This window comes from Tenrec ecaudatus, chromosome 6 (genome assembly GCF_050624435.1).
Source record: "Tenrec ecaudatus isolate mTenEca1 chromosome 6, mTenEca1.hap1, whole genome shotgun sequence".
Lineage (NCBI taxonomy): Eukaryota > Metazoa > Chordata > Mammalia > Afrosoricida > Tenrecidae > Tenrec > Tenrec ecaudatus.
Window position 1 is genome coordinate 12,507,748 of NC_134535.1, and position 70,260 is coordinate 12,578,007.

The following is a 70,260-nucleotide window of genomic DNA, read 5'->3' on the forward strand; positions in this document are numbered from 1 at the left end:
CACAGTCTTGTGGATCCAGTGGCGGTGGAAGCATCCCCAGGGCTCTCACAAGTCTCAGCGTGACTCCCGTGGCTTGTCAACAGGAAGTGGAAAGCAGAGAGCAACAACATTGTTGTTTTTTTTGGGGGGGGGGGTTAAAAAGAAAGATTTTGTCTTTATTACATTTTTAAATCATTTTATTGGGGGCTCATACAACTCTTATCATATTCCATACATACGTCAATTGTGTAAAGCACATTTGTACATCCACTGCCCTCATCATTCTCAAAACATTTGCTTTCCGCTTGGGCTCTTGGAATCAGCTTCTCGTTTTCCTTTTTTTCCCTTCCCTCCCCATTCCCTCCTCCCTCGTGAACCCTTGATAATTCATATATTATTATTTTATCATATCTTCCACTGCCCAACATCTCCATTCACCCATTTTTCTGTTGTAGGTCTCCCAGGGAGGAGGTTATATGTAGATCCTTGTAATCATTTCCCCCCACACACTCCCACCTCCGCTTAACTTCTACCCTCCCAGTATCGCCACTCTCACCACTGGTCCTGAGGAGTTCATCTGTCCTGGATTCCTTGTGTTTCCAGTTCCTATCTGCACCACTGTACATCCTCTGGTCTAGTCAGGTTTGTAAGGTAGAATTGGGATCATGATAGTGAGGGGAAGAATTTAAGAACTAGAGGAAAGTTGTGTGTTTCATCAATGCTACACCGCACCCTGAGTGACTAGTCTCCTCCCCACTACCCCTCTGCAAGGGATGTCCAGAAGCAACAACATTTTTACATACACCTCTGGCTGGCTGCAGATAAGCTCGCTCAGTAATATACCTGTCTTACTCTCATTAAGCTGCCTTAAAAACAACAACAACCATATATACTCATGTATAAGCTGAGTTTTTCAGCACATTTTATGCTGTTTTTGGGCAAAAATTAGGTGCCTTGGATGATATTCAGGTTGGCTTGTATATATGGTAAATAAGAGTATATACGGTAAATAAGAGTATATACGGTAAATAAGAGTCTATCAAAATGGTGGCTTTGGAGGGGATCTGCTGGCCCAGTTAAAACCAAGGTAGAGAGATCAGCTCAGAAGATTCTGGCGACTGATTTTTGCAATTGCCAAATGGCAATCTTCGGAACATTTCTGGGCAGACACAAAACGATTAAACTCCAAGCCACACCCACTGCCATTGAGTTCGTTCCATCGCACAGGGGCCCTCTGTAGGGTTTCCAAGGCCGTCTGTCTTTACAGGAACAGACAGCCTCCTCTTTCTCCTGTTGAGAGGAGGGTAGGGTCGAACTGCCCACCTTGAGGTTAGCAGTGCAACGCTGACCCCAACAGCACCACCAGATCTCACCGGGGCTTTATTAGGAAAAGCTTTCAAGAAAACTGCCATTGAGAGACAGAGGCCAGGAAAGCTGCACGGGGAAATGTTTTCCCTCACAACAAGGCACCTGCTCATACTGGGAGTAGAGGGGGTTCTACGCCAAGAAAGTCCTTAGCAAGACCTTATCCCACCCACTCCACTGACCAGACCTAGCCCTCCTGTTTGTTTCCCATGCTCAGAGAACCTTAACACGTGTGATGTGATTCCCGAGGACGCCACAGTTGTTGTTTTGATGTGGTGGAAATAAAAGGACACTGGCTTTTCAGGGAAGGTGTGTGAGACAGGGTTCTCTAGAGAAACAAAACCAGAATGCTAATACTTTTATATCTATTTATACAGATAGATATATAATCTAAGAAATAAACAGTTAATTATAAAGCAGTACAAATGGCTCAGTGCAACTCACTCCCGTGAGACAGTTGTGAGACACTGGCAGTCCTTCAAGTCTTGAGGGCTATCCGGGAACAGGCAGCAAACAGCAAGGCCGGTCACCAACAGTCAGCCAGATGACAGGGTCCGACAGTCCCCAGCTCAAGAGATGTGAATTCCAATGGTGTGAAGGTCTTGAAGGAACCTCAAATTACAGTGACACAGTCCATGGGTTGGGTGTCCCACAGGTAGTGTAGCTTGCAAATTGAGGCACAGAACAAGCAAGGCAGCCACATACTGGTCCAATGATCAAAGAGCATGAGACAAGAAATGCGAGGCTCACCAAGCCATTTATCTCTCTACCCTTCAATTAATTCCACATGTGTTTCTTGGCCAGGTTGGCACAATAAACTAACCACCTCAGAAGGGTTAGAGAGATGCAAACGTAGCCCTTCTGAAAATGTCTTAAGTCAAGTTCGAGGATCTATCGAGAAACAACAGCTTCACAGTTTGATATTCTTAGTTAAGAAAGGTGTCAATGATTTTGTAGCAATAGTTTTGGCTTGAAGTACCCGCTGGTGTCTTGCCTTTCTCACTCCACATGTTCGTGAGACTCATCTGGGTTCATGCACAGTGCAGCCATTCCTCTCTTGGCTGCACTGGATGGCATTCCATCAAAAGAAGACATCATCCACCGGTCAGTTGTTTTACTGGTGGGCAGTTAGATCGTTTCCGGTCTGGGCTTTCACAAATGATACTACTTGTCCATAATGTGCCGCAGTATTGTGGGGGAAGCCAGCCCCCACGACTAAACATGGGTTCAGTAAGCGTAATTGTACAGTTGAGCGATATAAAGATTATAATAAACTCATAGAGAATGAGAGAGATGGGAGAGAGTAAATAAAGGAGTCAGACATATTTGATGGTAGCATGCTTACCTCCTGGATGGCCATATCTCAACAGCCATGTCCGTGCACAGCACAGGCCAAGAGGGGAGGGGAGAGAGCGATTTATTGTTATCTAAGGCTCATATAGCTTTGGGGGCGTGCCTGCCTCCTAATTACAGGTAAAGACCTACCTCACAGGAAGGGGTTGTACAATAGGCAATACAAGCAATAGGAGGGGGATATACAATGGGCATAAATGTAATGGGAAGGGTATGAGCTAGGGGTGCACACATGATAGAAAGGGGTGGAACTAGAGGTGTACATGTGACAAGATGGGTGGACCCTAGATTCATGATGGCGGCCTAACCTTGGTCACCCTTGGGTGGGCTTGACCTCCCTGGGCTCTCCTTCAGGGAAACAATCTACTACTATCCTTATGAGAAGGGAGTGGACCCTACTTAGGGTAGGAAAGACTATACAGTCTGCTTGTTCTAGATGGCTGATGACCCTTAGGGATAATTACCTCTGACCTACTTTTGTTGACCTCCAAGTGTATAGTCATTTACCACGTGTAGTAAGCAGCTAAGTTTGACATATATTTAGGGGAGACAACTTGGGTCAAATCTTTCTGTTTTCCACACAGCATAGCATGTGCACAACTTTCTCTAGGATTGGAGCTGTTGGATCATAGGGATGGATCTTCAGCTTGAATAGTTGATGCCAATGTTTCCCAGATTGACTCGGTTGATACTATCGGCGGACAGCTTCTGATAGGTCCAACTACCCCAGCGCTTTTGCAATCCCTGGCCTCACCAGGCTCCTTGAGCCTCTGCCAGGCTCGTGAGCATGTAATGGTGTCAATCCATTTCCAGTCAAGGAAGCAGGAAAAAAATCTGGGTCTTTTAACAGAAATCATTTAATATAAACATTTGGTTATAATTGTGTGTCACAGAAGCAAAGCAAACAAAGGGATTAGTCACTGCCTGATGCCACCAAACTAAAGCCACAAAAACGAGGAAGAGAGGGCATCATCTAAGCCTTTCGAGGTGGTGGTGAGCTCAGATGATGGCAGTCGGTGAGAGAGCCCAGAGGGCTGTTCCTTCACGCTTCTGAGAGCGCTGCCCTGTAGTCTCTGGCTCTTGGAGTTTTATTTTGTCGCCTCCTAACCATTCAGTCACCTGGTCTCTGAGTCCTGCCTCTCTGTCTCCTGCACAGTCTCACCTGTGCCTCCTCTCCATCTCCCCCATGCTCCCACCATAGACCTGGCAGATTTTAGACTCCCCTTAAAGAGGAACCCACAGCTTGTTTGCTCCCCTAGTCCAGTTCCCACAAATCACCTGCTCTGGAATGTTAAGGCTTAATAGAATAAAATAATTTGTCTTAAGTTACTCCATTTTGAAAAGCTTAAGTGCCATCCCCCATTCTAAGAGAGGTATGTTATTTTAAAAAGCAAGTCACTGTGTCCTTGCAAATATCTGCTCATAAATGTGAGCAAGAAGTTTTGCAAGATCATCTGGTCCAAGATAAGCAGAGCAGGACGTGCTGAACTACCCGCATCCCTGTTATCTTGTGTAAACACCCTTTCCCATTACTTGCTCTACCCCCCTCGCATTGCTGGTTTTAAGTGTATAAAAGGGAAAGAAATATTTGGCCGGACGCTTCAGCTTTGGACCCTGTGTGGCCATGCTGTAGCCCAAATCCGGATTTGTCTATTTGTCTTTTTGCCTTTCTGTAATAAAGTTTTGCTTTGTTACTTTGCAGCTGCTTGTGGGTCAGTGGTCTGTGTGGGCGCGACTCCGTAACATGGAATACTTCTTTGATGAACTTGGAAAAAACACATGGTTTAGAACAGATGGACCACAGGTCCCCTCCAGTTAGACATTCTGAGCTAGAGAGATAGAGAGCATGGTCAAGGCAGTGGTGGCCACACAGTGTGTCTGATGGGAGGCTCTAGGCTGTATCTGATGGTGAGAAGCTGATGTCCTGAGCCACTGAGAGCTCCTCCCCTAAGGACACCCCCCCCCCATAATCCAACTCTCTCCAAAATACCCTGACCTGATGAATGGTTGCACATTTTAAAGCAAACACAGGACTGGTGAGTTTGGGAGGGAGACTGGTTTTGTGGTGTCTACATCCAATTTTGGGTGTTAAAACAATATAAAAAACTATAGGCACGTGTTACAATGTCTTCCTTGGGCCTAGAGCCAGGCAAGAATTAGGCATTAGCCCATTTTACAAGAAACAGAGTAGAAACATAAATCAGTTTCCCTTATCAGCATGTTGCACATGAGTCAGTAGTTTCTATGGCCATGAGTTAGCCAATCAAGAGAAGCCAGCCCAGGGCTAGGTGATTTTACTTGATGTGGATCCATGGTCAATGCTCACAGAAGCAGCAATCAAGAAATGGAACAATGCAGTCAGTGCCTTGGACCAATGTGCTGCCCAAGACCTCGATAAAGCCAAGATGTCATTGAGGACTACGTTGCTCCTGTGCCGAGACATGGTATTTTCAATTGCCTCCTTGGCATGGTGAAGCTGGACAATTAATAAAGAGGACAAGAATGGGTATTTTTTTAATGGCAGTGTTGGTAATGAATATCGAAAGGACCCTGGACTGCTGGGAGAACAAACAACTCCTTCTTTGAGCTAGTAAAACCAGAATACTTCTGAATAGTCAGCATTTGAACTCTATACATTGGCCATATGATCAGGAGGGATCCACCCACTGCCGTCTAGTTGATTCAGGTCCATAGCAACCTTATAGGGCAGGGTGGCACTGATCCCTAGGTTTTCTGAGGCTGTAAATCTTGATGGACCTCCCACTTTCTCCCTCTGAGCAGCGAGTGGGCTTGAACCGCTGACCTTGTGGCGAGGAGCCCAACTTGTAACCAAATGCTCCACCAGGGCTCCTCTCAGAAGGGGTCAGTTCCTGGAAAAAGACATCCTACTTGGTAGAATCATGGAGGAGCCTCAGCGGGATGGACTGACAAGGGGGCTACAATGACAGGCTTCAACAAAGCCACCCTTGGGAGGCTGGCACAAGAAAGAACAGTGTTTCACCCTGTGGCACACAGGGCTACCGTTAGTAGGAACCAACCAGATGGCATCAAACACGACCCCAGCATTCCGGGAAGAGAACAAAAACCCACTTCCATTGTATTGTACTGAGTGGATTCCAACTCATGGCAACTATAAAATAGTAATACCAAAAAAAACATAGTAATACCAGTGAAATTTCATGCAAGCAAAATGTTGCTGAAGATCATCTAACAAGAGTTGCAGCAGTGCATTGACAAGGAGCAGCCAGAGGTTCAGGCTGGATTCAGAGGAGGATGTGGAATAAGAGAGATCACTGCTTGTGGGGAGAGGTCAAACGCTTACAGACATCCTCCCCAGGGTAGTTAGACTACAGGGTAGGCCTCTAGGGTAGTTAGTCCACCAGACTATATGGCAGGCCTCACTCCCTGCTACTGGGGACAATAGACTATTCCTCCTTGAGGCCTGAGACCAAGCATTCACACCATACTGATAATGGTTCCTATGGAGATCTAGGGAATAGGTCAAAGTTAGGCCTCCATCCTGAACCTAGGATCCCTCCCCTTCCTATTGCCTGTGTGTCCCTAGACCACCCCCCTCTCATTACTGTATTACCTATAGGACAGCCCCTTCCAGTGATGTATGTCCTCACCTGTAATTAGGGGGCTTGCATGGCCCCAGAGAATATAAAAGGGGCCTGGGCTACCATTAAACTCTCCCTCCCTCCACGTGGACCATCAGCGGGGCAGAGGTGAGCATGTTACCATGAATTGTGACTGACTCCCACTTATTTCGATACTTCTATCTCTCATGCTCTCTATAACTTTACTATGATCTTTACTTATTATCGCTGTACAATTGCGCCTACCGGACCCATAATGATGTTAGGGGCTGGCTTCCCCTGACACATGGCGCCCATTACGTGGTGCCCCATAGGAAAATAACCCTTTTGAGTTCTATATCCCGTGGAACAATTGTATGGCCTAATCGGACAGTGAGGGTGAATCGGGACATTTTTTTAGTTTATTTTTTTAAGTGTGTGTTTTAGTCCGAGTGAGATATGGGTCAGGCAAAGAGCAAGGATAGAGTATGGTATCACTCTTTGCCACCTCTTGAAGAAACAAAATATAGTAGTAAAGAATAAGAAAAGGAAAGAGTTTCTTCAATTGGTAAAGAAATTTAATCCTTCTTTTTCGGAGTCAGGAACCTTCCATATGGAGATCTGGGAAAAGGTAGCCATTAACTTAAGAAAAACTCACAGGGAAGGACAGAGCATACCCATGGAGACCTGGATCTGTGGGTGCAGATTAAGGCAGTGTTGGAGTCGCTGCAAGGAGAGAGAATGAAAGATGAAGACCAGCAGAGTAGTGAGAAACCTCTAAACTACACAGACTTAAATCAGGTGAGAAGCAGGCAGAATGAGTTTCAGGCTGATGAGAAAACTTTAGATGTAGCTAGGAAACCGAAGTTTGAATCAGGAAATTGCAGAGTAGAAGCATCTGCCCGGGCCAGAGTATAGAGCAGGGAATCACAATACTATCAAGCAAGCCAGTGCTGGAGGAGAAGAGATTAGATACAAAGGAATGCAAATAGAGAGATTTAACCTAGCAAGTGAGGCTGGGAAAGTGAGAGGCAAAGCACCTTTGCTCTCACGGGTGGAGAAGAGTCTAGCTCAAGAAGCAGACTTAGAATTCAGAATAGCTTATCCCGTTAGAATTATAGACATGGAGCCCGACGAGCAGCACCCCGAAGGGAGCCAAGAAAGGCAACATACTGCCTTTCCCTTTAAGCTACTGAAAGATCTTAAGCAGGCAGTATCTAGTTATGGTCCAGATTCACCATTTGTAATTGGTATGGTCAAGAATATGGCAGATATGGAACACTGGATCCCGGCAGATTGGAAAGCTTTGACAAAAGTGTGCCTTTCCCCATTCAGAATCTTTGCAATATCAGATGCTATGGAACCAGGCAGCCCTCTCACGAGCACGCAAAAATGCAGAACAGGGCATAGATATAGGGGTTCATCAGCTGCTAGGCGATGAGAATTATATCACAATTGAGGCACAATTAAACTATGATGAGCAGACTTTTACTCAAGTTAGAGAAGTCTGTTTTAAGGCCTGGAAAAGATAATTCCATCAGAAGAGAGAAAGCCGAGTTACACGCACTATAAGACAGCGGAATGATGAGCCTTAAGCTGACTTTGTGTCCCGACTGGAAGATGCTATTTCCAAATGTGTGAAGAATGTCCAGGCAGTAAGAGACCTAGTGCATAAGCTGTCTTATGATTTCTCCAATAAGCACTGTAAAGATGCCTTAAGTCCCTATAGGGAACAGGGCACACTGCTAGATTATTTTAGGATATGCAGGAATGTAGAGGCAGAGGAATACAAGGCAGACCTCATGGCAGCGGCCTTGGCAAATTATACCAGACCTAGGAAAGAGTGCTTTAGTTGCGGAAAGACAGGTCCTCTTCAAAGGGAGTACAGACAGCACAGGCTGATCAGCCTGCCGTGAAAAGCAAACTGCGGCTGCTCCAGAGCATGGGCCTGGGCCACCTAATTGCGGTTTGAAAGAACCTGAACTCTGCCCCCCCCCCAGCTGTAGGGAGGGAACTCATTGGGCGAGCCAACGTCCTTCAAAATTAAACAGTGAAGGGTTGCCATTAGCAAAGGCTTCCCAGCAGGAAATTAGAGGAAGGAGCTTGATCCAAGTCTCGCCTAACAGAGCTCAGAAGGCAAGGCCTCTGCCTAACCCAGCAAGAGAATCTTTGAATGGCCGAAATGGCAGGTATCTCCCAATCTCATAGCAGGAGACCACCAAAACTAGTCAAACAGGCAAAAACCCAGCCCCTGTTCTGGCTGCTGTAACCTTGATTTACCAAGACAAGGCTCAGGAGCCCTCACGGCAGTTCTAAAGAACAGGAGTCTCCTATTGAAAGAGTAATACAGTTGTTATCAGGCAGTTTTAATCTAAGTACTCAGGGAATTAAAGCTGATACTGAAGTTAATCAAAGTTGTGAAGTAAAGTCAAAATGTAATTGAATCAGAAATTAAGAGCGTTATTGGGGTTCGCTACCTAAAAGAACTATGGGATGTTTATTAGGAAAGTCTAATGTAAATTCTCAAGGTGTTCTGATTGTTGCTGGAATTACTGAACAGGGTTATGAAAAAGTTAAGGCAGTGATAAATTCTGATATATCATGGTTTATAAAAGAAGATCGCTTAAGCCAATTTTTGCTTCCTTGCATTCCTAGAGTAAAAATGTATGTCTATCAGGAAAGTGTACTTGAGAAGTTCAACCACCCTTTAAATCAAGGGGTCTTTTGGAATACTGTTGTGGGGAAACACCAGCACCCCCACATGGAATTAGAAATTGAAGAGAAAAGGTTTTTAAACTTTGGATGTAGGGTCATAACTTTAGGGCATTCAGGAGGGCCTAAGACCCTCCCATTAACTTCCCTTAAATCCAGCTTGGAAGGAATGAGTGATGTTAACCAAGAGAGATGATTGCAAGGTTGTAAAATCATCCAGTGTAAGAAGCCTGAAGGGCAAAGCAGCTTAATTGAGCCTGTAACCTTATTGGTAAACTTGGAGAAAAAATGTCTGTTTGGTAAGTTAAAGAACAGCTGAACAAATTTATTAAGAATTTTTTCAGTCTTTCAAAGTATGGTAAGAAGTTCTCACAATTTAGCTCTCCAGATTCCCTGAGAGCTAGAAGCCAAAATTTACTTAACATTGAAGGCTAGCTAACTAATCCTTATACTGAGGCAAAGGCTAGCAAGTTAACTGAGACTGTCGCAATGCTTTAATACTTATATTGTTGAAACAGAAGGGTGAGAAGAGGAATCTTATGTGTGACAAAGTTCATTTAGTCATTTTAACCAAAAAAACTTTCTCCTTACTAAAAGCTTGTAATAAAATTAGGGAAGATAAACACATTTTTAATTCTACAGAGAAAACTGATCCTAAGAAGTCCCAAGATGATGTAAACCCCGTTGAGGATCCAGGTCCATTCACCTGGAGAAAGGGCTATGCATTTGTTTTTACAGAATAAAACTGATGGACTTCCTTTAACAGGAGGCAACCATGTTTGGAGAAAGATGAACAAGGAAGAGATGGAGAAGCCACCAAATATTAATCACAATTCCTTTTTCAGGTTAATGACACTCCGAAGAGAGGGGCTTTTTGTTTATATTTTCACAGGCAAAGGAGATAGGTGGATTTCTCTTCAGCCAGCAAGGCCCAGAAGAAAGCAGGGAAGCTGATGTGTGACCAGACCCTGTTCTGTTACTGAAGTTATTCAAAACATCAAGGAGACCTGGCAGATTCCTGAGAGTGGTGATTGCTGAGTGCTGAGTTATTTCTTCCACTGCTGACGCTAAGACTGTTCACTTGCTTTAACCATGCTCTGCTTGTAAACCTTTCAAAAGACAGCATCCTCGTCCTAAAGAGCAGGATGGGGGTGTGGATCCTGGTGGAGAGGAAGCGCAGATGGGAGAGCAGTCCGGAATCGTCCTTCTTGATGCAAGTGGTGTCGGAGATGCTGAGGAGACCTCGCCGACTCGTGGGAATGCTGGTCGCAGCTATAATTGGACTCACAGCCATTGCCACCACTGCTGCCTTCGCTGGGAGTGCTCTACAAGAGTCCATCAAGACTGAACATTTTGTGCAGAAGTGGCAAGTGGACTCACATCAGCTCTGAGCCACTCAGGCTAAGGTGGATGAGGAACTGGGGGGGAAAGTAGCGGAGCTGCAGCAAACTGCCCAGTGGTTGGGAGATCAAATCATGAATTTGAAACATCAATGTTGAAATGTGATTGGAATGTAACTGATTTCTGTGTAACTCCTTACCCATATAATAAGACATTGCACGATTGGGATTTGATTAGGAAACATTTGCAAGGGCTTAAGGGAAATATTTCGTTAGATGTTGATCAGCTTAAAAAGGATATTTTCTATACATTCCAAGACAAGCTTGAGGCATCTCTTGGCTCTGATATGATTAAGCAGTTGGTGAGTGGCATGGAAAGGTTGGATCCGCGAGCGTGGGTGCAAAGTATCTCACATAGCTTAAGTTCCAGTCTGACTGTGTTGTTTGTCATCATAATTGTGATGCCTGCAGTCTCCTGTCGCTTCTACAGGAAGCTGAGAGATATGAAGAGACCATGTTGCCTCCGTTACTCTATTGAATCTTAAACGTCACGCAGAGAGGGGAAATGTGGGATACTAGCACTGTAGGGAAAGATGACTGGGACTTATACCCTGACTTGAACGGAGGGAATCCGGAAGACTAGAATTCCACGGCTGGGAGACCGCCACTCTGGTAGTTGGGTATATAGTCCAAGTACATGTTCCTGCGGGTGTCTACGTTTTCCACAGTTTCTCCCTTAAAGATGTGCTGCAGAGTGAGCACATGGTTAATTCATTCTCCCTATGGAAGCAGACATTCCTATTTGGCTCTATTTCTTCCCGCCGCAGCATCCAGCCCCTCATACCTTCCTCCAATAGCAGATGGGCATAGGGGACTTTTCCCAGCGCTCGGATTCAAAATGTTTCTATTAAGCCCGAATTTTTGGCTATATTAATTGGATCATGAAATTTTGCCTTGGCAGCTTTTAATGTATAGAAGATAACCATGTCGCCTATGTGGCTTTTGAATTTTATATATGAGTTAAAGGGGGGACTTGTGGGGAGAGGTCAAACGCTTACAGACATCCTCCCCAGGGTAGTTAGACTACAGGGTAGGCCTCTAGGGTAGTTAGTCCACCAGACTATATGGCAGGCCTCACTCCCTGCTACTGGGGACAATAGACTATTCCTCCTTGAGGCCTGAGACCAAGCATTCACACCCTACTGATAATGGTTCCTATGGAGATCTAGGGAATAGGTCAAAGTTAGGCCTCCATCCTGAACCTAGGATCCCTCCCCTTCCTATTGCCTGTGTGTCCCTAGACCACCCCCCTCTCATTACTGTATTACCTATAGGACAGCCCCTTCCAGTGATGTATGTCCTCACCTGTAATTAGGGGGCTTGCATGGCCCCAGAGAATATAAAAGGGGCCTGGGCTATCATTAAAGTCTCCCTCCCTCCACGTGGACCATCAGCGGGGCAGAGGTGAGCATGTTACCATGAATTGTGACTGACTCCCATTTATTTCGATACTTCTATCTCTCATGCTCTCTATAACTTTACTATAATCTTTACTTATTATCACTGTACAATTGCGCCTACCGGACCCGTAATGATGTTAGGGGCTGGCTTGCCCTGACAACTGCTGATGTCAGATGGGTCTTGGCTAAAAGCAGAGAACACCAGGAAGATGTTTGTGTTTTGTTTACTATGTGTGGCAGTTATATAATATCCTGTCAACCTGAGTGAAGGGATGGCGTCTAGCCTGTCAATCAGGTCATAGACAATGAGGCCTCCGTGTGGGCATGGCCTTCTCCTGGGAACGCCTGTCTTCCGCCCTGGAGGCAGGACACACACTCTCTCTGCTACACATTCATGATGACAAGCCACATGGAGTTATGCTGATGGTAGCCAGATCCCTGGAGTTGGAGGAGCCACGTGGAGACCCCTGCCAGCACTGAGATGCTTCCACCACCACTGGATCCACGAGACTTTCCACCCCTGGCCTGTGATCTTCCTGCATTCAGCATCCTTGCATGTGTTGCCTGAGTCTGAAGAGGAATTTATAAAAACTGGCATCAGCCATATGGGCTAATATCAGATTTATGGACTTGATCTGAACTGGGATGTTTTCTTAACATATAATTACTCTTGGATATCAAGCACTTTCTTATACATACGAGTGTCCCTGGATTTGTTTCTCTAGTCCACCCAGACTAACGCACTTTGCCAAGGCATTTGACTGTGTGGGCCATAATAAACTATAGGTAACTTGGAGAAAAATGAGAATTCCAGAACCCTTGAGAGTGCTCGTGTGGAACTTGTACGTGGATCAAGAGGTAGTTGTTCAAATGGAACAAGGGAATACCACAAGGTTTCCAATCAGGAAGGTTGTACATCAGGGCTGTACTGTTCACCATACTGCTTTGATCTATATGCTGAGCAAATCATCAGGGAAGTTGGCTTATGTGTCAGTCTGGGTAAACTAGGGAAACAAATCCACAGAAACTCATATGCATAAGAGAGTTTTATATAAAGGGTAAATGTACAATAAGAAAGCATCCCAACCCAGTGCTGCCCAAGCATATAGGTCCAACATTAGCCCATATGTCCAACACGGATCTACAAAGTCCTCCTCAATCTCACAAAACACACTCAATGACGCAGACTGCAGGAAAAAAGCTGAATCAGTGAACGCGTAAGCATCTCAGTGCTGGCAGGGGTCTCCACATGGCTGCGCCAGCACCCAGGGCTGCATCAGGGTAGGTCCATGTGGCTTCTCGGTAGGGATGTCTCGCAGGAAGCGAGCCTTGCCAGCTGAAGCAGGGAACTGGCTAAGGCAGCTGCACCCTGGTCCAATCATCAGAAAGCAAGAGACCTGAGAACTACAAAGGCGAGGCTCACCGGGCCATTTATCCCTCTGCCCTTCGATTACTCCCACATTACTCCCACATGTGTTTATTGGCCAGGTCGACACAATGTGGCATCGAGATCAGAGGAAGGCTTATTAACAACCTGCAAGATAGAGATGACGCAACCCTGTGTGCTGAAAGGGAGCAGGACTTGAGGTACTTGGTGATGAAATCAAGGACTGCAGCCTTCATGGATGACAACTCATAAAGAAGGCCCAATCTTCACCACTGCACCAATAGTTCACATCATGATAACTGAAGCAAAGGTTGAAGTTGTCAAGGATTTTGTCTTGCTGGGGTCCACAAACAGAGCTCCTGGAAGCTGCAGTCAGGAGATCAAATGGCACATTGCATTGGGTAAATCTGCTGCACAAAATCTCTTTAGCGTGTTGGAGAACAAGGATGTTACTTAGAGGACTAAGGCGCACCTGATCCAAGCCATGGTATTCCCCATGACCTCATATGCAAGTGAAAGTTGGACACTGACTGAGGAAGTTGGAAGAAGAATCAATGCATTGGAATGGTGGTGCTGGGGGAGAACACGGAGAGTCCCATGGACTGCGCAAAGGACAAACTGATCTGTCTTGGCAGAAGTACAGCCAGAGTGCTCCTTAGGGCCAAGGATGGCAAGACTTCTCACATCCTTTGGACAAGTTGCCAGGAGAGACCAGTCGCTGGACAGGGACATCCTGCTGGGCAAAGTGGAGGGGCAGCACAAAAGAGCAAGGGCCTCAGCGAGATGGATGGATACAGCAGCCACATTGATGGGCTCAGGCGTGGAAACAAGGCTGAGGCTGGCGCAGGGCCAGGCGGTGTTTTCTTCTGTTGTGCCCAGGGTCGCTATGTGTCGGAATCAACTCCATGACGCCTGACAACAACAAGCTTTAAAAGGGCATTGTGCCTGTGTAAACTTGAGCCGCCCCCATCACCATTTTCATTTTGGGATGTTCCCTGTTGTAGGATTGTTTTTCGACAGTTGTCCTCTCCTCACCTGTCCTCCTCCTCTTGGGCTGCCCAGAGCACTGGCTCCATGGGCAACAGTCCCTCGGTCACATTAGCTTGGGTCATGGTCATGCCGGTCAAGGCTCTGCCAGCACTGTCTATACCCTGTGTCTCTAGCTCCTTGTCAGTGTTCCAGCATCAGGAGTTCGCTCCCACTCTTGGCATCCAGGGCGCTTGCTCAGATAACTAGATAGCTAGAGAGAAAGAGACAGAGAGAGAGAGAGAGAGAGAGAGAGAGAGAGATATCTGGCCTGAGCCTGAGCCAATGCCAGGAGCTACTGTGAAGGGCTTCGGTTAGCTGGACAACAGCTACTGTCTCCCAGACACCTCTGGATGAAGCTGACCCATAAAGAGATTGAAAAGAAGATTTCAGCAACTTCCAACTTCCTCCCAAGAACAGTTGACTCAGGAGAGGGGGCTTAAAAGAGTGGAGGGCAAAGGGGGGGTTTGAATGGAATTTAGAGACAAAGAAATTTTTCCATTGTGAGGCCCCACTCATAATTTCTAGAGAATACAGCACACAGTCTAAAAAACCAGCCCATAAACATCCTAAGCACTTTCTTACAATTCTAAGGAACTGAAAAAGAAGAAAACCCCACCATTTCTGAGGCGAGTGAGTATTCCTAGGTGGGTGTCCTATTGAGGCTTTTCTTCACTGGTTCACTGAGCAGGTCACTCTCTCGGCTCTTTTTACAAGCCAGCGATGTTCCGGTGATAATCCACCTCACAACTTCGTGGCCAAGGCTTTCCTGGGGAAGACTCCACATCTAGAAGAGAAATCAGACACAATGGGTTGGTGTAATCATATTCCATTAAAAAAATCATCTTGATGGCTTAAAGACCACCACCACATAAATAAACCCAAAGGACAACTGATGAACTGGGAGAAAGAATGCAGCCCTGTCGCCGAGAAAGAACTCATGTCATTATTGAAGAACCCCAAGAAGGCTGGCAGAACTAGGGGGGATACATGCAGATAGCCCTTAAAATATATCAGGCAAAAGGCAATATATACATAATACATAATATATGGTTTACAAACCTACGTGGCCTACCATATCCCTTTCAGAAAAACAGAACCAAGATGACTCAGCACACGCTGGCCATGATCACCTTTTGTCTTATAGCCGATGATCCACTCACGTGAGCCCATGTGTGGCACAATTACACCCTGCCAGGCCCTACGCCAGCCTCCCAGTTGTTCTGTCTGCCCTGGAAAAGAATGAGCAAAAGTGTCATCCTTTTCCACGGGCTGGTCTCTCTTGATAACTCGCCCAGGCAAGTCAGTTCATCTTGCTGCCAAGCATTCTGGTTGGTCTTCTTTCAGGACAGGTGTTTTTTTGTTTTTTGGGGGGGAGGTTGGAAATCCACAGTACTTTCTTATTCAACACTCAACTTTCACCTGCATGAGTTTAGGAGTTGATTGAAAACCCCATGTCTCGGGCCTGGCCTTCTGTAACCCTCACAGCAGGGTTTTCAGCCCCTGCAGCAGACTGACCCAATGGATGGTGACGTCAGCAGCCGCCAGGCGAGCCCTGAGTGTGGACGCAAGCAAGAGGGAATCTTCGGCAGCGTCGATCTTCCCTGTGTGCATCATGAAGTGACCTGTGGGTCCAGTTGTGGGACCTGGGTCTTCTTGACCTTGAGTTGGGGTCCATGCTGAAGGCTGCCGTCCCGGCTCTTCACCCATAGGTGCTTCAGCAAGCAAGGTGCACAGTGAAGGGTATCTTACAGATAGGTGTCCACCTTTGCAACCTCCCTGGATTGTTCCAGAGCCATCTCCGGGGGCGGTGTCGCCCCGCCCCCACGTGTCCTCTGGCTTCAGACACAGCCCCAAGCTGAGGCCAGGATTCTGAAGGCCCTTTGGCTCCCGTGAGGCGACTCCAGGGTTCCTCAATAGCTCTGCTCCCTGGCTGTGCTGGGCGGGCGGTGCCACTTCCCAGGGCAGGGTGACGTCTCTGGGAGCGCGAGACGCCCTGGGGACAGAGACCAGGCCCAGGCTAGGCCACCGCGCGGGCACCCTGCGGTTCCCGCCAGCGACCCCAGGCCCCTGAGGGCGGGCGCTGAGGGGGCGGGGCCCGGCGCCGGAAGCGGGGCCGGGCCGGGCGCGACCTGTGACCTGAGGGGCCGGCAAGCCCTGGGGGCGGGGCCGGGATGCTGGCGGGGCCGCGATGTGGGGCGGGGGCGGAGCCGGTATGTGGGGCGGGGGCGGAGCCGGTATGCGGGGCGGGGGCGCGTTGTGGGGCCGGGCGGGGGCGGAGCCGGGATGCGGGGCGGGGCCTGCGGCGGAACTTCTTTAGCGCGACCTCGCGGCGGTGGCTGGAGGGCAGTGCGACCTCCGGGGTAGAGCCATGGGTGAGCGCTCCCCTCCCGGGGCGCCCTCTCCTGGGATGGGGCGGGAGGAGACCCTCCGGTCCGCAGAGGAGGAGGGCGTAGAGCGGAGGGCGCGGACCACGCTGCCCTCCCGGCGTGGCCACTCCATCCGGGTACCCGAGGGCCCCGCGGTCAGTTGGGTGGCCGTGGGGGCGCGCGGATCCCGGGTACAGCAGGGGGGGGGTAGGCTTTGCCCTCCATCCTCCTCCACCTGGTTCTCCCTTGGTGATGGTGGGCAGGCACTTCCTGGTGCCTCAATGCCCGCTTCTACCGAGGGCAACATTGAGCTGGAACCCCGGACGGCTGAGCCTCGTTTTGCAGGAAAGGGACCCGAGGCTCCACGGCTGGAGAAACTTGCCGAGGGCCGCCCAGCCAGCCAGTGACCAGACCCAGCGCTGGCCAGCCCCACAGCCCGTTCTAGAACGACGTGGCCCTGCTCAAATTTGTGAAGGCCACCGTGGTGGCCCTTCTCCCACTGGACTGGTTCCCCCCTGCCCACTGCCTCTCGCCCTGGGCAGGCTGGGGTGGAGCCCATGCATGGCTACTGCTCTTTCCCAGGTCTGCTGTCTGAGCTGAAGCTGGCTGTGCCCTGGGGCCACATCGCCACCAAAGCCTGGGGCTCCCTGAAAGGCCACCCTGTTCTCTGCCTGCACGGCTGGCTGGACAACGCCAATTCCTTCGACAGACTTATCCCCCTTCTCCCACAGGGTGAGGCCAGGCGCCGGAGGGGCGTGGGGCTGGGCCAGGCTGGGGGACAGAGGTGGGGCACCTTCTCCAGGCCCCTCTTTCTGCCTCAGACTTCTACTACGTAGCCATGGATTTTGGGGGCCACGGACTCTCCTCCCATTATGCTCCAGGCGTCCCATATTACTACCAAAACTTTGTGAATGAGGTCCGCAGGGTCTCTGTAGGTGAGTCAAGGTGTGTGTCCAGGGGGATTCTGGGACAACTCCTCTTCCCACTGCAACAGGATGGGACCTTGAGGAAGTAAGGCTGGGCGGGAGTGGACAATGGGGAGTGGTCCCAGACCTGTCAGAAATTGACAGGTGACTTTGGGAAAGTGGGAGACAGCCACCCTGAAGAGCTGGTTTCGAATGGGGCGTCCCCCTGGGGTAGTAGGGGGGGTGTCTCTTAGGCTGGGAAGAGCTTTCTGCAGGAAAAGGGGACTCCAGGCCCACACAGACATGGTTTCTTGTGTTCCAGCCTTGAAGTGGAATCGCTTTTCCCTCATGGGGCACAGTTTCGGTGAGTCCTTACCTTTGGGCCAGGGCCTGAGGCGGTCTGGGCTCCAGTTGTGCACCTGTGAGGAGAGGAGAGGAGGCTAGGCGGGCCAGCAGGGGCCAGGCACTGGTCTTTGGACGTGCCAGCCCAGAGGCTTCAAGGAGCTCCCCTGAGGGACATGTCCGGCCACCTGCCATTTGATGAAGGACATGTGACATCTTGAATGGTCACGTTGGATAAGGGGGTTGGGGAGGGGCCCCAAGTCTGACAGGATTACAGAGTTCTCACCCACTGGTGGCAGAGAGAACGGGTCCCTGGTGTGTGGAAGGCTCTCTCAGTCCCCTGGGTGGAGGAGAAGTTTGAGGTGGGGGTCTTAAAATCTGGGTGAGGGGCGCAAGGACATCCTCAGCCAGTGCTCTTTTGTCACACAGGTGGCACTGTGGCCGGGATGGTGAGTAAAAGGCTCTGCCCAGCCCCCACCCCCCGGCCCCCCTGGGTCCTCCTGTGGGGTAGGATGCGTGGGCAGGGGGAAGGGGGAGGCACTGGGAAGGAGTTTCAGTGCTGCTGTGGCTTGACCCCGTGAACAGCAGGGACACTGCTCCGTCCTCACCCTCGGTTCCAGCCTTTGAGCCCATTGCTGCAGCCACCGGGCCATCTCCCTGTGGGTCTTCCCTGTCGCTGATCCCCGACTTTACCGAGCGTGATGTCTAATGCTTAGGTTTTGTGTCACCATGGCAGGGCCAGGATGCCCAGTGGTTTGATGTAATCTAGCGTAATGGCATCACCTCCACGACGGCATCTGCAGGGGTGAGGAAGGTTAGGGTGGAGCCATTCTCTTGAGGTGAATGTCTTTCCATGGCTCCATGCACACGGGGGCCACAGCTTTTGCGTCTCTGGAGAATGCAGCCTAACACTGTCCTTCTCTGGGGACAGTCTCTCTCAGAGAGAGGTGAAGTCTAGCCATTCCCGCTCCTAAGGAGCATTCCGGCTCTCTTTGGGGATAAGCTGTTCATTCCGGCAGTCCGCAGGCCTCTCAATGTGCTTCTCCAAGACCACCATGCTGCTTCCCTCTTCCTCAGTCCCTGCCCAGCTTACAGCTGCACCTGCGGGGACTGAGAAGACTGTGGCTTTGGTCTGACGCACCTCAGCCCTCAAAGCGACATCTTTGCTTTCAAAATCTGCAGACAAGGTCTTTGCAGCACGTGTTCCCAATAGGACCTGATCTGCCCTTGGGTGTTTTGACGGCTGCGTCCATGGGCGTCGACGGTGGACCTCTGAAAAATGAAACCCTAACAGCTTCGATCTTTTCTCCTGTTGCTTATCGGTCCAGTTTAGGGATTTAAAAAAAAAATGAGTTGGGTGTCAATGTACAGAATGGATCTGTTTTCCATCCCACTGTTGGTACCCATTTTGTTTCATGTCATTGGTTGCCGTCCCCTTGGGGGGCCATCCCTGACCCCACTTTCTTCCTGTGTTTGCAGCTTCCAGTCCCCCTCCTTTCCTTTTGGACATTGTTCTTGGGTAAACAAACCCACCCAACTGTGAGGGCCTGTGAGTCCTGTTTATTGAGCCGGAACCCAGTGGAGACTGCAGTCTGGGTTGTAGCATCAAGTGCCACTGTGTTTTGTAAGCAGTTACGCACTTTGCACATTATAATCAGCACTGATTGTGGAGCAGGGTCCCGGGATGGTGCAGACAGTCGAGATTTTGAAGACTAACTGAGAAATTGGCAGAGGCTCCTGGGAAGAAAGGTGTTCCGATACTTAAGAAAGGCCACCGCCCTGACAAGCCTGTGGAGCATCTCTGCTCTGTAACACAGGGACCTCGTGAGTCGGAATCCACACCCTTACGACTGGTTTGGGTATTCTTGTGGGGAAGATGGTTGAAAAGATTTCTATTTGCCCACTGTCTGCCATCTATCTGGTCTGTTACAGAGAACATCGGAGTCCAGTGGCCAGTAGAGTCTGAGCTGGCGGCAGGGTGCACACTGGGGAGCAAGGGGACATGGGAGATTCTTCTAGCTTGTGCTCAGCACCCTTCCCCCTACCCAAAAGCTGTGTCAGGAGAGGTGTCAGGGCAGACTCGAGGTCCCTTCCCCTGACGTCTCCCCATTTGTGTCCCCCAGTTCTCCTCTGTCTTCCCTGAGATGGTGGACAAGCTCATCCTGCTGGATTCTCTGCCCTTCATCCTGGACATAAATGTGAGCGGGACCTGTGGGGTGCCCTCCCTCCTTCAGCGGGTGCCATGCAGGACAAGGTGGTGGCTAAGGAAAGACGAGGGGTGTCAGGGGACCCCCTCCTAGAGGACAACAGTGCATTTGATGCCCTCAGGAGTGGTCAGGGAAAGGGCACGGGGCCTTGTTACCTTTGGAAACCCTGGTCTAGAAGCCTCAGGATGCCAAATGGAACTGGAAGATGGGGGTCTTCTCAGCCTGGGTGGGGTAGCGGATCAAATATTGGGTCTCTGGTCCTGCCCTGTCAGAGGGTGGGTGGAGGGGGCTGGGGAAGCTCAATCCCAAGCCCACACTGCGGCCCTGCAGGTGGGGGGGGGACGCTTACCCCCTTTCCCCTCTAGTCACACTGGCTCTGAGGTCTGACTGCTGTGCCTTTGTCTTGTGGTCTTGGGCAAGTCCCTTCTCCTCCCTGGGTCGTGGCCTCCTTGGAAGACCCTCTGCCCCTGACAAGCCCCTCCCACTGTTCAGCAGGAGCTCTGGTGGCTGGGGATCTGGGGGAGGGGGGGCGGACAGGGGCGGGAACTTCCACCCTCCTCCAGCGGCGCCTGTCCCCTCAGGAAGTTAACAACGTCCTGACATACAAACGGCAAGCCATCGAGCACGTGCTGCAGCTGGAGGCCAGCCAGAAGCCCTCCATGGTGATCGGCCCCGAGGAGATGCTGCAGGGGTGGGTGCCGCGCCGTGGGGGAGCCCCTTCTCCCTGGCCCCTGCCCTGAACGGCTTCCTCTCCCCAAATGCCCCAGAGCAGGACCCTGTGCCCCTTGGACCTACTCAGCAGCCGCGCCCTTTACCATCACTTCTGCTGCGCCTCCTTCCGTCCCACCTCCCCTCCCCGCCACCTCCGCAGCACATGCTCCATCCTTACCTTTCCTTCCCTCTGGGTCACCAGCCTGTGGCCCCCTTCCACCTGGACCTACCTCCCCTACACCTGCTAACGCCCCCCCCTCCCCTCCAGCCACCCCTGGCTGGCACCTCCTCTGAGAAGCCTGTCCTGACTGCCCAGGTGAGCTGCCCAGGTCCTAGGCTTCCATAGCACCTGTGCTGGAAGTGACCACGTGGCCCAACAGCCTGCCCCTCCTGAATCTGCGGGGGCCCTCGGTGCCCCTGTGTGCCTGCCATCGTGCCTGTAGGTGGCCCAAACCAAAAACATGCTGCCTTCCTGACCCTTGGCGACTGGGGCTCCGTAAATGTCTCTAAAGGAGCTGACGGGGTCCCTGGTGTTGCAGTGGTTTAAGTGCTTGGTTGCTACCAGACTGGTCACTAGTTCCAACCACCCAGCTGCTATGCAGGGGGAAGGGCAGCCTGGATCCCTAAGGATTACAGCCCTGGAAACCCAACAGAGCCTTCGACTCTGTCTTGTAGGGTTGCTTTGTGTTGAAAATCAACTGGATCATAGCGTTCAGCAGGAAAGTGCGCACACACTCACAGAAACCATTGTCCACACTGGGCAGCCTGCCTCTCGGGGGCCACTTGGCCCGGGCCACAACGCAGTGAGCGTGGACACCCAGGGCTGCAGTGATGACCGCATCACACCTGTGTGCCCCCCTGCACAGGCACTCACCCCCTTCTGCCCCCCAGGCTCCTGAAGAACAATACCCATGTGGGAGAGGAGTGTGGGAAGCTGCTCCTGCAGAGGGGAACCAAGCAGGTAGCCTCAGGTAAGAGCCTCCCTTTCCGAGACCACTGCTTGCTGTGGGTTTCAAGAGTTGGTTACCTCCTCCAGAGGCTCACCACGCCCAATGGGTGAGTCTCCAACAAGACAAACTGCGGGCGGGGGCCTCCTGTGGGGGCTCCTTGCCCTCCATGGAGAAGCTCAGACAGAGCAGAGGCCTGTGGGCCCCGCTTTCCTCCCCGGGCCCAGAAAGCTGCCCAGAGGCTAATCTGGACTGAGATCCATTCTGGTAGGGGAAGCCGATTGTCTCCGATGATTATCTCACTCACTTGGAAGGTTGAGGACAGAGGCTGAGTGGGGGAAGGGCTCGAGAGAGGGAAAGGGCTCAGAGTGGAGCCAGTGGGCAGAAGGCTGGGTCACTGGAACCCTCTGCTGCTGACGTGGCCTTTAGGGCCCCAGGTGAACCTGGAGGGAGACAGAGCTGGCCTGTGACCTAACTGCGCATCCCAGGATGGGGATATCATCCTGAAATACCTGACACACAGCCTGTGTTCCATCTGAGAGAGTGGGTGAGGCCAGATGCCCCTCTACCCCCACCTCTATTTCTGTCACTCTTTCATTCTTCAGTTTAACACCCTCCTACTGCCGTCTGTGGAGCTCTAGACCTGCTCTGTGAACAGGACAGATTGTGCCCATGCCCAGTGGGTGGGCCACAGGGCCCTCCATGGCCAGCACACTGGCAGGCAAGGCTGCAGACAAGCACTGAGGAAGGCGGTGCCCTCGTAACTTTGGGGCACGGTCTGGCTGGGGCAGTGCTGGTTGTAGCACTCGGGGAAGGTAATCGGTCATCCTGCCAAAGTGTCTGAGTTTGCTTTGGCAGTAGGTTCAGGGTGTAGCGGTGGAGTGCGGCCAGGAGATCTTTACCTCCCACGGCCCGTGCAGTGTTCTTTGCATAAGGACAGCGGCCAGGTCTGGGTGCAGACCCCCAACTGACTGTGGGTTCAGGCTGCAGACGGGATATGGTTTGTCCGCGTTGGTCCTAATTTTTAAAAGGGTGGGGAGGGGTGGCAAGGGGCCTTTTGAACAGATGGCTTGCGTTTGAAATGGAGTGCATGGGGAAATGGCCTGTCTGCCTTCCCCACAGCAGGACTCTGCTGCTCAGTGAGGCTGCGCCGCTCAGAGGCCACCAGCCTCTGACTGTGGGCCATAGGCAGGGGAAGGAGGGAGCAGGCCAATGTGATGCTGAGGTGCCTCTCCTTCACTTGGCATCCCAGTGCCTTGAGACCAGCCCTGGCCCCAGCTCTTCTGGCCCCTTGGTCCACCACAGCACCACCATCTGCTCTGAGCGCTCCACGTCCCTGCCACCTGAGTTTGGGGCTGCAGCCTCATCAGGAAGTAGGAGGTAGACGTGGGAAGAAGCAGGTGCCATCCCCCCAGAGTGACTCGAGCTGGGCCCCTTTGTTTGCAGATGGGGAAGCAGGCAGGCCGTCCTTCCCAGTTTGGTATTCTCAGCCTAGGGCTGGCCCCTCTAGGCACAGGTTTCAGGTGGCTCTGGGCACCTGCATGGGCTGGTCTTGGGGTGAACGGTGGTCAGGGCGGGGGCAGGTACCTGGAGATTGACATGGTGCTGTCCAGTCAGTTCCAGCTCATAGCGACCCTGTGCTAAGCCACGGTCCAGTATGACAGCCATGTGCCAGTCATTCTCCGCAACTGGTCCCCACCCCCACATCCTCCCTTCTAAGGTCCATTCTGGCTGTACTTCCTCGGGCTCATTCTCCCGGCAGCCCATGGCCAAATCACTATTCTCAGCCAACACCACCATTCAAAGGCATCAGTTCTTCCTGGTCTGCCTGTACAGCATTCACCTGTACATGAAGTGACTGAGAAGACCAGGCTGGGGAGAGAGGGTGTCAGCTTCCCGGCTCGGTGGTCTCCCCTGGGGGTGGGGCATGTTCCTGTCCGTGGGAGCCTGGGCCCGAGCGATGCCAGGCAAGGCCAGTGCAGGCATCCCCAGCGAGGAGCAGCACTTGGGCCTAGCTGTGCAGAGGCCCTGCTGCAGTGGACCTGGAAGGCTTGGGAGAGGGGAGTAGGCTGCTGTGGGCGGTGGGTGGTTGAATGCCGGGTGGGGCAGGCCCAGGGCGCTGCGCAGACCCTTGTGCTTAATCCAGTGGTTCTCAACCTGTGGGTCGAGACCCCTTTCAAGGTCCCACAACTCTTTCACAGGGGTCACCAGATTCATCACAGTAGCAAGGTGACAGTGATGCAGTAGCAACGACAATAATGTGATGGTTGGGGGTCACCACCACAGGAGGACCGCATGAAAGGGCCGCGGCCTGATGAAGGTAGAGAACCGCTGCCCTACACCATAAGCTAAGGGAAGCTCTCGGAGGCCACCTGATCAGCTTCTCGTTTCCTAACGGCCTCGGGTGACTGACTGGCCAGCCCTGTGCAGGCTACACCAGTGTCAGCTTTGGGTGCACCCACGCCATCTGGGAGGCACCTGGCCCCCACGCTCTGTTGGTTGGAGGTTATTTTAAGGAGTCACTAGGACTTGGAAGGAGCCCTGGTGGCATCCTGATGACAAGTCAGGCTGCTAGGCACAAGGTGAGCAGTTCGAAGTCTCCTGCCTCTCTTTGGGAGAAAGACAGGCATCCAGCTCCGTGAAGAGTTGAGACTCAGAAACCCACAGGGGCAGTTTTGCTCTGTCCCACAACACCACTTGCTGCCAGCGAGGGAGGACTAGGTAGGTTCTCTGGTGCCCCAGGGGGTTACAAGTGGGGCTGGTAACCGTAAGGTTGGCTGTTTGAAACCCCCGGCCACTCCTCAGGAAAAGAGGCTTCCCTTTCCCGCCCAGGGTTAACCATCTCAGAAATACACAGGGGTGGACCTTGATGGCCCAGCCGTTCCCTGCTCGGCATGGAAGCTACATGCTCCTCAGGGAGAAGCTCTGAGATGGGTACAGAGGGGACCACACAATGTCCCTAAGATGGAAGGCCGTCTCCATCCTATTCTTGGGGGGGGTCACCCCGTGGCTGAAGGGGCAAGCACCTCAACTTTGTAGCAGGAGGAGCTGTTCCAGCTTCAAGGAGAGGCAGGCTAGAAGGGAATTGTCTACTTGGCCCCCATTTTCTTGTACACCCTAAGTCTGCCCCTAGGGAGGCTGATGTGCCCCCAGGCAGGAAAGCTGAGGGAGGGCGGCCAGACCCAGGGCCCTGAGGAGGCACTGGGGGTGCTCTGCTGAGGTTTCCCTGGGGGAGGATGCTGGTGGGGGTGGTGTCAGAGTAGAGGAAGGTGAAGCCAAGTTGTGGAATGATCCCCTGGCTGCCTGTGGGTCTGGAGCCAGGAGCTGGGCTGGGAGGGGCGAGGGGCCCAGGCCCGGCTAGCCAGTGGGCATGGGGTATGGTGGGGCCCGCAGTGACAGACCGCTGAGGACTCCCGTCTGATCTTTGGATCGTCACCAGCACAGTATAGAAGGCACTGATTACCTGCTCTTACATAGCAGCCCACTGACCACCTTGTCTCCTGGACCACAAGTGGGGGTGGGGGTGCCTCTACTTGGCACAGGGTTTCCTTGTGGCTGCAGGGCTCCTTCAGCCAGCCCACCAGTCCCTCCCTGGGGACCTTGGGGGGTGGGGGAGGGGGTCCAGCCTCCCTGCTGCCAAGTGCTGGATGCAGTGACTTCCCCACTCAAGGGGTAGCGAGGACACTGTAGGCTCCAGGTGGTCCCTCGCCCACGGTAGTCACAGGTGGAGGTGTGCCCTGTCTGCTAGGCTGGAAATGGACTCTTCCGTGTGACTTGCATTTCCTTTAGAAACAAGAATTCTTTATTTTCATGCTAGGAACCCTGTGTTCTTAACATTTCTCTGTGGGAGTACAGCTGCCCCCCCCCCCCCAACCTTGTCGCTTGTCATTTGCAAGGTGTTGGGTTTGTGGCTAAGCTGGCGACACCAGCCTTGGCATCCTCACTGGTGCTCAGCCGGCTTGCCAGCCCTTTCCTCAGGAGGCTGCTCAGCTCGTGACTGCTCTTCAGCCTGCCTTTCCCGCCCACTAGCCAGGGCAGCCCGGATCCCCTGCCCGCCTGGATGTGGCTCGGTCTATGGACTCTTCGTCTCTTTTGTGGATCTGGTTACCTCCTGCTCGCCAGATCCACACTTCGGTGCCCTCGGCCCTGCTGTAGGCTTTCGTGTCTGGTGGGATGGATGGTCATCCTCCAAGGGTCCTTGCTATTCTCCCCTACGGACTCTGTGGTCACCTTCCAGAAAAGGTCTCCTCGGCGGAGCATTTAGGACACCAGAACTCAAACTCACTGTCGTCAGTCGAGTCGGTGCCGACTCCTGGTGACCCTCTAGGACAGGGTAGAACGGCCCATGCGCGCTTCAGAGACGGTGACCCTTGACGGGAGTAGGCAGCCCATCTTTCTCCAGCAGCTGCCGCTGACCCTGCACTCAGTAGCCCAGCTCTTAAATCACTGTACCACCACGGCTCCTGGAGCCTGTTTAAGGACATCATCGTGGCGGCACCCAAGGGACCATTTCCCAGCCAGATCCTATCCCAGCACCCATGAGCCCGCCCCTACAGGCCCCATCTGGACCCAGTCCCCAACTGTCCAGAGATAAGCATCTCCTTGGCCCTCCAACTGCCTGCTGAGCACTTCCTGCGCAGCCCCAGCTCCCTGCCCTGAGCCAGTAGGTGTTCAGTATCATGGTGTCACTCAGCCCGGGCCTGCGCCATCCTCACACTGATGGCCACGTGTGCGCCTGTTGCTGCCGCCACTAAGCCAGTCCTGGCGGTCTTCTTGGTCAGTACCCTTTGCCTTTACCCCTCATGATGCCCTTTCCGGGGACGGGCCTCTCCTGAGTTTTGTCATCCTTGCTTCTACACAGCTTTCTGGGAGTCCTTCCAAGACAGATTGGTGTGTGATTTGGACAGCCCAAGGATTCTCAGTACCTTGTAAACACTAACACAATGTTCCTGGAGTTAGGCTATGTAGAACCTGCCCAATGGGAGCCTGAGTTATTGTGTCCAGTTCTCTGTGGCACAGATTAGTTTTACAAAGACAAAAATGTGAGCCTGGCATCCAGGGTGGCCTAGTCCCAACCTGTCACATGCTCAGCCCGAGGCCACCTCTCTGTGCTTCTGCCTCCAGGTCTGGTGCTGAACCGGGACCGGAGGATCTCGTGGGTGAGTACCGCCCACCTGGGCCCCTTCATCGGTTACCCTCTTGAGTCAGCCTCCCTGTGGTGAGGCCGGTACCTGCAGAAGGTAACACACCAGGGCCTTCTCCCTCCGTGGGAGAAACGGACCAGCCCCAGTACAGACGCTGGCACTCACACCAAAGCCCTGCACCAACCCTCACACCAGCACTTACCATGGATGTTAACACCAAGACACGTACCAAAACCAGCCAACACCAGCCCTCACTGCCAGGTGTTCACAGTGCACGCACATGCACACACCTCCCGCCACATTCCTAGTACTGAGCATGCGTCTGCTCAGTTTGTTCTCAGCCACCCTGGTGGCCAGTGGTGCTATCCCCATGCTTTGTGGACAAGGAAGTTGAGCCATATGGCAGGGTCTCATTTTTGGGCTGTTTAGAGAGGCAGTTAGTCTGCAGGGGGTGGACACAATTAGGGTCCCCTTGAATAGCCCCCCCCCCCCCACAGCGATGGCTGGTCTCGATCTGGATGAGATAGTAAAAAGTAGGAACTGAGGCAGGGTGTCCACCCAGCAGAGAAGGGAATTCAGTGTTTCCACCAAGATGAATGACAGAAAAGGGGTAGAGCCTTTGAGGCCTGGAAAGGAGGCCGCCCTGCTGAGTTCCGGCTCTCACAGGCTCCTGTGGGCCTGACACCCGGCTCATGTGCCGTGTGGTAGTTGCTGTGCCCAGAGCGCTGAGCCAGGAGGGGAGGCGGGGCCCTTTTGAGGCTGCAGGTGTGTGTGGTTTCCTCCAGCTCCAGCCACAAAAGTGTGGCTACAGCCAGCCCGAAGCTCTGTGGCAGTGGCCACAAATCAGAAGGGGAGTGATTAGGACTGAACAGCATGAGGCAGGCATGGCAGTCTGCTATGGCCAAGAGCCCAGCTTTGGAAACTGCACAGGGCGGTTGGTCTTACCTTGTCCTAAAGGGTCGCTGTGAGTTGGAATCCACTGGGTGACCGTGTTTTGGTGTTTTTGTGGAGGGAGGGGGGCCTGTTAGCTGAGAATGACTCAGCCCCCATCAGGCCCTCTGGGCTGCAGGAGATCCTGCTGGTAACTTCATTCTCGTCCTGAGTTCGCCCCGTGTGCTGCGTGACACAGGAACCCGCGTCTGGAAAAGCACTTGAGGTTCTTGTTGCCAGAAGAGCAGGAAGTGGCTGGTTGAGGTTCAGGGCAGCACAGGGAATCCCCCACTTTCATGGCTGTGAGACCCACTGTGTGTTGGCAGCCATGTCTTACTGCTGCGTGGTTCAGGAGTATGCACTGAGCACGCCCCAAGGAGTCAGCCTTCTGGGAGCTCCCTTGAAAGACACGGTGACTGAGCCTCCTGCGGCCCTGTGCCAAGGCTGGGGACATGCTGATAGTTCCTGGCCCCAGAGTTCCCACCATAGCTGCAGTCCAATGGAGTGACTCTGACAGCTTCTTGAAGCCACATTCCACCTCCATCCGTCAGCGTGTCCTGTGGTGGTGGCTTCATGCTGCTGTGAAAGCCGCGGCACCAGCATTTCAAGTGCCAGCAGGGCGCCCCCCACTGGCAGGTTTCAGCAGCACCTACAGACTAGGACTAGGAAGGGCCCGGTGACCCAGGTCCAGAACGTGGCCCGTGAAAACCTTCAGGAGCCCAGCAGAGCACTGCCCACTGTCGTGCCGGCAGATGAGCCCCTCAGCGTGGCAGGGACCCCACCGTGACTGCAACAGTGGTCTCGGGCCTGTCTGTCCTGTTCATCGTGAGGCTGCCGGTTGTGGGTACCAACTTGACGAACAAGGGGTGAACTCACCTTGTTGCCTTTTGATTCTTGTCTCCCCACCAAGTACTTAAAGTGGCTGAGCTGTCACGATGGCGTTCATACTATTCTTGGAATCCAGGGCGCACACACCTGGGCTGTGACCGGTGCAGGGCTGCTGCTAGTGGGACAGGTGGTGCCCCCAAGTCAAGCGTGGCTGTGGAGCCCAACCCCTGGCCACCCTGGGGGGGCAGAGTGGTGGCCTCAGGGCTCTTCCTTAGGGGAGCAGACCACCCACCACACCCTTGTCCCTTGGGGCAGTTGGTGAGCTCAAACTGCTTTCCACAAGCAACCAAGCACCTAACCCTGCATCACCAGGCTTCAAGCGGACATGAGAAGCTGTGGGGGGAGGGCAAAATGAGGCTGCCCGTTAGGGTGATTTCAGCAGGTCTGCTTTAGTGTCCATTGGGCACCTTGGCCATAAAACCCCATGCCCAACATCACTCAGGCCCCTTCTCTGTCCTGAGACACAAGCTTCAGAGGATTCTGGGAGATGTCATCTGGGTCACACAGCTCAGGGTTACGGCAGCCTCCCCCGCAGGGCTGGGGAACTTGGGTTTGGCCCTGGCTCACTGTGCTTCTGCCCATAGCCAGAGCTCGGCTTCGACTACCTGAGCAGGGAGCTGATGCAGCTGGCCACTCAGAAGCTGCAGGCCCACGTGCTGATAATCAAGTGAGCCACAGGGAGGGCCCCCACTGCTCCCTCGCCCCCTGCCGCCGCCAGTGCTGGGGGCAAGCATCACCCCTCCCAGTGGGGATTTGCGGGGACACACCCAGCAAGGTTCAGACAAGTGCGGGCCAGAGACCTACAGACCCTCTCCTCCAGCCAGCCTGGCCCTGCGGGGCCGCCGACCTTCCCAGGCAGAGACTGCATTTGCTGTTGCAAGCCCCACTGCCTAGAACCCTGGCACCCTGGGGCATGCTGGGTGTGCAGCAGGGGGCGGGGGGGCCTGGCAGTGTAGACTGCAGCACTGCCAAGCTGTGACCCTGACTGAGGGCCAGCCCAGATGAATGCTCAGGGGCCTGGGCTCCCAGAGTGGGGCCAAGTCCTCAGATGAATCCTAACTTCTCAAGAGCAGCCCACGGCCTTAGTAACGTGAGGAAGGACCAAACAGACCAGGAGCTCCTGCTTTTCTCCATCAGTGTGCTTCGGACAGTGTTGAAGGAGGTGAGTGGTCTGCCCCGTGCGCGCACACCCTTTCCCACCCTGAAGCCGTAACTCAAAAGTCACTGCCATCAGGTTGATGCTGACTAGAGCAACCTGGAGAGGACTGATCACGGCAGTGGAAAGCTTCATCTTCCTCCCACAGGGCAGCCTGTGGTCTCGAACTGCTGGCCTTGCAGATTGCAGCCTAGAATGTCACCACGGTGCCACCAGGGCACCTTCCTAGAGCTGCTGGGTCACCTCAGGTCAGCACAGGAAACAGAATTGGTTGGCAGGCCCTCCCAGCTTTATTGCCCTTCGCTGGTCTCTGCACCAAGCACAATTTAGCCAGGGGCAGCTTGGCTTCCTAAGGCTCCAAACCTCGTGGAGGCCCAGCTGTGGATGCACTGGCCTCAGGAGGAAGTGGGCCTCAGTGTGGAGGGCTTGCGCTGACTTGGACCCTTTTGGAGTCCTGGAGCACCTGGCAGCTCATGAGCGTCACCCACTGCCCAACACTGAGCAGCCTTGGTGGTGACCTGGGAAAGGGGAGTGTAGCTAAGTGTGGAAGCCAGCTCAGCCGAGGTCCCCTTAAGGCCCTGGTCAGAACTGCACCTCAGCTGGGCCCTACTTGGCCCAGGTGTGTTGTGACCCCTCCCCCCACCATGACTGGCTCAGGTCAGGGTCCCACAGGGAACAGTCTAAGGGGCTTCCCCTGGCCCTGGGTGGGCGGAACACCTCTGTGGGCCCAGCTCACCTGACACCTGCCTTCCGCCTGCCCGCAGCGTTTCCAGTTTGTGGAAATCCCCGGTAACCACTACATCCACATGAACAAGCCCCAGCAGGTGGCAGAGATCGTGGGTGCCTTCCTACAGGGCCAGGAGGTGGCCCCGGCCTCCTGAGCCTCAGCCGGGCCGTGGTCAAGCCAGCACTGGATCTGGCAAGTGCAGCTCGCGTGGCGAAGAAGTCCAGGTGCACCAGTGGGGTCAGGCCTAGCTGTGACACGAACTTCAGTGGGGCACATGGAGACCAGATCTGGGGCTTCTGCTGCCCAGCAAGCAGGAAATAAATAAGCTGGTGTCCACCCTGCTCTTGGCCTCTCGTTCCCCATGGAATTGAACTCCCTCAGACCTAAGCCACTTGAGGAAACCCAGGTGGGAGGGAGCTTGCTTCCTAGGCAGGGAGTTCCTAAGGGGCAAGTCCTCACGCTGGGTAGCTGGCCACAGCAGGGTCCGGAGCAGCGAATTCTTCCTGGAGCTTCAGAGATGGCGCTCACCAGGGCAGTTCGCCTCTCCTGCAGGGCCTGCCCCAGCTCAGTAGGGGCGGAACTTGCGCTGGGCCCGCATCAACTCCAGCCTCTGCTTGTCCTCCTCGAACTTCTTGCGCAGCTGTGCCAGATCTGGGGGAGGCAAGAGAGGCCTCGGTCAGACAGTGTGGTCCAGGGGGAGGCTCACTCTGCTGCCCCCAGAGGGGCCCCAGGCTGCCCTGTTCCCACTGGGGAAAGACTTGCACATGCTGCAGACAGACAGACAGACACTATACAAGCAGCCGGCCTCTGCCCTGTGGCGGGCAGCCGAGCTCCACCCTGTGCAGTTGGGCCCTTGCTGGGGTTGGGGGGGCCCCCACTGGGCAGCTACAGGGAGTCGCTTGGGGGCCGCAGTGTAGCAGGGTGTCCCGGGGCCGGGCGGGGCAGTCCCTTACGCTCCATTTTGGTCTCTCGGTGCTGCCACGCATAGAAGTTGAGCAGCTCCTTGCGGGCACGCTTCCGCTTCTCCTTCTCCAAGACTCGCAGGTTGGCAGCCTCTGTCCGGGGCAGTGCCGACCGCCGGCCACGGCGGGTCACCTTCACCCAGCCCTCCTCGTCAGGGACTCCCTCCTCCTCCTTGGCTTTCGCCTCCTCCTACAAGGAACGGGAGTCTCGTTGGCAGGCAGGCTCCTTGACCCTGGCAGCAGGAACGGACCCCCAACACCTGCCCCCTAGTCAGCAGTGCTGCCCAATGGACGGCGATAGCACGCCTCTGTCTCCACGGTTGTCCCCTAGAGATAGGCCTGGGCTGACGAGGGGCAGGCTGCTGCCCCACACCTCCACCCGGGGCACCATCTGCCCCCTGCCCCTACCTCAGCCATCTTCTGGTCATAGGCCTCCATGAAGGTGTCCACTTCAGCCCGCAGGGCCTCAGGGTCCAGCACTGAGTCTGCATACTCGCTGATCCACTCTGGGGTGGGGAGACAAGGTCCCTCAGGCCCAGGCTCTACCTCAGAATGTGCCAGGAATCAGGAATCCCCCCCCCCCCAGGTGTAGGTGGAAGTGCTGGCGGCTGGGCCCTCCCGCTCTAGGAATCAAGGTTGCCCTACACGTGTCTCAGACACACCTGCAGCCTCCCATCTGTTACACTCCGGAGAGCAGGTACAGGCACGTTTTCAGGGGCTGCCTCCCTAAAGGCCCACCCTGCCTCCCGAGAGGCCCGGGAAAGAGGCCTAGACCCGCCCCGCCGCTGTACTAACTGTGGACACCAGTTTTCACAGGGTGACTCTCTGTCGAGATCAGCAAAGGGCCCTTCAGCGCTAGGGCAGCCACCACTCCGCCTGGCTTCTGGAACACCACGTGGGCTACCTGGAAGCCCTGGGGGAATCGGGGGGGGGGGGGGGGGAGAGGAGGCACAACAGTGTAAGGAGTCTCCCACGAGCATGGCCCCGGCTCTGCCCCCACCTATGTGCTGGGCTGCTGCTGAACCAGAAGATACACAGGATGTGAAGGGCACCCAACTTCTCCCCGGGGCTTTTCTCCCAGTTTGGGGAGGGGATGGATAAGAAGGGCTGCTCACCCAGGGCCTGGCAGGAAGTAAGACTGGGCTCTGCACCCAGGGTCTGAGTGGGTGGAGGGGTCCTGATGCCAGAAGGTGGGGGTGGGGTGGGCATGGAAGCACAGATGGGGACAAGCCCCAGGAGATCAAGTCACTGGGGCTGAGGCAGAATAGACCTTAGGGGGAGCCCCCCTGAGCAGGGGACAACAGGAGAAAGAACACCAGGCAGGACGTGAAAGGGGAGGGGGATGCTGCTGAAGCCCACAGCCCTGCTGGCTCTTCGGAGGCCTCAGCTGCAAGGAGTGTTGGAAAACCAGGGTCCTGACAAGGCCTCCCCACCCCCCGTTTGAGCAGAGGCTTACCGGAATGGGTTTCGGGTCAAAAAACTTCGACGATGGCTCCTTTGGGCTCTCGGCAAGGTCCGGCTTCGCCTGCAACTCCACAGACTGGACGGAGCCGCAGCGAGAGAAGAGGCGGGACAGGCATGCCTGCCCAAAGAAGCAGCATGAGCATCTGTGGAGCCCTCCCCGCGACCAGGGGCATGCTGGGAGAGCCGCTCTCCCTCTCACCTGGACAACACAGAGGCCTGAAGCCCGGCCCTCTCAAAGCTCTTGGCACAAAACCTTGTCAGTTTTTCCATGTTAAAAAACTGGGCCCTCACAGAAGGGTCACAAGGTAGCCACATGCCACCCTCAGTGGCAAGGCACATAACATTCCTGCAGTTCTTTAATGCTTCCTCCCCTCCCACTGTCATGACCCCAGTTCTACCTTACAAATCCAGCTAGACTGGAGCATGAACACTGGTACAGATCAGAGCTCAAAACACAGGGAACCCAGGACGGATAAACGCCTCAGGAACAGTAATGGAAGTAGCAATACCATGAGCGTAAGGGGAGAAAGGGGAAACCGATCATAAAGACTGATGTATTAAACACCTCCCATCCCCCTGCAGGGGGACGGACAACAGAAACGTGGGCGAAGGTGTAAGATATGAAAATAATAATCATTTATAATTTTCAAGGGTGAGAGGATGGGGGAGGGAGGGGAAAAGATACCAAAGGCGCAAGTAGAAAGAAAATGTTTTGAAAACTGATGATGGCAACATATTTACAAACGTGCTTCATACAATTGATGTATGGATTGTTTTAAGCCTTGTAAGAGCCCCCAATAACATAATATATGTATATGCACATACATAGATTTTTGCAAACCAACCCGGGCCAAAGAGACCCACCTCTCGTGGATGATTCAGGGCAGTGGCGAAGGTGGAATGTGGGTTGCCCAAACGGGATCTTCTAGGGCAGCGGTTCTCAACCTGTGGGTCATGACCTCTTTGGGAGTCCAATGACCCTTTCACAGGGGACACCCGATTCATGATAGTAGCAAAATTACAGTGATGAAGTAGCAATTGGGGTCACCACCACATGAGGAACTGTATGAAAGGGTTGCGGCGTGAGGAAGGTTGAGAACCGCTGCTTCAAGACAGGACTCTGCTCAGACCCTGTAAGCCACCATGTCTGTGCTTGCCTGCAGGAGGCTTCTCATCCTGAAAGGCTGCTTTAGGCTTTCAGGGGTCACATGTTCACTAGGGCCGCAACCTCTCCTCCCCGGCACTACCCACCGGGAACTGTGAACAGCATCCTCCTTTTAACGTGATTCTCCTTGAGGGGAGTCTTTCAGAAATTAATGGACCTTTTGGGAAAAATTAGGACCGAAAATCCAGAATTTAAGAGTTTTCTGGAGGGAAACAGACTTGTCTGGACGGCAGAATGAGAGCCCACTGTTACTCTTCTCTGCTGCTGTTTGTCTGTGAAACCCTGGACAAGACGTCTCTTTGATCATCCGAAGACAAAAATAGAAAACCTGAGTAACTCAAACCCCTCCACCCCCCTAAACGTTGGCTGTCACAAAAAGCTCTAGCTCCTTAGAATTTTTAATTTGAAGATTCTGATTCTTCCCCCACCTCCTCTGACACACCTTTGAAAAGCCCATTTCCCATCAAAGCAACCAGAAGAACCCATCCCGCTGGACACCAGCTCACCTCTGTGCAGTATGGGGGCACATTGAGGACAAAAAGGGTCCGCTTCTTAGGCCAGGTAGACTTGGCTCCTTCTCGAACGCTGTGCTCTCGCACATACAAGGAGTGAGACGCCTGCTGCTTCTCCGAAAACTTGACGGGAATGGCTGGCGGAGAAGTGGGGCCAGGCGGGCAGCGGTGGGTCAACTTGAGGCTACACCATGGCCCCCCAAAGACACAGGAAGCGGAGGCCGGCTGAGCAGCCAAACCCCCCTCCTCGAAGTCCCCTTTAGTCTCATCCCGGTGCCCACACCCCCATTCTTCCCACTCAGCTGTACAGGGTGCTGAGATGTTGAATGAGAGTGTGTGTCTGGAGATGGGTGGGGTGTTACCAAGGGGGCTTCAAACGGTGGTGGGAAAAAAGACCCATTATCTTTCCATTCTACTTTTCCACACACTTTTAAAAGTCCCCTGTTACATAAAAAACCCAATCCACTGCCCCTTCCTTGGGCTGTGAAGTTGACAGGAGAAGGCAGCTCTCTCCTGCACAGCGGAACGCCCACCCTTGCGGGTCGCAAGCAGCCCAGCCTTCAAGCCCAGGCCCGCAGGCCCCCCGGGATGTGCACCGGCAATGGCTGCCCTTGGGGTAAGCACCACATTCTCCTGGGGGCCGGCTCTCTGAGCCCCTCTCGTTCCCTCTACCTGGATCATCCCTGCCCCGCGACACCCCCCACCCCTCCGCCGGCTCGGGCCCTCCGCTGGGGGGTCTCTGAGCCTGTGCGCGTGCTTCCCTGGCTAATGGCTGGGGAGTATTGCTCCCCGCCGGCCGCGGTCCCTGCCCGCGGGAAGCTCCAGGCGTGTTGGCGATCGCGACGGGGGCCCCGCGTGTGCACATCAGCGGGCGGGGCGAGTTATGAAGGGTGCCTACGGGCGAGGCCGCCCGGGGATCCGGGAGCACGGCGGCCGTGGGTGCTCCGGCTCGGGCTTTCAAAAGAACATGCTGGCGGCTGGAGAAGGGCGCGCGGGGCGACCCGTTAAGAACGTGCTTGCAGTGCCGGCGGGAGCAGCCGGCCGGGCTGCAGGGGGGAGGGGAGGCGGACGGGCGAGTGCAGACAGAAGTGGGTTCGCCCGGAGCGGGTAAGGCCACGCGCGGGGGCCGGAGCACGCCGGGCCCAGCGACCTGCCGACGCCGCCCGGCTCTCGCGCGGCCGCTGCCAGAGACCCTGGCTCCCCCGCCCGCAGACACCCCCGCCGGCATCCCGGACGCCTACCAGAATAACCAGGAGGGCTCGGGAGCCTTTCTTCAGCTTCTCGCGCCGCACGTTTCTTTTTGCGAGCCACCATCTTGCCAACCGGAAGGCGCGGGGGGCGCTGGGAACTGTAGTTCCGGCCCGACGCTGACGCTCCTCCGCGACGACGTCGCACGTCGGAGCCCCGCCCTCTCGGCGCCGGCTTGGCCTCGCGGGTCTGGGCGCATCCTTCCGCTGCTCAAACTAAGGTCCGTGAGAGTCGGAGTCCTTGCGGGCTTTGGTGGGAGTAGCTCATGGATGCAACTCGGTTTTCCACGCAGTCACGCCACCATTCATTCATCGTTCACTCATTCCTCAAAGATCAGTGGCCGCTGCAGAAACAGTGCCAAGAGTTAGGGTTACAAGCGATGAAACAAAGTCCAGCTTTCCTGGAGCTTGTCATGAGAGAGACCCGGAACGCACGAGCAAAATACAAGCCTATGCCGGCGTGGTGGTAAGTGCTGAAAAGAAAAACGGAGTGGGTGTCCAGTGGGAGCAGGGGCGGTGAGAGTTGTATGCGGTGACGTTTGAGCCAGTACTTGGAGGTGACGTTCAAGGTATTCGTTCTCGGGCCCTCGGAGAAGCAGCGCAGAGCCCTTGGGCCTGGCGGACCCGAGGGGTAAGACCTTGGTTGTTACTGAGTGTGACAAGGTGGGGAGGGGCACTGTGGAATTTCCAACAGAGAATTTTGGCTTCTGCGTTGTGATTAGATGTTGCGAGAGCAAGGGCAGCGGCAAGGAGCTCCTAAGACACCACTGCACGAATCCCAAAGTGGCGTCTTGGTCGCCAGGTGAATGGTTGGAGTGGTGAGGTGGTCAGATTGTGGGTGTTTTGAAAAATCGCACTAGGATTTGATTGGATGTACGGTGTGTGTATGTGAGAGAGAAATCCTGGATTACTCCTAGGCTTTGATGTGTTAAGAATGAGATCTCAGCAAAAGGTGTCAAGAACGACCAAGTTTATTGGCCAGTGGCCAGAGTGCCAAGTATTCCCTAAGCCACTCAGACCCCTTTTATCCTGTGGGATAAACAAGACATAGGCGCAGATAGTGTTATGCTATGTGGAGGAACGGGAACTTGTCTAAGTTATTTTTAAACAGCAAATGCCAGGTGCTTCTTCAGCATCAGTCCCAGTGTGTGGCTTCATGCAACTTCCTCAAAATGTAGGGGGTTACAAGCAAGATCAGCAATTACAAAATAAATGGCAGAGCTACAGTAGTTTCAAAGTGACCACACTTAGGCCACTACAAAGTAGTTACACTTAGGCCAACTTACACAAAATGGTTAGCTTTGGCTCATGAAAGTGGGCCTGCTACATTGGTCTGAGCAGCCAGGATGACTTTGCTAATTTCTGATGTGGGGGGACAGTGAGGCAAAAGGACCTTGGGGCAAGGAAGGCAAGCTATCAAAAGCTCAGAGTGGGTCTGGTTCAGGTGCTAATGAAACATGCAAGGAGAGAGACATCTGGGGGCAGATAGAAGTATTTACAGGACATATCTAGCCTGGGGAAATACATTGGGCAGCTGGCAATGTATAGATGGTGGAACATGGGCTCTTGTTTACTTCGGTGGTTGTATTTTTAACGTCTTAAGATTTCTGTCTGGTTCTGGCATAAACCTTCAAGGTCTTTGCTGAACTCCTCCCACCTCCATGTTTCAAGCATGTTCATTATTGTTAAAATGTTTATAATGGCTGCTCTAAAATTCTAACATCAATGTCTTCTCAAATTTCATGTCTCTTGAGCTGAGTAACTTAATTGAAACCTAGACAACAAATAAGTGAGCCTCAAACTTAATCCTTGTTTTATATAGTTGGCCTCCTCTGACACGCTGCTGCTGGGGATGGGGAGGCATCACTTTGTACTTCAAGGGCTAAGTCCAGGTTCCTTCCCCATTTGAGCTCCCTTGTCCCTCAGGGTGCAAGGGGCTTCTCGTTACTGCTGCCAGTGGGACTGGGATATTTTATCTACCCATTTTGCGGACACCCTAGCTTTGGGAGGCTAGGGTGCCTCACTCATTTCCTCTCCCCATCGTGGTCTCCAATGAAAGCTCCACCTTCCAACTTGACTTTCTCTCACACCACCCCATGTGAGGGCTTCAGGGCACCCCAATATAGCACAATAAGGGTATAAGTCTAGGCTCCCAACTCAGCCTTTGCTGGTGAGCAAGACTTTTCTTGGGTTTTGTCTGCACCTATTGGCATTTCTGGGTTGCCTACGCACACCCACCCCCCGCCCCAAATCTGGACTATAAGGCAAAGAAAAGAGAAAACCCGAGTCAGTACATTTCATTCCTTGCCAGCTTGCCTTCTACTCTCTCCACCTGTCTTGCATTGAGTTTTTAGCAGTACTTCAATATCATCTTTCTGGAAGAGCTGCTAGTAAAACTAACCATAAACACATAGCTTCTCCTAAAGCATAGTTGATCTCAGAATGAATTTCACCCATGAGTGTGGCTGTCTTCAAGCCAAGGCAAGGGCCATTAGTCAACTGGGGGACGAGGTCAACTGGCTTAACAACTCACAAAGATCTTGTTCTTTGGATAAGTAGTAACTAAGGTCTTAAAATAGTGTGAGCAGCACGTAAGGTGCAACTACTGGTTTCTCCCCGAATGGAAGGACCCACGTTGAGAGTTCAAAGTATGGAAATCAGTGCAATGAATCATACAACTATCAGCCTCCACAACCCTGAGACAGAACTAGATGCCGCGCCACTGTAACTACCAACTGCTTCCAACACGATTAGAAGGTGCTGGACTAAGGAGGAAATTATGGACCCAAACCCCAAATTATGAGACCAGCCTTGCTGAGTCCCCCTTCAGGACTGGAAGTGAACTAACTCACTTTTGTGTTGGATGTGTTCGTGATGGTACATTATTAGTCAGCTGCTCTTGTTCCTTCTGAACAGACTGCACTTTGGGAGCTGCCCACTTGAATTCCCAGGAAGCACTGTCGGCCCCCTCGCTGATGTGCCGGACAGCAATGTTCACTGTGATAGGGTGTCAACTTGTGGGGATCTGGACGGAATCTAACGCCTATCAGGACGGCCTAATGCCATCCCCCCTTCCAAGTGTGGCCCATTTATGAAAGATGCTGTTAAGAACTCTCTTCCTCTGCTTCTTCCGACTTGCTTGGATCCTGTGTCAGCCTTCCAGAGCTGAGGCCCGTGTGCCCTGCGGTGTTCCTGCCAAACCTGGACTCACAGGACTCTGCGGCAAACAGCCTATCATCGTCCAGCTTCTTGTTTCATCTGCTGGCAACTGTGTGTCTGGAGGGCTTCTGACTAGCACCTGATCCACGGACCTGAGCTGAACTGGACTTCCTTGATACAGAGGTCTTTCTTACACATCTGTGAACGTCACTGGTTCTGTTTCTCTTTAAAACCCACCCTACCACATGCACTTTGTCCCTTCAGTTGCAGAGGCTGTTTCGGCGAGTCCTGTAACTGGCCTGGGTCACAGCTGGTGAAGTAAAGCAGAGCAGCCAGCTGCTGTATTCGGATGCAAAGTGCCATGGACCATGTAGCTGGATTTTTAAAGAAATGACAGCTCAGAGGTAGGAATAAAGATCATTTATTCGGAAATGGTTAATAGAGTCTTCCCCCTCACTCGATGCCTCTTCTCTTTCTGAACAAAAAGAGGTGGGTAATGTACTAGGTCTGGGAGGTGGAGAGGGAGACATGACAGACCCACCACCTCCCTTCTCTGTTCCGCAACATGACGTCCTGTAGAGCAGGGTAAGCCAACAGTTTCCACCTACCCTATCCCAACCTCCAATTAACTATTTATAACTGGGGGTCCAGGTGGCCACAGTCGGCTCGATGAAACCTGGATCAATAGAGCACACCTGGAGTGGAAACAAGAGGGGAAGGTGAAGCCTTGGCGGCAGTGAATTTACCACCCCCTGCTCTGAGCAGAGTCCAAAGAGCAGTCAAAGTCCAGCACCAGAAAAACTAGATCCTACCACTTCTGGGTACTTCCTTAGCCAAGGGTGGGAGGAATGACTTCCAATGCCAAAGCAAACAAAGTTTATGCCACTTAAAGGGGGAAAGCAGGATTGTGAAAAGATGCTGAAAATGGGCACCTTTCAGGGACATCCCAGTCTGGCCTTCAGAGCTGCGACTCTGAAACAAGGTGGGCTCAAAACTTGGGTGCCCCTGTGCTTGGCAGCCTTACCTGTGGTTAACTTAAATTTCTAGGTTTTCATCCACTGGACCAACCCCAAACAGGTCCTGAGAAGCTCTTAGGGCTTCAGAGCCTAGAGTTTCTAGCCCTGTGACCTTATCACTTGTTGCTGATTTTGTGAAGCTCCCAGGACCCTGGTTCCCCATCTTGCTTTAGCTCTGAAAGCCTGGGCTCCCGTCCCAGCAAATCAGCAGGAAACTGGTCTTCAGGGAGCCCAAGCTAAGCTGGGACCATACTGGAGAAATGTCCATGGGCTTGTACGGAATGGCTGCGCTGCTCTCTTAACCAACTGTCAGGTTAGGAGTCTCCCTGTGGTCTCTTATAGATGGGGATTTCTTAGTGGCGGCTGGAGAAATTCCTCTCGGCATCCCTATTATCTTAGAGACATGAATTCAGGAAGCAAGGGGTAAAGGCAAGCTATAACCAACATCTCCCTTTCAAATAATGCCCCCCTCCACAGTGCCACAGAAGGGGAGCACCTACAAAGTCCAACACGGGGAGTTGAACCTGCTGGCATTTGCACCAAACCCAGGGTCTGACAGGTGCCCTGATAGACGAGGATTAGGGCAGCTAACATGCCAGCCTCTCCCTGCAGTTGACACCCACCAGGCAGAGCCGAGGAGGCCATCTGGTAAAACTCAAGAGAGTGATGTGAAATCTGAAATTTTACTTTGGGTTGACAGATACCAGGGGCCCTTCAAGCCTTTTGAGACCTGTCCTTGCCACTTGGCCCTCTCCTCCAAAGCATAGGTCGAGAGCCAATGGTGGTGGGGGACATGGGAGCGGTACCTGATTCCCACTCAGCTTCATTCTCAGCTGACCTCACCTCAGAGAACACTGTTTCCTTCATGCCCTGGCCCTAAGGACCCTAGGGGACAACCTGGAAAATTCTTGGCTGTACTTCCAGAGAAGAATTCCGTTTGGGGCTGAGATGAGTGGGAGAAGGGACACTGAGAAACACAGGCCTATTGTGACGACGAGGTGGAGAGTAGAAAAAACATACTACAGGAAACGTTAAGGAACAAAAAACAGGGTAGAACATGACAGGAAGGTGGTTCCTGTCCAGTGAGGAAGGTCTCCACCCAGCGACCCTTCCCACTCTCATAGGGCCTCCAGTCCAACAGCCCATTGGTCACAAGCTTGGCTTTGGGAAACAGCCACCCTTCTCTGTTCCCAGATGTTCTGCCACCTCCCCTCCCCACTCAGAGCTTAATTTTGAATTCTGTGGGCTGTGTGGTCACAGAGGTGCCCGAGGACTTGAAGAGCGCCTTCAGGATGGTATCGGGGTCCACTTCGGCAGGAGGGTTGCATGAGGTAAAACTATTGTTATTTGCAGATGATATGATTTTATATATGGAAAACCCCAAAGCTCCACAAGGGGAGTACTGGAAACAATAGAGGAGTTTGGCAGAGTGGCAGGCTACAAGATCAACAAACTGATGTCCATCGGACTGCTATACACATCGGGTAAGACCACAGAAGAGGAGATCAAAAGGGGGGATACCCTTCACAATAGCCAAAAACAAATTGAAATATCTAGAGACATACCTGACTAAAAGAACAAAAGATCTATATGGGGAAAACTACAGAACACTATTGTAGGAACCAAGAGCGACCTCAACAAATGGAAGAATATCCCATGCTCGTGGATTGGAAGACTCAATAAAGTCAAGATGTCAGTTCTACATAAGGCACTATATAAATTTAATGCATTCCTGATACAATTGCCCTCATCTTTCTTCAAAGAAATGGAAAAACTGATTACCAACTTCATATGGAGAGGGAAGATGCCCAGAATTAGCAGAGAACTCCTCAAGAAGAAGGACATAGTGGTAGGGCTTGCTTTACCTGACCTCAGCACATACTATACAGCCACATTTGCCAAAACTGCATGGTACTGGTACAATGACCGATACTCAGACCCATGTAAAAGAACTGAAAACCAAGAAATAAATCATCAGCATACAGACAACTGATCTTTGATAAGAGCCCAAAACGTATCTAATGGGAAGCAGATGCCCTCTTTAACAAGTGGTGCTGGAAGAAATGGATATTTACCTGCAGAAAAATTAAGCAAGACCCTTATCTCAATCCAGGCAGAAGAATAAACTCAAGGTGAATCACAGACCTTGAAGTTAAACCCCAAACTATTAGGGCCACCAATGAGGGAATTGGTACCAACTTGAGAACTTTGACACAGGGAATACACAGGCTATCAGAAATAGGGAAGGACACACGCACAGAAGAGGCACAAATTGACAAATGGAATATACTGAAGATAAAACACTTGTGTACCTTGAAAGAATTCACCAAGAGAGTAATAAGAGAGTCCACAGACTGGGAAAACATCGTTAGCAATGACACATCAGACAAAGGTCTTATTACTAAAATCTACAATATTCTGCTAGCTTCCAAAAAGAAAAAATCTAATTGCCCACTTGAGAGGTAGGCAAAGGACTTGAACAGAAGTTTCACAGGGGCAGAAACCTGAATGGCCAACAAACATATGCGAAAATATTACCGATCTCTAGCCATAAGAGAAATGCAAATTGAAACAACAATGAGATACTGCCTAACACCCTCCAAGGTAGCCCAACATCAGAAAGCAACAAGTGTTGGAGGGGCTGTGGGGAGACAGGAACGCTCATCCACTGCTAGTAGACTTGTAAGTATGTACAGCAACTATGGAAATTGATCTGGAGATACCTAAAACAGATGGAAATCGAGTTACCATATGACCCAGCAATCCCCTTACAGAAGAGGCAAGGAACAAACCAAGGACAGACATCTGGGCTCCAATGTTCATTGCTGCACAGGTAACAATCGCAAGGAGTTGGAAACAACCCAAATTTCCATCAACTGATGAGTGGATTAAAAAGCTGTGGTACATACATACAATGAAGTACTGCACATCACTAAGAAGCAGCGATGAACATATGAAGCACATCACTACATGGAAAGAACTGGAGGAACTCATGCTAAGCGAAGTAAGCCAAGCACAAAAGGACAAGTACAACATGAGTATGCTGAGGTAAGATTTTTTTTTAAAATGCAAAAGGGGCACAGGGAAAAAGCAACTGTATACAAACTTCCTGGGGTGAGGACCAGGTAGTATGGCAGGGACCAGACCAATACAGGAATACATGTTAGATAACTAAAAAGGAGGTGGGGAAAGGAAAAAAAAAAAAAGAAATGGGTAGCGGCGGCACAGGGCACTAACCCACCCAAGGGGAGGGTATTGTTTCTATCTCCACAGGGAAAGAGGGACCAGATTTCAACCCAGTGCTCCAAGATGTGAATGCAACATGCCAGTGTGGAGTTAAGGAACCAGTGGAGAGGTCTGAGGGGCCGGCCCCAATCCCAACTACTACGTGGACACCTGCCCCTCCCCCAGAAAAATTTATTTCAAAGGACAGCATTGAATCTGCTGCTCTATGAGAGGGACATATCTGATCAGAGCACACAGAAGCAGATGAAGGGGGAGGAGGAGAGAGTGCAGCACACTCTGGCCCACATGGCCGGCCCCACTATGAGACATGACATCCCTCACTTACCCTTGTTAGCTCTACAGGGGACAACACTGGAGACAGTGTGGGAACTGCACCCAATATGATCCCGCCACACCGAGGCAAAACCCTAAGGGGGTGCAACAGAACAGCAAGGGAATGGAGGTTCCCAGGGAATGCTGAAGTTGGACTTTGGGGCCAGGGTGTGGTGCCCCAACAGTCTGGACTGGAAAACACTCCTAAAGGTCAACAAACAGTCCTTGAACTAACCACAAGCTTTTCTTTCTTCTTGTTGTGTTTTGCTTTGTTGTCATTGGTTTGTTGTTTTGTTGTATATTGTGGCTTGGTTTTGCTGTATCTTGTTTTTGTGCATGTTATTATCTCCGCATGTCTGTCTAAATAAGATAGGCTGGATGAACAATCTGGAGGAGAAAACAATGGGACCGACAGTTCCCGGGGGGGGACATGGGAAAAGGGGAGGTGAGGGCAAAGGAAGTGGTGTTAATAAACCCAGGGACAAGGGAAGACAAGTGGTCCAAATTCGTGGTTAGGAGGGTGTGGGAGGCCTCGTAGGGCATGATCAAGGGTAATGTAACCAAGCTGAATTACTGAAGCCCAAATGAAGACTGAGCATGATAATGGGACAGGAGGAAAGTCAAAGGAAATAGAGGAAAGAGCTAGGAGGTAAAGGGCATTTATAGAGGTCTAAATAAAGTCATGTATGTATGCAAATATATTTATATATGAGGATGGGGAAATAGATCTATGTGCATATATTTATAGGTTTAGTATTAAGGTAGCAGATGGACTTTGGGCCTCCAGTCAAGTACTACCTCATTGCAAGAATACTTTATTCTATTAAATTGGCATTCTATGATGCTCATCTTCCCGACACAGTCACTAAAGACAAAGCAGGTGCATAAGCAAATGTGGTGAAGAAAGCTGATGTTATCCGGCTATCAAAAGATATAGCATCTGGGGTCTTAAAAGCTTTTAGATAAACAAGCAGCCATCTAGCTCAGAAGCAACAAAGCCCACATGGGAGAAACACACCAGCCTGTGATCAACAAGGTGTTTAAGGGATCAGGTATCGGACACCATCAGAACAAAAAATCTTACCACAGAGAATGAGGGGGGCGTGCAGAGTGGAGACCCAAAGACCATTTGTACGTCACTGGACATCCCCTTACAGAAGGGTATTGGGGAGGAGACAAGCCAGTCAGGGTATGATGTAGCAACGATGAAACACACAACTTTCCTCTAGTTCCTAAATGCTTCCTCCTCCCCCACTATCATGATCCCATTCTACCTTACAAATCTGGCTACACCAGAGGATGTACAGATAGGAACTGGAAACACAGGGAATCCAGGGCAGATGATCCCTTCAGGACCACTTGTGTGAGTGGCCATACTGGGAGGGTAGAGAGAGGGTGGGTTGGAAAGGGGGAACTGATTACAAGGATCTGCATGTGACCTCCTCCCTGGGGGCTGGGTAACAGAAAAGTGATGAAGAGAGACGTCAGACAGGTCAAGATATGACAAAATAATGTATAAATTATCAAGGGTTCATGAGGGAAGGGGGAGGAGGGAGGGAGGGGAAAATGAGGAGCTGATGCCAGGGGCTTAGATGGAGTGCAAATGTTTTGAGAATGATGAGGGCAATGAATGTACAAATATGCTTTACACAATTGATGTCTGTATGGATTGTGATAAGAGTTGTATGAGCCCGTGGATGGTGCCCGGCTATCAAAAGAGATAGTGTCTGGGGTCTTAAAGGCTTGAAGGTAAACAAGCAGCCATGTAACTCAGAAGCAACAATGCCCACATGGAAGAAGCACACCAGCTACGAGGTGTTGAAGGGATCAGGTATAAGGCATCATCAGAAAAAAAAAATCTTACGATAGTGAATGAAGGGGAAAGTGCAGAGTGGAGACCCAAAGCCCATTTGTTGGCCGCTGGACATCCCCTGGCAGAGGTGTCTAGGGGAGGAGCTGAGTCAGTCAGGGTGCGATGCAGCACCAAAGAAGAACACAGCTTTCCTCCTGTTCCTAAATGCTTCCTGCCTCCCAACTACCATGATCCTAATTCTACCTTGCAAATCTGGATAGTGCAGAGGATGTACAGTGGTGTAGATAGGAGGCACAGGGAATCCAGGGCAGATGACACCTTCAGGACCAGGGGTGTGAGGGGCGATACTGTTAGGCAGATAGGCAGGGATGGCATGTCCATTGACGCATGCCCAAGAGAGCCAAGCAGGAGAACAAAAGCCTAGGTTTTCCCCGCCGGTGGGCAGGGGTGGGTGCTAATCCTGGAATGGCCCACCTGGGCCAGGTGAATTCAATGCAGCCAATGGGGTCGATCTGGGGTCGTCCACCACGCCTCCCCCTGGAATCCTTGAAAAGGCAGGAGCCAGGGGGAGAGAGAGAAATGAGAGGAACTGGGGAGAGAACTTGAGGAAAAACTTGAGACGGACTTTTTGGAGAACTTGGGAGAGAGATCTTTGCATGATACTGAGAAGTCTCTGCCAGGCTGTATGGTAGAAAGGAATTCTATGGGTGCCGCATAAAACCTGAAGCTTCTTTTAACTCTCATTAAATTCACTTGGCTCACGAGCCAGGCTTTGGCGTGAATTCTTTCTCTTGCGGAGCCAAGGACCGAAGTGTAACTCTAGCCTGGAGAGAAAGATCTTACAATACTGGGAGGGTAGAGGGTGAGTGGGTTGGAAAGAGGGAACCAATTTCAAGGATCTACATGTGACCACCTCCCTGGGGACGGACAACAGGAAAGGGGATGAAGGGAGACACTGGACAAGACAAGATATGACAAAATAATGATTTATAAATTATCAAGGGTCCATGAGGGAGGGGGAAGCGGGGAGGGAGTGGAAAAAAGAAGACTTGATGAAAAGGGCTTAAGTGGAGAGCAAATGCTTTGAAAACGATGAGGGCAAAGAATGTACAGAAGTGCTTTATACAATTGATGTATGTATGGATTGTGATAAGAGTTGTATGAGTCCCTAACAAAAACAATTGAAAAAAACGTCTACCAAGGAATCGCTCAAAAGTCGTACCTGGGCAACACCACGAAAAGAAAATCTCCACCCAGAATGTTCTCAGCACTTTCTGACTGTTTCAGCAATGCAGAAATCTGCGGGAGAAGAAGAAAAAGGAAGTTGCATGGAGTCACGTCCGGCTTGCGGACAGTGCGCGAGATGGACTCGCAAAATGGATGGCTGTGCCGCAGGAAACGCTTCCGATGGACACCGGGCAGCAAGAGACGGCCGTGTTCGAACGTCTTCTTAGGTTTCTCTCTCCGGCCTAAACCTCAGCCTCGGTTCTTGGCTCCGCGCGGGAAAGATTTCACGCCGAAGCCGGGCTCGTGATCCAAGTGAATTTAACGAAAGTTCAGAGAAGCATCAGGTTTTATGCGGCACTCATAGGATTCCTTTGACCATGCGGCCTGGCAGAGACTGCTCCGGGACACGCAAGGATCTCTCCCCTCCCATGAAGACAACCAGACCACCCAAGCAAGACAAGACCAAAAGCCCAAGAGACCCTCTTCCTACAGGTCCCTGCCTTTTAAGGGTTCCCGGGGGAGGTGTGAACGACCCCAGATCGATCCCATTGGCTGAATTGCAATCACCCGGCCCAGGTGGGCTGCTCCTGGTGTAATGCCCATCCAAGCCCACAGGCGGGAAAATCCAGCTTTGTCCTTTGCTGGCTCTCCTGGGCATGCGTAAATGGACTTCCCAATTCCCTAGGCTAAGCTACCTAACAGTCTCTTCAAGCCACGCCATTCTGTTAACTCTTTGAAGAAAGGACTTGAACCTGAGTGACAGGATACAATGATCAGTCTTCATGGTGAGTAAAACATTCTAGGCTAGAGGATGACAGCCTGTTCTGCATTAGCTTGTCTGTTACCTGAAAGACCTCCTCGCTGCGAATCAGTAATATAACCTAAATGGCTTTTGTGAGTATCAGCAATTCTGGAATTGCATTGAGCGGGTGTTCAGCTTGTTGGTGGTAACAGTGAAACGTTTTACCCCTCGCACTGTCAATTGACCCTGGCAGCGAAGCTTCCATGTACTTGATGAAGAAAGAAGACTAAGGGGCTGTTCTCTCTGCCACGCAGGGTCGCTGTGCGTCTAACTCAACAGCACTGAGTGGAGGCAATGACAACTGTTTCAAAACGACCCTAGAACAGGGAGCACTCCCAACTGAGAATGGGCACAGGGGCATCTCCCGTGTACACAGTCACAGATGTGTCCATCTGTGCAGAGGTGGGGACCGTTTTTCTCTCTACCACGTAGTTTTTATTTTTACCTTATTTTGAAGTATAAAGTATACCATCCTGTGGGATTATAAAGAGACTTTCCCCCAGCTTTGTCTCCCCCAAAGACATGCCAAACATTAGAGGCTATTTGCCAGCATATGATGGGAGGTCAGCTGCTTAGAGACATCCTCCCTGAAGGCAGTCAGCTGCCAGACGACTGTCTGGTCCCACCAAGGTAGGGCCTGCTCCCTGCTGTTAAGGACAATGGGCTACTTCTCCCTAAAGGCTTGAGACCATTAGCTTGGTCCCTGTAGGTGGGGTTTACACCCTACTGATAATGGTTTCTATGGAGATCCAGAGAGCAGGTCAAATCTGCTCAGTGACATCAAAGGGCTGCCATCCTGAATCAAAGACCTGCCCTTCTTGTCACATGTATATTCTTAATCCCACCTCTTCCTATTGCGTGTGTATCCCTAGATTGTCCCCCTCTGATTGCTTTATAACCTGTAGTGCAGGAGTCCTCAAACTGGCCTTCAGGCCACATGCGGCCCACTGAGGACATTTATCTGGTGTTTTTGCTCCTTTTGTTTCTCACTTCAAAATAAGATATGTGCAGTGTGCATAGGAATTTGTTAAGTTTTTGTTTGTTTTTTTAACCATAGTCCGGCCCTCCTATGGTCTGAGGGACAGTGAACTGGGCCCCTGTATAAAAAGTTTGAGGACCCCTGCTCTAGTGTAACCCCTTCCTGTGACATATGTCTTTACCTGTAACTAGTGGCCTTGGATGTCCCCCAAAGATAGATAGGCCTTGGTTATCAATAAAGAGCTCTCTTGGGCTCCCCCTTTGGCCTCTCATCGGTCCCCCCTCTCCTCTCTTTGTCCTTGTTCCCCTTCCCCTTGTCATCCTTCCCCTTCCCCTCTCTCCACGTGGCCCATCAAGCAGGGCTGAGGTGAGCATGCACTATGAAATGTGTCTGGCTCCATTATTTCAATCTCTCTTTTATCTCTCATGTTCTCTATGACTTTATGATAGCCTTCATATATTTCAACCATACAATTGTGCCTATCAAACCAGTGATTAGTGGTGGGGGGCTGGCCCTTCCCCCATACCCTCCTGTCATTCCTTTGCACCAAGATAAGTAAACAAACAAACAAAAGCACTGCCACAAGGGTTCCAGGTCCTGTGTGGACGGGTTTCTTCCAGTCAAAACATTTGTGTGTGTTGTGTTTTTATGTGTAAGAGAGAGCTTTACATCAAGAAGTAGTTATATATGGGGAGAACAGCCCAGCCCGGTCCAGATCAAGCCCATAGGGTGACACTAGTCCATCCATCCCTCTGCAGACTCAGGCAGCTACATGCAAGGATGCAGAAGGCAGGAAGGTCACAGGCCAGTGGATGCACAGTCTTGTGGATCCAGTGGCGGTGGAAGCATCCCCAGGGCTCTCACAAGTCTCAGCGTGACTCCCGTGGCTTGTCAACAGGAAGTGGAAAGCAGAGAGCAACAATATTGTTTTTGTTTTTTTGAGGGGGATGGTTAAAAAGAAAGATTTTGTCTTTATTACATTTTTAAATCATTTTATTGGGGGCTCATACAACTCTTATCATATTCCATACATACGTCAATTGTGTAAAGCACATTTGTACATCCACTGCCCTCATCATTCTCAAAACATTTGCTTTCCGCTTGGGCTCTTGGAATCAGCTTCTCGTTTTCCTTTTTTTCCCTTCCCTCCCCATTCCCTCCTCCCTCGTGAACCCTTGATAATTCATATATTATTATTTTATCATATCTTCCACTGCCCAACATCTCCATTCACCCATTTTTCTGTTGTAGGTCTCCCAGGGAGGAGGTTATATGTAGATCCTTGTAATCATTTCCCCCCACACACTCCCACCTCCGCTTAACTTCTACCCTCCCAGTATCGCCACTCTCACCACTGGTCCTGAGGAGTTCATCTGTCCTGGATTCCTTGTGTTTCCAGTTCCTATCTGCACCACTGTACATCCTCTGGTCTAGTCCGGTTTGTAAGGTAGAATTGGGATCATGATAGTGAGGGGAAGAATTTAAGAACTAGAGGAAAGTTGTGTGTTTCATCAATGCTACACCGCACCCTGAGTGACTAGTCTCCTCCCCACTACCCCTCTGCAAGGGATGTCCAGAAGCAACAACATTTTTACATACACCTCTGGCTGGCTGCAGATAAGCTTGCTCAGTAATATACCTATCTTACTCTCATTAAGCTGCCTTAAAAACAACAACAACCATATATACTCAAGTATAAGCTGAGTTTTTCAGCACATTTTATGCTGTTTTGGGGCAAAAATTAGGTGCCTTGGATGATATTCAGGTTGGCTTGTATATACAGTAAATAAGAGTATATACGGTAAATAAGAGTCTATCAAAATGGTGGCTTTGGAGGGGATCTGCTGGCCCAGTTAAAACCAAGGTAGAGAGATCAGCTCAGAAGATTCTGGCGACTGATTTTTGCAATTGCCAAATGGCAATCTTCGGAACATTTCTGGGCAGACACAAAACGACTAAACTCCAAGCCACACCCACTGTCATTGAGTTCCTTCCATCGCACAGGGGCCCTCTGTAGGGTTTCCAAGGCCGTCTGTCTTTACAGGAACAGACAGCCTCCTCTTTCTCCTGTTGAGAGGAGGGTAGGGTCGAACTGCCCACCTTGAGGTTAGCAGTGCAACGCTGACCCCAACAGCACCACCAGATCTCACCGGGGCTTTATTAGGAAAAGCTTTCAAGAAAACTGCCATTGAGAGACAGAGGCCAGGAAAGCTGCACGGGGAAATGTTTTCCCTCACAACAAGGCACCTGCTCATACTGGGAGTAGAGGGGGTTCTACGCCAAGAAAGTCCTTAGCAAGACCTTATCCCACCCACTCCACTGACCAGACCTAGCCCTCCTGTTTGTTTCCCATGCTCAGAGAACCTTAACACGTGTGATGTGATTCCCCAGAGGACGCCACAGTTGTTGTTTTGATGTGGTGGAAATAAAAGGACACTGGCTTTTCAGGGAAGGTGTGTGAGACAGGGTTCTCTAGAGAAACAAAACCAGAATGCTAATACTTTTATATCTATTTATACAGATAGAGATATAATCTAAGAAATAAACAGTTAATTATAAAGCAGTACAAATGGCTCAGTGCAACTCCCTCCCGTGAGACAGTTGTGAGACACTGGCAGTCCTTCAAGTCTTGAGGGCTATCCGGGAACAGGCAGCAAACAGCAAGGCCGGTCACCAACAGTCAGCCAGATGACAGGGTCCGACAGTCCCCAGCTCAAGAGATGTGAATTCCAATGGTGTGAAGGTCTTGAAGGAACCTCAAATTACAGTGACACAGTCCATGGGTTGGGTGTCCCACAGGTAGTGTAGCTTGCAAATTGAGGCACAGAACAAGCAAGGCAGCCACATACTGGTCCAATGATCAAAGAGCATGAGACAAGAAAGGCGAGGCTCACCAAGCCATTTATCTCTCTACCCTTCAATTAATTCCACATGTGTTTCTTGGCCAGGTTGGCACAATAAACTAACCACCTCAGAAGGGTTAGACAGATGCAAACGTAGCCCTTCTGAAAATGTCTAAGTCAAGTTCGAGGATCTATTGAGAAACAACAGCTTCACAGTTTGAAATTCTTAGTTAAGAAAGGTGTCAATGATTTTGTAGCAATAGTTTTGGCTTGAAGTACCCGCTGGTGTCTTGCCTTTCTCACTCCACATGTTCGTGAGACTCATCTGGGTTAATGCACAGTGCAGCCATTCCTCTCTTGGCTGCACTGGATGGCATTCCATCAAAGGAAGACATCATCCACCGGTCAGTTGTTTTACTGGTGGGCAGTTAGATCGTTTCCGGTCTGGGCTTTCACAAATGATACTACTTGTCCATAATGTGCCGCAGTATTGTGGGGGAAGCCAGCCCCCACAACTAAACATGGGTTCAGTAAGCGTAATTGTACAGTTGAGCGATATAAAGATTATAATAAACTCATAGAGAATGAGAGAGATGGGAGAGAGTAAATAAAGGAGTCAGACATATTTGATGGTAGCATGCTTACCTCCTGGATGGCCATATCTCAACAGCCATGTCCGTGCACAGCACAGGCCAAGAGGGGAGGGGAGAGAGCGATTTATTGTTATCTAAGGCTCATATAGCTTTGGGGGCGTGCCTTCCTCCTAATTACAGGTAAAGACCTACGTCACAGGAAGGGGTTGTACAATAGGTAATACAAGCAATAGGAGGGGGATATACAATGGGCATAAATGTAATGGGAAGGGTATGAGCTAGGGGTGCACACATGATAGAAAGGGGTGGAACTAGAGGTGTACATGTGACAAGATGGGTGGACCCTAGATTCATGATGGCGGCCTAACCTTGGTCACCCTTGGGTGGGCTTGACCTCCCTGGGCTCTCCTTCAGGGAAACAATCTACTACTATCCTTATGAGAAGGGAGTGGACCCTACGTAGGGTAGGAAAGACTATACAGTCTGCTTGTTCTAGATGGCTGATGACCCTTAGGGATAATTACCTCTGACCTACTTTTGTTGACCTCCAAGTGTATAGTCATTTACCACGTGTAGTAAGCAGCTAAGTTTGACATATATTTAGGAGAGACAACTTGGGTCAAATCTTTCTGTTTTCCGCACAGCATAGCATGTGCACAACTTTCTCTAGGATTGGAGCTGTTGGATCATAGGGATGGATCTTCAGCTTGAATAGTTGATGCCAATGTTTCCCAGATTGACTCGGTTGATACTATCGGCGGACAGCTTCTGATAGGTCCAACTACCCCAGCGCTTTTGCAATCCCTGGCCTCACCAGGCTCCTTGAGCCTCTGCCAGGCTCGTGAGCATGTAATGGTGTCAATCCATTTCCAGTCAAGGAAGCAGGAAAAAAATCTGGGTCTTTTAACAGAAATCATTTAATATAAACATTTGGTTATAATTGTGTGTCACAGAAGCAAAGCAAACAAAGGGATTAGTCATTGCCTGATGCCACCAAACTAAAGCCACAAAAACGAGGAAGAGAGGGCATCATCTAAGCCTTTCGAGGTAGTGGTGAGCTCAGATGATGGCAGTCGGTGAGAGAGCCCAGAGGGCTGTTCCTTCACGCTTCTGAGAGCGCTGCCCTGTAGTCTCTGGCTCCTGGAGTTTTATTTTGTCGCCTCCTAACCATTCAGTCACCTGGTCTCTGAGTCCTGCCTCTCTGTCTCCTGCACAGTCTCACCTGTGCCTCCTCTCCATCTCCCCCATGCTCCCACCATAGACCTGGCAGATTTTAGACTCCCCTTAAAGAGGAACCCACAGCTTGTTTGCTCCCCTAGTCCAGTTCCCACAAATCACCTGCTCTGGAATGTTAAGGCTTAATAGAATAAAATAATTTGTCTTAAGTTACTCCATTTTGAAAAGCTTAAGTGCCATCCCCCATTCTAAGAGAGGTATGTTATTTTAAAAAGCAAGTCACTGTGTCCTTGCAAATATCTGCTCATAAATGTGAGCAAGAAGTTTTGCAAGATCATCTGGTCCAAGATAAGCAGAGCAGGACGTGCTGAACTACCCGCATCCCTGTTATCTTGTGTAAACACCCTTTCCCATTACTTGCTCTACCCCCCTCGCATTGCTGGTTTTAAGTGTATAAAAGGGAAAGAAATATTTGGCCGGACGCTTCAGCGTTGGACCCTGTGTGGCCATGCTGTAGCCCAAATCCGGATTTGTCTATTTGTCTTTTTGCCTTTCTGTAATAAAGTTTTGCTTTGTTACTTTGCAGCTGCTTGTGGGTCAGTGGTCTGTGTGGGCGCGACTCCGTAACATGGAATACTTCTTTAATGAACTTGGAAAAAACACATGGTTTAGAACAGATGGACCACAGGACCCCTCCAGTTAGACATTCTGAGCTAGAGAGATAGAGAGCATGGTCAAGGCAGTGGTGGCCACACAGTGTGTCTGATGGGAGGCTCTAGGCTGTATCTGATGGTGAGAAGCTGATGTCCTGAGCCACTGAGAGCTCCTCCCCTAAGGACACCCCCCCCCCCATAATCCCCTCTCTCCAAAATACCCTGACCTGATGAATGGTTGCACATTTTAAAGCAAACACAGGACTGGTGAGTTTGGGAGGGAGACTGGTTTTGTGGTGTCTACATCCAATTTTGGGTGTTAAAACAATATAAAAAACTATAGGCACGTGTTACAATGTCTTCCTTGGGCCTAGAGCCAGGCAAGAATTAGGCATTAGCCCATTTTACAAGAAACAGAGTAGAAACATAAATCAGTTTCCCTTATCAGCATGTTGCACGTGAGTCAGTAGTTTCTATGGCCATGAGTTAGCCAATCAAGAGAAGCCAGCCCAGGGCTAGGTGATTTTACTTGATGTGGATCCATGGTCAATGCTCACAGAAGCAGCAATCAAGAAATGGAACAATTCAGTCAGTGCCTTGGACCAATGTGCTGCCCAAGACCTCGATAAAGCCAAGATGTCATTGAGGACTACGTTGCTCCTGTGCCGAGACATGGTATTTTCAATTGCCTCCTTGGCATGGTGAAGCTGGACAATTAATAAAGAGGACAAGAATGGGTATTTTTTTAATGGCAGTGTTGGTAATGAATATCGAAAGGACCCTGGACTGCTGGGAGAACAAACAACTCCTACTTTGAGCTAGTAAAACCAGAATACTTCTGAATAGTCAGCATTTGAACTCTATACATTGGCCATATGATCAGGAGGGATCCACCCACTGCCGTCTAGTTGATTCAGGTCCATAGCAACCTTATAGGGCAGGGTGGCACTGATCCCTAGGTTTTCTGAGGCTGTAAATCTTGATGGACCTCCCACTTTCTCCCTCTGAGCAGCGAGTGGGCTTGAACCGCTGACCTTGTGGCGAGGAGCCCAACTTGTAACCAAATGCTCCACCAGGGCTCCTCTCAGAAGGGGTCAGTTCCTGGAAAAAGACATCCTACTTGGTAGAATCATGGAGGAGCCTCAGCGGGATGGACTGACAAGGGGGCTACAATGACAGGCTTCAACAAAGCCACCCTTGGGAGGCTGGCACAAGAAAGAACAGTGTTTCACCCTGTGGCACACAGGGCTACCGTTAGTAGGAACCAACCAGATGGCATCAAACACGACCCCAGCATTTTTGGCTATATTAATTGGATCATGAAATTTTGCCTTGGCAGCTTTTAATGTATAGAAGATAACCATGTCGCCTATGTGGCTTTTGAATTTTATATATGAGTTAAAGGGGGGACTTGTGGGGAGAGGTCAAACGCTTACAGACATCCTCCCCAGGGTAGTTAGACTACAGGGTAGGCCTCTAGGGTAGTTAGTCCACCAGACTATATGGCAGGCCTCACTCCCTGCTACTGGGGACAATAGACTATTCCTCCTTGAGGCCTGAGACCAAGCATTCACACCCTACTGATAATGGTTCCTATGGAGATCTAGGGAATAGGTCAAAGTTAGGCCTCCATCCTGAACCTAGGATCCCTCCCCTTCCTATTGCCTGTGTGTCCCTAGACCACCCCCCTCTCATTACTGTATTACCTATAGGACAGCCCCTTCCAGTGATGTATGTCCTCACCTGTAATTAGGGGGCTTGCATGGCCCCAGAGAATATAAAAGGGGCCTGGGCTACCATTAAACTCTCCCTCCCTCCACGTGGACCATCAGCGGGGCAGAGGTGAGCATGTTACCATGAATTGTGACTGACTCCCACTTATTTCGATACTTCTATCTCTCATGCTCTCTATAACTTTACTATGATCTTTACTTATTATCGCTGTACAATTGCGCCTACCGGACCCATAATGATGTTAGGGGCTGGCTTCCCCTGACACATGGCGCCCATTACGTGGTGCCCCATAGGAAAATAACCCTTTTGAGTTCTATATCCCATGGAACAATTGTATGGCCTAATCGGACAGTGAGGGTGAATCGGGACATTTTTTTAGTTTATTTTTTTAAGTGTGTGTTTTAGTCCGAGTGAGATATGGGTCAGGCAAAGAGCAAGGATAGAGTATGGTATCACTCTTTGCCACCTCTTGAAGAAACAAAATATAGTAGTAAAGAATAAGAAAAGGAAAGAGTTTCTTCAATTGGTAAAGAAATTTAATCCTTCTTTTTCGGAGTCAGGAACCTTCCATATGGAGATCTGGGAAAAGGTAGCCATTAACTTAAGAAAAACTCACAGGGAAGGACAGAGCATACCCATGGAGACCTGGATCTGTGGGTGCAGATTAAGGCAGTGTTGGAGTCGCTGCAAGGAGAGAGAATGAAAGATGAAGACCAGCAGAGTAGTGAGAAACCTCTAAACTACACAGACTTAAATCAGGTGAGAAGCAGGCAGAATGAGTTTCAGGCTGATGAGAAAACTTTAGATGTAGCTAGGAAACCGAAGTTTGAATCAGGAAATTGCAGAGTAGAAGCATCTGCCCGGCCAGAGTATAGAGCAGGGAATCACAATACTATCAAGCAAGCCAGTGCTGGAGGAGAAGAGATTAGATACAAAGGAATGCAAATAGAGAGATTTAACCTAGCAAGTGAGGCTGGGAAAGTGAGAGGCAAAGCACCTTTGCTCTCACGGGTGGAGAAGAGTCTAGCTCAAGAAGCAGACTTAGAATTCAGAATAGCTTATCCCGTTAGAATTATAGACATGGAGCCCGACGAGCAGCACCCCGAAGGGAGCCAAGAAAGGCAACATACTGCCTTTCCCTTTAAGCTACTGAAAGATCTTAAGCAGGCAGTATCTAGTTATGGTCCAGATTCACCATTTGTAATTGGTATGGTCAAGAATATGGCAGATATGGAACACTGGATCCCGGCAGATTGGAAAGCTTTGACAAAAGTGTGCCTTTCCCCATTCAGAATCTTTGCAATATCAGATGCTATGGAACCAGGCAGCCCTCTCACGAGCACGCAAAAATGCAGAACAGGGCATAGATATAGGGGTTCATCAGCTGCTAGGCGATGAGAATTATATCACAATTGAGGCACAATTAAACTATGATGAGCAGACTTTTACTCAAGTTAGAGAAGTCTGTTTTAAGGCCTGGAAAAGATAATTCCATCAGAAGAGAGAAAGCCAAGTTACACGCACTATAAGACAGCGGAATGATGAGCCTTAAGCTGACTTTGTGTCCCGACTGGAAGATGCTATTTCCAAATGTGTGAAGAATGTCCAGGCAGTAAGAGACCTAGTGCATAAGCTGTCTTATGATTTCTCCAATAAGCACTGTAAAGATGCCTTAAGTCCCTACAGGGAACAGGGCACACTGCTAGATTATCTTAGGATATGCAGGAATGTAGAGGCAGAGGAATACAAGGCAGACCTCATGGCAGCGGCCTTGGCAAATTATACCAGACCTAGGAAAGAGTGCTTTAGTTGCGGAAAGACAGGTCCTCTTCAAAGGGAGTACAGACAGCACAGGCTGATCAGCCTGCCGTGAAAAGCAAACTGCGGCTGCGCCAGAGCATGGGCCTGGGCCACCTAATTGCGGTTTGAAAGAACCTGAACTCTGCCCCCCCCCCCCCAGCTGTAGGGAGGGAACTCATTGGGCGAGCCAACGTCCTTCAAAATTAAACAGTGAAGGGTTGCCATTAGCAAAGGCTTCCCAGCAGGAAATTAGAGGAAGGAGCTTGATCCAAGTCTCGCCTAACAGAGCTCAGAAGGCAAGGCCTCTGCCTAACCCAGCAAGAGAATCTTTGAATGGCCAAAATGGCAGGTATCTCCCAATCTCATAGCAGGAGACCACCAAAACTAGTCAAACAGACAAAAACCCAGCCCCTGTTCTGGCTGCTGTAACCTTGATTTACCAAGACAAGGCTCAGGAGCCCTCACGGCAGTTCTAAAGAACAGGAGTCTCCTATTGAAAGAGTAATACAGTTGTTATCAGGCAGTTTTAATCTAAGTACTCAGGGAATTAAAGCTGATACTGAAGTTAATCAAAGTTGTGAAGTAAAGTCAAAATGTAATTGAATCAGAAATTAAGAGCGTTATTGGGGTTCGCTACCTAAAAGAACTATGGGATGTTTATTAGGAAAGTCTAATGTAAATTCTCAAGGTGTTCTGATTGTTGCTGGAATTACTGAACAGGGTTATGAAAAAGTTAAGGCAGTGATAAATTCTGATATATCATGGTTTATAAAAGAAGATCGCTTAAGCCAATTTTTGCTTCCTTGCATTCCTAGAGTAAAAATGTATGTCTATCAGGAAAGTGTACTTGAGAAGTTCAACCACCCTTTAAATCAAGGGGTCTTTTGGAATACTGTTGTGGGGAAACACCAGCACCCCCACATGGAATTAGAAATTGAAGAGAAAAGGTTTTTAAACTTTGGATGTAGGGTCATAACTTTAGGGCATTCAGGAGGGCCTAAGACCCTCCCATTAACTTCCCTTAAATCCAGCTTGGAAGGAATGAGTGATGTTAACCAAGAGAGATGATTGCAAGGTTGTAAAATCATCCAGTGTAAGAAGCCTGAAGGGCAAAGCAGCTTAATTGAGCCTGTAACCTTATTGGTAAACTTGGAGAAAAAATGTCTGTTTGGTAAGTTAAAGAACAGCTGAACAAATTTATTAAGAATTTTTTCAGTCTTTCAAAGTATGGTAAGAAGTTCTCACAATTTAGCTCTCCAGATTCCCTGAGAGCTAGAAGCCAAAATTTACTTAACATTGAAGGCTAGCTAACTAATCCTTATACTGAGGCAAAGGCTAGCAAGTTAACTGAGACTGTCGCAATGCTTTAATACTTATATTGTTGAAACAGAAGGGTGAGAAGAGGAATCTTATGTGTGACAAAGTTCATTTAGTCATTTTAACCAAAAAAACTTTCTCCTTACTAAAAGCTTGTAATAAAATTAGGGAAGATAAACACATTTTTAATTCTACAGAGAAAACTGATCCTAAGAAGTCCCAAGATGATGTAAACCCCGTTGAGGATCCAGGTCCATTCACCTGGAGAAAGGGCTATGCATTTGTTTTTACAGAATAAAACTGATGGACTTCCTTTAACAGGAGGCAACCATGTTTGGAGAAAGATGAACAAGGAAGAGATGGAGAAGCCACCAAATATTAATCACAATTCCTTTTTCAGGTTAATGACACTCCGAAGAGAGGGGCTTTTTGTTTATATTTTCACAGGCAAAGGAGATAGGTGGATTTCTCTTCAGCCAGCAAGGCCCAGAAGAAAGCAGGGAAGCTGATGTGTGACCAGACCCTGTTCTGTTACTGAAGTTATTCAAAACATCAAGGAGACCTGGCAGATTCCTGAGAGTGGTGATTGCTGAGTGCTGAGTTATTTCTTCCACTGCTGACGCTAAGACTGTTCACTTGCTTTAACCATGCTCTGCTTGTAAACCTTTCAAAAGACAGCATCCTCGTCCTAACGAGCAGGATGGGGGTGTGGATCCTGGTGGAGAGGAAGCGCAGATGGGAGAGCAGTCCGGAATCGTCCTTCTTGATGCAAGTGGTGTCGGAGATGCTGAGGAGACCTCGCCGACTCGTGGGAATGCTGGTCGCAGCTATAATTGGACTCACAGCCATTGCCACCACTGCTGCCTTCGCTGGGAGTGCTCTACAAGAGTCCATCAAGACTGAACATTTTGTGCAGAAGTGGCAAGTGGACTCACATCAGCTCTGAGCCACTCAGGCTAAGGTGGATGAGGAACTGGGGGGGAAAGTAGCGGAGCTGCAGCAAACTGCCCAGTGGTTGGGAGATCAAATCATGAATTTGAAACATCAATGTTGAAATGTGATTGGAATGTAACTGATTTCTGTGTAACTCCTTACCCATATAATAAGACATTGCACGATTGGGATTTGATTAGGAAACATTTGCAAGGGCTTAAGGGAAATATTTCGTTAGATGTTGATCAGCTTAAAAAGGATATTTTCTATACATTCCAAGACAAGCTTGAGGCATCTCTTGGCTCTGATATGATTAAGCAGTTGGTGAGTGGCATGGAAAGGTTGGATCCGCGAGCGTGGGTGCAAAGTATCTCACATAGCTTAAGTTCCAGTCTGACTGTGTTGTTTGTCATCATAATTGTGATGCCTGCAGTCTCCTGTCGCTTCTACAGGAAGCTGAGAGATATGAAGAGACCATGTTGCCTCCGTTACTCTATTGAATCTTAAACGTCACGCAGAGAGGGGAAATGTGGGATACTAGCACTGTAGGGAAAGATGACTGGGACTTATACCCTGACTTGAACGGAGGGAATCCGGAAGACTAGAATTCCACGGCTGGGAGACCGCCACTCTGGTAGTTGGGGATATAGTCCAAGTACATGTTCCTGTGGGTGTCTACGTTTTCCACAGTTTCTCCCTTAAAGATGTGCTGCAGAGTGAGCACATGGTTAATTCATTCTCCCTATGGAAGCAGACATTCCTATTTGGCTCTATTTCTTCCCGCCGCAGCATCCAGCCCCTCATACCTTCCTCCAATAGCAGATGGGCATAGGGGACTTTTCCCAGCGCTCGGATTCAAAATGTTTCTATTAAGCCCGAATTTTTGGCTATATTAATTGGATCATGAAATTTTGCCTTGGCAGCTTTTAATGTATAGAAGATAACCATGTCGCCTATGTGGCTTTTGAATTTTATATATGAGTTAAAGGGGGGACTTGTGGGGAGAGGTCAAACGCTTACAGACATCCTCCCCAGGGTAGTTAGACTACAGGGTAGGCCTCTAGGGTAGTTAGTCCACCAGACTATATGGCAGGCCTCACTCCCTGCTACTGGGGACAATAGACTATTCCTCCTTGAGGCCTGAGACCAAGCATTCACACCCTACTGATAATGGTTCCTATGGAGATCTAGGGAATAGGTCAAAGTTAGGCCTCCATCCTGAACCTAGGATCCCTCCCCTTCCTATTGCCTGTGTGTCCCTAGACCACCCCCCTCTCATTACTGTATTACCTATAGGACAGCCCCTTCCAGTGATGTATGTCCTCACCTGTAATTAGGGGGCTTGCATGGCCCCAGAGAATATAAAAGGGGCCTGGGCTACCATTAAACTCTCCCTCCCTCCACGTGGACCATCAGCGGGGCAGAGGTGAGCATGTTACCATGAATTGTGACTGACTCCCACTTATTTCGATACTTCTATCTCTCATGCTCTCTATAACTTTACTATGATCTTTACTTATTATCGCTGTACAATTGCGCCTACCGGACCCATAATGATGTTAGGGGCTGGCTTCCCCTGACACATGGCGCCCATTACGTGGTGCCCCATAGGAAAATAACCCTTTTGAGTTCTATATCCCATGGAACAATTGTATGGCCTAATCGGACAGTGAGGGTGAATCGGGACATTTTTTTAGTTTATTTTTTTAAGTGTGTGTTTTAGTCCGAGTGAGATATGGGTCAGGCAAAGAGCAAGGATAGAGTATGGTATCACTCTTTGCCACCTCTTGAAGAAACAAAATATAGTAGTAAAGAATAAGAAAAGGAAAGAGTTTCTTCAATTGGTAAAGAAATTTAATCCTTCTTTTTCGGAGTCAGGAACCTTCCATATGGAGATCTGGGAAAAGGTAGCCATTAACTTAAGAAAAACTCACAGGGAAGGACAGAGCATACCCATGGAGACCTGGATCTGTGGGTGCAGATTAAGGCAGTGTTGGAGTCGCTGCAAGGAGAGAGAATGAAAGATGAAGACCAGCAGAGTAGTGAGAAACCTCTAAACTACACAGACTTAAATCAGGTGAGAAGCAGGCAGAATGAGTTTCAGGCTGATGAGAAAACTTTAGATGTAGCTAGGAAACCGAAGTTTGAATCAGGAAATTGCAGAGTAGAAGCATCTGCCCGGCCAGAGTATAGAGCAGGGAATCACAATACTATCAAGCAAGCCAGTGCTGGAGGAGAAGAGATTAGATACAAAGGAATGCAAATAGAGAGATTTAACCTAGCAAGTGAGGCTGGGAAAGTGAGAGGCAAAGCACCTTTGCTCTCACGGGTGGAGAAGAGTCTAGCTCAAGAAGCAGACTTAGAATTCAGAATAGCTTATCCCGTTAGAATTATAGACATGGAGCCCGACGAGCAGCACCCCGAAGGGAGCCAAGAAAGGCAACATACTGCCTTTCCCTTTAAGCTACTGAAAGATCTTAAGCAGGCAGTATCTAGTTATGGTCCAGATTCACCATTTGTAATTGGTATGGTCAAGAATATGGCAGATATGGAACACTGGATCCCGGCAGATTGGAAAGCTTTGACAAAAGTGTGCCTTTCCCCATTCAGAATCTTTGCAATATCAGATGCTATGGAACCAGGCAGCCCTCTCACGAGCACGCAAAAATGCAGAACAGGGCATAGATATAGGGGTTCATCAGCTGCTAGGCGATGAGAATTATATCACAATTGAGGCACAATTAAACTATGATGAGCAGACTTTTACTCAAGTTAGAGAAGTCTGTTTTAAGGCCTGGAAAAGATAATTCCATCAGAAGAGAGAAAGCCAAGTTACACGCACTATAAGACAGCGGAATGATGAGCCTTAAGCTGACTTTGTGTCCCGACTGGAAGATGCTATTTCCAAATGTGTGAAGAATGTCCAGGCAGTAAGAGACCTAGTGCATAAGCTGTCTTATGATTTCTCCAATAAGCACTGTAAAGATGCCTTAAGTCCCTACAGGGAACAGGGCACACTGCTAGATTATCTTAGGATATGCAGGAATGTAGAGGCAGAGGAATACAAGGCAGACCTCATGGCAGCGGCCTTGGCAAATTATACCAGACCTAGGAAAGAGTGCTTTAGTTGCGGAAAGACAGGTCCTCTTCAAAGGGAGTACAGACAGCACAGGCTGATCAGCCTGCCGTGAAAAGCAAACTGCGGCTGCGCCAGAGCATGGGCCTGGGCCACCTAATTGCGGTTTGAAAGAACCTGAACTCTGCCCCCCCCCCCCCAGCTGTAGGGAGGGAACTCATTGGGCGAGCCAACGTCCTTCAAAATTAAACAGTGAAGGGTTGCCATTAGCAAAGGCTTCCCAGCAGGAAATTAGAGGAAGGAGCTTGATCCAAGTCTCGCCTAACAGAGCTCAGAAGGCAAGGCCTCTGCCTAACCCAGCAAGAGAATCTTTGAATGGCCGAAATGGCAGGTATCTCCCAATCTCATAGCAGGAGACCACCAAAACTAGTCAAACAGGCAAAAACCCAGCCCCTGTTCTGGCTGCTGTAACCTTGATTTACCAAGACAAGGCTCAGGAGCCCTCACGGCAGTTCTAAAGAACAGGAGTCTCCTATTGAAAGAGTAATACAGTTGTTATCAGGCAGTTTTAATCTAAGTACTCAGGGAATTAAAGCTGATACTGAAGTTAATCAAAGTTGTGAAGTAAAGTCAAAATGTAATTGAATCAGAAATTAAGAGCGTTATTGGGGTTCGCTACCTAAAAGAACTATGGGATGTTTATTAGGAAAGTCTAATGTAAATTCTCAAGGTGTTCTGATTGTTGCTGGAATTACTGAACAGGGTTATGAAAAAGTTAAGGCAGTGATAAATTCTGATATATCATGGTTTATAAAAGAAGATCGCTTAAGCCAATTTTTGCTTCCTTGCATTCCTAGAGTAAAAATGTATGTCTATCAGGAAAGTGTACTTGAGAAGTTCAACCACCCTTTAAATCAAGGGGTCTTTTGGAATACTGTTGTGGGGAAACACCAGCACCCCCACATGGAATTAGAAATTGAAGAGAAAAGGTTTTTAAACTTTGGATATAGGGTCATAACTTTAGGGCATTCAGGAGGGCCTAAGACCCTCCCATTAACTTCCCTTAAATCCAGCTTGGAAGGAATGAGTGATGTTAACCAAGAGAGATGATTGCAAGGTTGTAAAATCATCCAGTGTAAGAAGCCTGAAGGGCAAAGCAGCTTAATTGAGCCTGTAACCTTATTGGTAAACTTGGAGAAAAAATGTCTGTTTGGTAAGTTAAAGAACAGCTGAACAAATTTATTAAGAATTTTTTCAGTCTTTCAAAGTATGGTAAGAAGTTCTCACAATTTAGCTCTCCAGATTCCCTGAGAGCTAGAAGCCAAAATTTACTTAACATTGAAGGCTAGCTAACTAATCCTTATACTGAGGCAAAGGCTAGCAAGTTAACTGAGACTGTCGCAATGCTTTAATACTTATATTGTTGAAACAGAAGGGTGAGAAGAGGAATCTTATGTGTGACAAAGTTCATTTAGTCATTTTAACCAAAAAAACTTTCTCCTTACTAAAAGCTTGTAATAAAATTAGGGAAGATAAACACATTTTTAATTCTACAGAGAAAACTGATCCTAAGAAGTCCCAAGATGATGTAAACCCCGTTGAGGATCCAGGTCCATTCACCTGGAGAAAGGGCTATGCATTTGTTTTTACAGAATAAAACTGATGGACTTCCTTTAACAGGAGGCAACCATGTTTGGAGAAAGATGAACAAGGAAGAGATGGAGAAGCCACCAAATATTAATCACAATTCCTTTTTCAGGTTAATGACACTCCGAAGAGAGGGGCTTTTTGTTTATATTTTCACAGGCAAAGGAGATAGGTGGATTTCTCTTCAGCCAGCAAGGCCCAGAAGAAAGCAGGGAAGCTGATGTGTGACCAGACCCTGTTCTGTTACTGAAGTTATTCAAAACATCAAGGAGACCTGGCAGATTCCTGAGAGTGGTGATTGCTGAGTGCTGAGTTATTTCTTCCACTGCTGACGCTAAGACTGTTCACTTGCTTTAACCATGCTCTGCTTGTAAACCTTTCAAAAGACAGCATCCTCGTCCTAAAGAGCAGGATGGGGGTGTGGATCCTGGTGGAGAGGAAGCGCAGATGGGAGAGCAGTCCGGAATCGTCCTTCTTGATGCAAGTGGTGTCGGAGATGCTGAGGAGACCTCGCCGACTCGTGGGAATGCTGGTCGCAGCTATAATTGGACTCACAGCCATTGCCACCACTGCTGCCTTCGCTGGGAGTGCTCTACAAGAGTCCATCAAGACTGAACATTTTGTGCAGAAGTGGCAAGTGGACTCACATCAGCTCTGAGCCACTCAGGCTAAGGTGGATGAGGAACTGGGGGGGAAAGTAGCGGAGCTGCAGCAAACTGCCCAGTGGTTGGGAGATCAAATCATGAATTTGAAACATCAATGTTGAAATGTGATTGGAATGTAACTGATTTCTGTGTAACTCCTTACCCATATAATAAGACATTGCACGATTGGGATTTGATTAGGAAACATTTGCAAGGGCTTAAGGGAAATATTTCGTTAGATGTTGATCAGCTTAAAAAGGATATTTTCTATACATTCCAAGACAAGCTTGAGGCATCTCTTGGCTCTGATATGATTAAGCAGTTGGTGAGTGGCATGGAAAGGTTGGATCCGCGAGCGTGGGTGCAAAGTATCTCACATAGCTTAAGTTCCAGTCTGACTGTGTTGTTTGTCATCATAATTGTGATGCCTGCAGTCTCTTGTCGCTTCTACAGGAAGCTGAGAGATATGAAGAGACCATGTTGCCTCCGTTACTCTATTGAATCTTAAACGTCACGCAGAGAGGGGAAATGTGGGATACTAGCACTGTAGGGAAAGATGACTGGGACTTATACCCTGACTTGAACGGAGGGAATCCGGAAGACTAGAATTCCACGGCTGGGAGACCGCCACTCTGGTAGTTGGGGATATAGTCCAAGTACATGTTCCTGCGGGTGTCTACGTTTTCCACAGTTTCTCCCTTAAAGATGTGCTGCAGAGTGAGCACATGGTTAATTCATTCTCCCTATGGAAGCAGACATTCCTATTTGGCTCTATTTCTTCCCGCCGCAGCATCCAGCCCCTCATACCTTCCTCCAATAGCAGATGGGCATAGGGGACTTTTCCCAGCGCTCGGATTCAAAATGTTTCTATTAAGCCCGAATTTTTGGCTATATTAATTGGATCATGAAATTTTGCCTTGGCAGCTTTTAATGTATAGAAGATAACCATGTCGCCTATGTGGCTTTTGAATTTTATATATGAGTTAAAGGGGGGACTTGTGGGGAGAGGTCAAACGCTTACAGACATCCTCCCCAGGGTAGTTAGACTACAGGGTAGGCCTCTAGGGTAGTTAGTCCACCAGACTATATGGCAGGCCTCACTCCCTGCTACTGGGGACAATAGACTATTCCTCCTTGAGGCCTGAGACCAAGCATTCACACCCTACTGATAATGGTTCCTATGGAGATCTAGGGAATAGGTCAAAGTTAGGCCTCCATCCTGAACCTAGGATCCCTCCCCTTCCTATTGCCTGTGTGTCCCTAGACCACCCCCCTCTCATTACTGTATTACCTATAGGACAGCCCCTTCCAGTGATGTATGTCCTCACCTGTAATTAGGGGGCTTGCATGGCCCCAGAGAATATAAAAGGGGCCTGGGCTACCATTAAACTCTCCCTCCCTCCACGTGGACCATCAGCGGGGCAGAGGTGAGCATGTTACCATGAATTGTGACTGACTCCCACTTATTTCGATACTTCTATCTCTCATGCTCTCTATAACTTTACTATGATCTTTACTTATTATCGCTGTACAATTGCGCCTACCGGACCCATAATGATGTTAGGGGCTGGCTTCCCCTGACACATGGCGCCCATTACGTGGTGCCCCATAGGAAAATAACCCTTTTGAGTTCTATATCCCATGGAACAATTGTATGGCCTAATCGGACAGTGAGGGACATTTTTTTAGTTTATTTTTTTAAGTGTGTGTTTTAGTCCGAGTGAGATATGGGTCAGGCAAAGAGCAAGGATAGAGTATGGTATCACTCTTTGCCACCTCTTGAAGAAACAAAATATAGTAGTAAAGAATAAGAAAAGGAAAGAGTTTCTTCAATTGGTAAAGAAATTTAATCCTTCTTTTTCGGAGTCAGGAACCTTCCATATGGAGATCTGGGAAAAGGTAGCCATTAACTTAAGAAAAACTCACAGGGAAGGACAGAGCATACCCATGGAGACCTGGATCTGTGGGTGCAGATTAAGGCAGTGTTGGAGTCGCTGCAAGGAGAGAGAATGAAAGATGAAGACCAGCAGAGTAGTGAGAAACCTCTAAACTACACAGACTTAAATCAGGTGAGAAGCAGGCAGAATGAGTTTCAGGCTGATGAGAAAACTTTAGATGTAGCTAGGAAACCGAAGTTTGAATCAGGAAATTGCAGAGTAGAAGCATCTGCCCGGCCAGAGTATAGAGCAGGGAATCACAATACTATCAAGCAAGCCAGTGCTGGAGGAGAAGAGATTAGATACAAAGGAATGCAAATAGAGAGATTTAACCTAGCAAGTGAGGCTGGGAAAGTGAGAGGCAAAGCACCTTTGCTCTCACGGGTGGAGAAGAGTCTAGCTCAAGAAGCAGACTTAGAATTCAGAATAGCTTATCCCGTTAGAATTATAGACATGGAGCCCGACGAGCAGCACCCCGAAGGGAGCCAAGAAAGGCAACATACTGCCTTTCCCTTTAAGCTACTGAAAGATCTTAAGCAGGCAGTATCTAGTTATGGTCCAGATTCACCATTTGTAATTGGTATGGTCAAGAATATGGCAGATATGGAACACTGGATCCCGGCAGATTGGAAAGCTTTGACAAAAGTGTGCCTTTCCCCATTCAGAATCTTTGCAATATCAGATGCTATGGAACCAGGCAGCCCTCTCACGAGCACGCAAAAATGCAGAACAGGGCATAGATATAGGGGTTCATCAGCTGCTAGGCGATGAGAATTATATCACAATTGAGGCACAATTAAACTATGATGAGCAGACTTTTACTCAAGTTAGAGAAGTCTGTTTTAAGGCCTGGAAAAGATAATTCCATCAGAAGAGAGAAAGCCAAGTTACACGCACTATAAGACAGCGGAATGATGAGCCTTAAGCTGACTTTGTGTCCCGACTGGAAGATGCTATTTCCAAATGTGTGAAGAATGTCCAGGCAGTAAGAGACCTAGTGCATAAGCTGTCTTATGATTTCTCCAATAAGCACTGTAAAGATGCCTTAAGTCCCTACAGGGAACAGGGCACACTGCTAGATTATCTTAGGATATGCAGGAATGTAGAGGCAGAGGAATACAAGGCAGACCTCATGGCAGCGGCCTTGGCAAATTATACCAGACCTAGGAAAGAGTGCTTTAGTTGCGGAAAGACAGGTCCTCTTCAAAGGGAGTACAGACAGCACAGGCTGATCAGCCTGCCGTGAAAAGCAAACTGCGGCTGCGCCAGAGCATGGGCCTGGGCCACCTAATTGCGGTTTGAAAGAACCTGAACTCTGCCCCCCCCCCAGCTGTAGGGAGGGAACTCATTGGGCGAGCCAACGTCCTTCAAAATTAAACAGTGAAGGGTTGCCATTAGCAAAGGCTTCCCAGCAGGAAATTAGAGGAAGGAGCTTGATCCAAGTCTCGCCTAACAGAGCTCAGAAGGCAAGGCCTCTGCCTAACCCAGCAAGAGAATCTTTGAATGGCCGAAATGGCAGGTATCTCCCAATCTCATAGCAGGAGACCACCAAAACTAGTCAAACAGGCAAAAACCCAGCCCCTGTTCTGGCTGCTGTAACCTTGATTTACCAAGACAAGGCTCAGGAGCCCTCACGGCAGTTCTAAAGAACAGGAGTCTCCTATTGAAAGAGTAATACAGTTGTTATCAGGCAGTTTTAATCTAAGTACTCAGGGAATTAAAGCTGATACTGAAGTTAATCAAAGTTGTGAAGTAAAGTCAAAATGTAATTGAATCAGAAATTAAGAGCATTATTGGGGTTCGCTACCTAAAAGAACTATGGGATGTTTATTAGGAAAGTCTAATGTAAATTCTCAAGGTGTTCTGATTGTTGCTGGAATTACTGAACAGGGTTATGAAAAAGTTAAGGCAGTGATAAATTCTGATATATCATGGTTTATAAAAGAAGATCGCTTAAGCCAATTTTTGCTTCCTTGCATTCCTAGAGTAAAAATGTATGTCTATCAGGAAAGTGTACTTGAGAAGTTCAACCACCCTTTAAATCAAGGGGTCTTTTGGAATACTGTTGTGGGGAAACACCAGCACCCCCACATGGAATTAGAAATTGAAGAGAAAAGGTTTTTAAACTTTGGATGTAGGGTCATAACTTTAGGGCATTCAGGAGGGCCTAAGACCCTCCCATTAACTTCCCTTAAATCCAGCTTGGAAGGAATGAGTGATGTTAACCAAGAGAGATGATTGCAAGGTTGTAAAATCATCCAGTGTAAGAAGCCTGAAGGGCAAAGCAGCTTAATTGAGCCTGTAACCTTATTGGTAAACTTGGAGAAAAAATGTCTGTTTGGTAAGTTAAAGAACAGCTGAACAAATTTATTAAGAATTTTTTCAGTCTTTCAAAGTATGGTAAGAAGTTCTCACAATTTAGCTCTCCAGATTCCCTGAGAGCTAGAAGCCAAAATTTACTTAACATTGAAGGCTAGCTAACTAATCCTTATACTGAGGCAAAGGCTAGCAAGTTAACTGAGACTGTCGCAATGCTTTAATACTTATATTGTTGAAACAGAAGGGTGAGAAGAGGAATCTTATGTGTGACAAAGTTCATTTAGTCATTTTAACCAAAAAAACTTTCTCCTTACTAAAAGCTTGTAATAAAATTAGGGAAGATAAACACATTTTTAATTCTACAGAGAAAACTGATCCTAAGAAGTCCCAAGATGATGTAAACCCCGTTGAGGATCCAGGTCCATTCACCTGGAGAAAGGGCTATGCATTTGTTTTTACAGAATAAAACTGATGGACTTCCTTTAACAGGAGGCAACCATGTTTGGAGAAAGATGAACAAGGAAGAGATGGAGAAGCCACCAAATATTAATCACAATTCCTTTTTCAGGTTAATGACACTCCGAAGAGAGGGGCTTTTTGTTTATATTTTCACAGGCAAAGGAGATAGGTGGATTTCTCTTCAGCCAGCAAGGCCCAGAAGAAAGCAGGGAAGCTGATGTGTGACCAGACCCTGTTCTGTTACTGAAGTTATTCAAAACATCAAGGAGACCTGGCAGATTCCTGAGAGTGGTGATTGCTGAGTGCTGAGTTATTTCTTCCACTGCTGACGCTAAGACTGTTCACTTGCTTTAACCATGCTCTGCTTGTAAACCTTTCAAAAGACAGCATCCTCGTCCTAAAGAGCAGGATGGGGGTGTGGATCCTGGTGGAGAGGAAGCGCAGATGGGAGAGCAGTCCGGAATCGTCCTTCTTGATGCAAGTGGTGTCGGAGATGCTGAGGAGACCTCGCCGACTCGTGGGAATGCTGGTCGCAGCTATAATTGGACTCACAGCCATTGCCACCACTGCTGCCTTCGCTGGGAGTGCTCTACAAGAGTCCATCAAGACTGAACATTTTGTGCAGAAGTGGCAAGTGGACTCACATCAGCTCTGAGCCACTCAGGCTAAGGTGGATGAGGAACTGGGGGGGAAAGTAGC

At 49.9% G+C, this 70,260-nt stretch overlaps 2 protein-coding genes and 1 long non-coding RNA gene across 5 annotated transcripts; 2 read left to right on the forward strand and 1 right to left on the reverse strand.

Annotated features, from left to right (window-relative positions):
* The first annotated feature begins 16,489 nt into the window (after window positions 1-16,489).
* Window positions 16,490-30,867, forward strand: LOC142449768 (serine hydrolase-like protein 2). Of its 2 annotated transcripts, XM_075550954.1 has the most exons (12): window positions 16,490-16,575; window positions 17,152-17,301; window positions 17,391-17,504; window positions 17,797-17,838; window positions 18,246-18,265; window positions 19,940-20,014; window positions 20,605-20,714; window positions 21,626-21,705; window positions 26,806-26,840; window positions 29,228-29,310; window positions 29,712-29,805; window positions 30,564-30,867. In XM_075550954.1, exons 1-12 carry the CDS (start codon window positions 16,572-16,574, stop codon window positions 30,678-30,680), a joined length of 924 nt encoding a protein of 307 aa, XP_075407069.1. In that variant the 5' UTR covers window positions 16,490-16,571; the 3' UTR covers window positions 30,681-30,867. The 2 variants fall into 2 exon arrangements, with proteins under 2 accessions (XP_075407069.1, XP_075407070.1); XM_075550955.1 differs by lacking the exon at window positions 17,391-17,504.
* On the reverse strand, window positions 30,067-36,009 carry RRP7A (ribosomal RNA processing 7 homolog A). Of its 2 annotated transcripts, XR_012784870.1 has the most exons (8): window positions 35,871-36,009; window positions 34,624-34,766; window positions 32,945-33,070; window positions 32,284-32,401; window positions 31,897-31,994; window positions 31,480-31,678; window positions 30,536-31,177; window positions 30,067-30,317 (listed from the first exon to the last, which is right to left on the reverse strand). XR_012784870.1 is itself a non-coding variant. In XM_075550956.1 (7 exons), exons 1-7 carry the CDS (start codon window positions 35,941-35,943, stop codon window positions 31,092-31,094), a joined length of 843 nt encoding a protein of 280 aa, XP_075407071.1. In that variant the 5' UTR covers window positions 35,944-36,009; the 3' UTR covers window positions 30,067-31,091. The 2 variants fall into 2 exon arrangements, 1 of the variants encoding a protein (XP_075407071.1); XM_075550956.1 differs by having other exon boundaries at window positions 30,067-31,177.
* Window positions 35,632-53,625, forward strand: LOC142449770 (uncharacterized). Its single transcript, XR_012784871.1, has 3 exons — window positions 35,632-36,342; window positions 39,300-39,439; window positions 41,405-53,625. It is a non-coding gene; the product is annotated as an uncharacterized LOC142449770 (long non-coding RNA).
* Window positions 53,626-70,260: the final 16,635 nt, after the last annotated feature.

Coding starts and splice junctions, on each gene's coding strand:
- LOC142449768 (XM_075550954.1), top strand. Junction 20,715..21,625: donor CCCGAGGAGATGCTGCAGGG/GTGGGTGCCGCG, acceptor TCTGCCCCCCAG/GCTCCTGAAGAACAATACCC. Junction 26,841..29,227: donor GGGACCGGAGGATCTCGTGG/GTGAGTACCGCC, acceptor TTCTGCCCATAG/CCAGAGCTCGGCTTCGACTA.
- RRP7A (XM_075550956.1), bottom strand. CDS start 35,943: ATGGTGGCTCGCAAAAAGAAACGTGCGGCGCGAGAAGCTGAAGAAAGG. Junction 31,995..32,283: donor TGTGAAAACTGGTGTCCACA/GTTAGTACAGCG, acceptor TCCCCACCCCAG/AGTGGATCAGCGAGTATGCA. Junction 31,178..31,479: donor CCGAGAGACCAAAATGGAGC/GTAAGGGACTGC, acceptor TGCCTCCCCCAG/ATCTGGCACAGCTGCGCAAG.